This window comes from Chlamydotis macqueenii, chromosome 11 (genome assembly GCF_036417535.1).
Source record: "Chlamydotis macqueenii isolate bChlMac1 chromosome 11, bChlMac1.mat, whole genome shotgun sequence".
Classification (NCBI taxonomy): domain Eukaryota; kingdom Metazoa; phylum Chordata; class Aves; order Otidiformes; family Otididae; genus Chlamydotis; species Chlamydotis macqueenii.
Window position 1 is genome coordinate 11,716,713 of NC_141566.1, and position 71,252 is coordinate 11,787,964.

Here is a 71,252-nt window from a genome sequence, read left to right on the forward strand (position 1 = left end):
ATGTCCTCCCTGCGACTGCTCTTGCACCTTTCCCAACTTTGGCTTCATCTAGACCCCTGAAGAACTTCTGGGACAAGCCCTTTGAAGCTTAAAGGGCTCTTATCACCTTCACTGCTGCTTTGGTATTCACCATGTACTCTTTTGACATGTGCTTCCTGTAAACTCTGCCATCCTAGAGCTGGCTTCTTTGCATGCGGTAAAGGAAACAAAATCCGCAGCTGCTCCATCAGGGAGAAATGCCACCTTGGAGCTGTGATGCCTGCTGCTGCCTCCTTCGGCTTTGAGGCTGCTCAGATCTCATGCTTGAGGGCTTAAGGTGATCATTGCAAGAATCAGCAAGGGAGAGCCTGCGTGGGAAGAGCCTTGAAAAACCACCCAGGTGTGCTGCTGTTATTTACTGCTTATACTCCTGCAGCACTCCAAGTCCCCACCGAGACTGGTCCTGGCTACTAGGCACTGAATGTGCGTAGGGAACAGGAATCTCCCTATCCTGCCGAGTTGAGCAAATGAGATGGTGGTTACCAGCACGTTGCAGATGGAGAGCAGAGGGTGATTTGCCTATGCTCGTGATAGGAAGGCTGTGACAGGGCCCGGAGTGAGAGACTGTGACAGGGTCAGGAGTCAGTTGTCTGCCATCCTACTCCAGTACCAGGGATGGTCCCACTCCAGTCTGGAGCCGTGGCAGCAAGTCCCCATTTGTCATCCATGTTACCAGACCCTCTGGGAGATGCAGGACCAGGCCCCACTGGGGACAGGCTCCTAAAACCCACAGCTGTAAACAGATGATGATGGACAATTATCGGTACCCCATGTAGCTGTAACATTGTTGGTTCCGAGCAACTCTCACCCAAAACTTGCCGAGAAGGAATCCGTTATTCCTGTTCACTAGTCAGATGCCGGCAGTGAGAAGAAATGCCCGAGTGCAGCTTGGCAAACCGTGGGAGGAGAGTGGCTGGCTGACAACCCACAGCCCACCTGCGACCCCCGGCTGTCCCACAGCTCCCATCCACACACCCTCTCAGCTTTTTTTTTGCGGGACAGCAGCCCCAACAGGTGGGAAAGGACCCTCTCCTGGCTGCGTCTCCCTCGCAGCTCAGCCCAGGGGGGCTGACGCCTTGCATATTTTAACGATAATTTTCCACTTTTTTTTTTTTAAGGAAAAAAACTTAACTGTTGTGCATTAAAAAAAAAAAAAAAGCTACTATTAAGGGAAACCAAGCGCCTCGTCACGCAAAGGGGGAGCGAGAGATCCTTACACCAGCTGACGGTGCTCGCTCCTCGGCAGATGCGGGGGTTGGACTCTGCCGTAACCCCCCCCTAGCTGGCGCTCAGCCCTCGAGGGGTGCGGGGGGAGCCAGCCCCCGCGCGGGGAGGTAGGGCCCCGCGCCCAGCTCCTCCCCGCCGCCGAGCTGGAGAAGAGATGCCCAACTTTCCCCTTCCTCCCCGGCGGCGCGGAGCGGAGCGCGGAGCCGGGCGGGGGGCGGCGGGGCTGGAGCGCGGCGCAGCGGGGGGGGCCCGGCCGCCGCCCCCGCCCTGGCCCCGCGCTGAGCCCCGCCGGGGCGGGCGCACTGCCGCCGCTTCCCCCCCGGGGCCGGTCCTCAACTCGCCGAGATGCCCGGGACGGTGCTGCTGCTCTGCCTGGCCCTCGGGCCGGTCCTGCGCGCCAGGTGAGCCCCCCAACCCCTCCACCCCGCCAGACGCCCATTCCCCGCCTCAGTTTACCCGTCGGGGTAATGGGAGGGGCGAGAGGTGCTGGAGTGGCAGCATCTCTCGCCGTGCCCCCCCGCCCCGGCTTCAGAGGGGGTTTGGGCACCTCTGTGCACCCCCGTGCCCCCAGCAGTGCCTTCCCGCCGGCCCCGAAGCAGGATTTGTGCTGGTCGCGGCAGCCCCTAATGCCTGGGTGTCCTTTGCACCCCGCCCCCCCCCTCCCCCGCATGCCAGGAATCAAGGCGACATCCCGTTTTCTACCCTGATTCACCTCGCTGGCTGAATCCTGCCGGGGGCTGAGCCCCTCCTGGGGGTGCCCGGAGCAGGACCAGAGGGAGCTCGGCACGTGCTGGGGGCTCGATCCATCACCGGGGCATCGCCAAGCGGAGTCAGGCCGGGTAGGAAAGGAGCTTGCGTCCCCTTCCCTGCCCTCCATCCCCTGGCACCCCGAAAGCCCTTGCAGGGCTGGCAGCCGGGCAGGAGGAGGGCAGCGCTGGCCCCTGCCTTACTCGCCTTGCTCCACAGGTTGGCCCCAGCTCCCAGCTCTGGGACCCCCATGCCACCGGTGCCTTGGGCGAGGAGGCGAGCGGAAGCATGGGGCTGGCAGGTGACAGTTCTCTCCCAGGGACAGAGGTTCGTAGCGCTTTTCTGTAAACAGTGATGAAAGGCCCCACGCACAAGGGATTTTCAAGTTTCTTTTTCCTTTTTTTTTTTTTCCACAATTCCTAGCCCTGCTGATGAGTTTAATGGCTAGGACAGGGAAAAAACATGTTGTCAGCAGATTGTTGCCCCCAGGGCTTGGGGGAAGAGGGATTTTACTGGTTGAAGCTAATTGGCAGAATAAGCCGCCTTAAAGCTGATCAAATCCCATTACAAATGCAGTCAGGGACAGGGAGCATGAATCCTGCTACTAATGATCTGCTCTGCCAAGGCTTCCCGACCTCTGGTGTGGCCAGAAGGTCTGTCCCTGCCGTGGTCCTCCAGGACTTGGCCTTCCCAGAGCTGCTCCACAACTCATGCCCTGACACCCAGCCTGTTGCCAGTGTGCAGGTGCCAGGGGACATCGCAGGGCCAAGAGAGGGATCCGTGGTGGTCCTGGTTCCTGTGCCCTGCCGTCCCTCCAGCCAGGACCTCTGCATTTTGAGAGGGTGAGTCGGAAGCTGCAAGATCACATGGAGGAGCAGTTAAGGCATGTATTCACATGCCCTTGAGCGGAAAGATTTACCCCGTAACTGGCCTGGCTTCCTTTCTTCCCAGTCTTTCATGTCTACCTCTTCTCTGAGCCCCGCTTTGCCAGGAGCAGTGTCTGTGCATGTTGGGGGCTGATAGAGTGGGAGAAGAAGCCTGTGGGAGAAAAAGGAGAAAAGGAGCGTTACAGCAGGGTCTCAGTCTGCATTCACTGCATTTTTCCTGGCTGTAGCTTGTGGGGGTGAATCTTGCCTGCCCTGCGCTTGATGCTGGGTGCTGTGGTGAGGAACCCTGTTCAGGTGCCATGTGCACATGAGCTCTTCTCCCGGCACAAGCTGCAAGACCCCGTCCCCAGCGCTGGAGCGGGCTGGATGCTTTGTGCCGCGTGACTCAGCACTCCCCAGGCAGTCCCCCCTCCACCGCGGGGGAATGAGGATTCACTAGCGTTTCCCAGTGCACTGCCTTGGCTGGGACCAAAGCACCCAGCTCTGAGCCTTGAAGGCAGGATCCCTGCACAGCATCGCACCGCCGCAAGGCTGGGCTTGGCAGGTGGTTGGAACTGTGCTGACCATTGGGGTTTCATGGAGCGTGCTATGCAAGGAGAGATACAAAGACATGTGGGACAGGTAGGGTACAGTTTAGTGAGCCCCCTGTCCTTAAATCCTCTGCTTGCTTCTAATTTAGAGTAATTTCCCTGAACGCCCCTGTGCCTACAGCCCTTTGAGGCACTGGGATGGGTGGCTAGAAGGACACATTGGCATGTGGTAATTCGCATTGACCACAGTGCTTTTCAGCCAAGGGAAATGTTGGGTTTGTCTTTTGTTGCTATCTGTTCCTCGGGAGCAGGGGAGGCTTTGAGCTGCATTTACAGAGGGGCTGGGCAAAAGCAGCCCTGATATCTGCATCTGCTCCAGGACATTCTTGCCTTGGGCTAGGGATGAGAGGGTGTGTGTCACCTCCCCATGGGTGCTGGTCTCAGGACAAAATTTTACAGGTCTCAAGCCTGCCACCAGCTCTTCAAGTGGCTTTTACTTTGAACATCAGTGTGCTGGAAACCTCAGCAAAACAGGTGTCTGCTTGAGTAAAACAGAATTAGGGAGGCAAGGCTGTCCTGCTGTAATGCCAAGGGTTGCCCAAGGAGGGTTGTCCAGCCCCATCCATATATGTGAGCACATCCAAAAGGACACCTCCCTGCTGTGCAGGCCTCCTGCTCCGGGCACCAGCAGGAGCTGCCACAGGCCCAAGCACATCTGTGAGACCAGAGATTTCCTTGCAATGTCCCCAGCTCTGCCCCGCCACGATCCCCCCTGCCCATTCCCTGCCCATGCTCGCAGCTGCGCCTCAGCCCCATGGCCAAGAGCCGGCATGCTGTGAGGTGGATGTTTTGACATTTCAACAAGCAGAGGTGAGGAAACATGGCTCTGCCTTTCCTCCTGGCTGCACGGAGACATATGAGAACTGGCTGTCCCCTGTCACAGAGCCAGTCATTTTGCGTGAGGATGGAGCCACCGGGCTGGCAAGTGTTCACAGCGCATTGGGGGTTGCTGCAGGTCTGCAGTGTGACATTTCCTTTAGGAGCTGTGGGGGGACATGCACCTGTTGCCTTAATTCCTCTCCACTGCAATAGATCTTGGACTCTTCCCTTCTTGATTTGAAGTGGGGCCACTGGGAAGAGAGACTGGGGAGGAGGCAGTGGCTTGCACAGGGTGGTACAAGAGTCACACTCCTGATCAGCAAGAGCTGGTGTGGGTCTGTGTATGCAGACACCCAGCAAAAGCGTATTTTCTCCAGCAAAAGCTGGCTTGCTGGTTTAGCAGTCTAGGATTAGCTGCATTAGCAAGAAGCATATTTTTGGTAGTGTCACTGCATCTGTAATAGGGATGTGACTCCCTGGAAATGTTACCTCAAGCCTCAGGGTGTTAATCAGTGACACTGAACAGGGCAAAGCCAGAAAGCTGAGGTCAGAGTACCCATCCGGGTTTTGTTCAGCCCCAGAAGGATGCTTTGGACTTGGCTGTGGCCTTACAGCTTGCAGGAACTGGGTTTTGGCAGGGCAGTGGGACATGCAGGGTTCAGGTGACCTGTCCTGGGCTGACTTCAAGTAGGGTCAAGGGAACACTGAGAGAAGGTTTCGGTGTAGCTGTTCCCACTCTGCTAGAGGCAGCCTGCATCACCCAAAACGCCAGTGGGAAGGGAAAGCAGCCTGAGCCTGAGCTGGGCTGTGGGCAGAAACACGTGTCTCTCTTTGTGCCCTGCAGGAGCAGGGCCAGCCCCGGATTTCACCTCTGGCCAGGTTTTGGGTGGGTGCAGTGGTGGTCCCCTGTGCCTCCTGCAGCTTTTGGATGCCGGATGCCGCGGAGCTGCGTGTTCGGCTGCATTTCAAAGGCAGCCACAGCACGACAGCCAGGAGAGCCCGCGCTGCCGCTGCTCAGATAGGGAAGCACATCCTGACAGCGTTGCTTAAGACTCCTTAAGCATCATTAGAAAGTGCAGCGCAGTCAGACAGGAAACAACAAGCTGATGTACTGGCAGTACCTAACGCGTGGTGGCTGGCAGCCAGCTGCACGCAGCCCAGCCCTTTTAGGGGGACCCATCCCAGTGCCTGAAAGTGGGGAGATGCAAAGAGTTTTAAAGGGATTTTGAAAGCAGGTTTTATCTGGGGTTTTAAAAGAGAAGCATCTGATAAATTGACTGCAACATGTCAATTTAATGCTTTTTTCCCCCTTCAAGTACCTTTGCCAGGCTCTGCCTCCCCAGGCACCGAAGGGAGATGTGTGTCGGCAGTGCCTGATCACACCTCGGAGCTGCAAGGCTCCAGCTGGGAAGTGTCAACAGAGTGGCAACTCCAGCTGTGAGACCCTTTCTGGCGCTGGAGCAGGTGACACGCTGACATGACAGACATCAAGAGGAGTGTGCCGGGTGTGGGATTGCTCTCCCACATATGGCTGTGTCGTTCTAGGGACAATCTTGTGAGTGAGCTGCCCAGAGCAGTGGCAGGTGGTTAGAATTTGTGGATGTAATTTAATTAGAGGGTTTAGGAAAACTCCTTCAAGAAAAGGGAGGAGTGTGAAGGGTTTATAAAGGGTGGACTTGAAAGGTAGTGGGAGAAGCTGTTGCTTTGTGGATCATGTGCAAAGGAGGATGCAAGCTTTCCTTGCCTGCCTTAGAACTAGAAGATCAGGAAGATGGAGCGTTTTTAAATGGGAACTCTTGCCAAAGGCTGGAAAGGAAGGGTTGATGAGTACAGGGAATGGGTTCTGGCAGGCCTTGGCCTGAGGGCAGAGGAGTTTGCATAAGGCTTTAATTTTACAGGATCTGTGCAGGGCAGATGGCGGAGTTCCTAGCAAGCCATAAGTGCATGCTGCCTGCTTGGTAGTTTTAGGACCTCTTTTCTATGAAATGCTTTTATTGTCAATGCCTTGCTCCCCAAAAGTGCTGTTTGGTCACCATCTTCTTCCTCAGAGGAAGCCCACTTCAGGTGCAGGCAGCAGGCAGATATGCTGAGGTACTTGGGGTTAACAGGCAGAAGCAGGAGCTGCTGGCAGGCAAGGGAGGGTCACGAGTGGGGTGCACAGGAACATGGCAGGGGAGGGCAGGAGCTGGCCCCCATGCTTCAGGGGTGAGTGGTGTGTCTCCAAGGGGAGCTGGGGAGGATGTGGAGCACCCCATGTCTGCTAGTCCTGACCAGTGGTGGCAAGGCCCCTGCATGTCTGGGGACCCTGAAGTGAGCAAAGGTGCCAGGTGAGTTGTATCTTCTTAGCAGTGTGACTGAGAGAAGATCCCTGAGCTCCTTGTGTTCTGCCATTTAACAGCACTGCATCCTCCTCCTTTAGTATCTCTGAAACCCAGCTGTGCCCCTACTCCTGCAGAGTGCCAGAGAGATGCCACAGTAATGTGCTCCCTCTCCTTTTGTCTCTCTCCTCCAGGTGTGAGAGCACAGAGGAGTACGATTATGATTACCTCAGCATCAATAAAACCTGGGTCCTCACCCCCAAGGCACATGAGACCGATGCCACACAGATCCTCAACTCGCTGCTGAAGAACTACGACAACAAGCTGAGGCCTGACATTGGCAGTAAGTGTCCCTTGAAACTCCCCGTTGCCATGTGTGGTGACCTGGCCCAGCTATGTCTTGTGTTTTCCATGCTTTTGTGGCTGCTGTAGTTGGGATTCTTGGTGAGATGGAGCCGCTGATCCCAGAGGCTCCCCTGGTCCTTAGCCCTTCACAAATGATCCTAGCCCCAGCTCATCCATACCTATTTTATTTTCTTTACAGTCAAGCCCACATTTATTGATGTGGATATCTACGTGAACAGCATTGGACCAGTGTCTGTCATCCAGATGGTGAGTTGTGCCTTTGCTGCAGGGTTGCGATATCACTGCAACTGAGAGCATGGGCGGTGGCTGGCCCAGCGCTGCTGGCAGGTGGTGTCTTGCTGGTTAGATGTGGTATGAAGGCAATGTTGTCATGAGGTGGATTTGTTTCCCTTCCCTTGGGAAGAGGTGCTCTGACTTACTGATAGCTGGAGCTAGAAAGGTTTGACAGGCATCCCTGGTTAAGGAGCAAGGTCCTCAAGTGTCCTTGGTGAGCTCAGCAACTCTACCATGCTCACGACCTCAGGGAGAAGGATGATGATGATGCACTCTGGTCTCCACTGGCGATGTGTGGACAGACACCTCTGCCTGGTGGCTTTGACTTCTCCTGCCTGAGAAGTGTGCAGGCACCAGGATGCTCAGGGCAGATTACACCACGCTGGTTGAGCCAGTGCGGCGGTGGCTGGGAGGGGGAGCAACATGCTTCCCAGGAGGGCTGAAATAGGTACCTGGAGATGGTTTCCATGGCAATGGTCTGATAGTGTGAAACTTAAGTGCCCAGGCCTGGCCTGCAGTGCTGGGGAAAGGCAGATGGGGTGCCTTGGGTCTGACAGCTCTTTTTCAGTACATAGCACCTTAGATTGATGCCACCATGACTGCAATGGTTTCTGCTCATGGCTTAGGACCAGGAGCTGCAGAAACACTGAACAGAGATGCTCTTTCATCTGATGAACCTCCAGGCCATGGACTAGAGAGCAACTGTTGATTATTTATTTTTCACAGGAAACTTCCATTATTATTTTCCCTGTGAAGTCATTTTCATTTTTTCCTCTTTTCTAGCAAGAAACAAACCTGGCTGCTGTCAGGTTCAGGTTTTAAAAAAACTTCTTTGGTCCACTGGGCAGTGGGGTAGACAGTACAAAAGAGAGGTACAGCCAGGACAATTTGGCTTTTCTTGTTTCTGTCAATTCAAAACAGAGCAGAAACAAAACCAGCTCATTTAAACAAAAAAAAAAGTTCTCAGGATGGCCATGTTATTTTTAGTTTTTCAAGTAGAAAATTTCCACCAAACAAACCCCTCTGGAGATGGAGAAATGGCATTGTAGTTGTAGTACCACTTTCACTCCAAAAAGCATTTTGAAGCAGCCCTTCTGATGGGCCACCGCTGAGCGTGTGCCTCCGAGCAGTGCCTGCTCATGAGCCACCAGATGGGCGCCCGGTTGGGCGTTCACTTGCATGATGAGGGCACTGTCAGGAGGCCCAGCAGACAGCCTCAAGGCAAAAACTTTCTTTTATTGCTTCTGTGGGCCCCATTTCTGGGAGGAGAACCACAGCTCAAGGCATGTGGATGTCATCCCTGGCTGCAAGGCAAGCTCCTCCATCACATGTGGGTGTGCAGACATGAAACCACAGCCATATTAGAGCAGCAGTGCAGGGGGAAGGGTGCAGGGGCTAGGTGTGCTCACCTCCCCAGCCACTGCTGTGTCTGGAGGTAGAGCATAAGTCTCAAGTTATAGGTGGCTGTCCCATCTGCTCTGCACTGCCCAAGGATATGCCCAGAAAACCACGCAAAACCGCCATGCACATCCTCATTCCTTCTTTCTCTCTCATCCATTTACTTTACCCCTTTCTGCCCCTGTTGGAAGCTCTGCTCTCCTCCCTGTTGCAGAAGCACTGCATAGCCATGCAGGGGGTAGCAGTGGAGAGTGGCTTATAAAATTCAGTCTTGCATCCAGAGTTCATCTCTTCTCCTAAATGGAGATAATCAGGCACTGCTGCTGGTCTAGTTGCCTAAGAAACACAGGCTATGCCATGGTGATGGGTATGTGAGAATGTACGTACATCCATCCCAGTGTTTCAGTATTTTAGATCCACTGGGCTAATACCAGCCATGTATAGCTGCAGGTATAGGAGTTTCAAGCATATTCAGCATCTCCAGTATTTTTGTGAAAACAGGATGCAAGGCAGGGACAACAGCCACCCCCACTGAGGGGAAAAACTGCTGTGTGAACTGAACCCTTACTAGACACCAGAGAATCACATGGGAAAGTACTGCTGAAGACAGCCATGCCCTTTCCTAGAGCAGCTCAGCCCATGTGTTTAGCTCTTTCTAAGAGTTGGCAGAAGCTTTTATGCTTCATGAAGTGGGGCTCCATGACTGCACAGGATCCCAGGGGGTCCCAGCACACTTAATGCAAGCCAGGAGTGTGAGGGCAAGACTGGCACTTGGGATTACCTACATTGGCAGGGCTCTGCTGGAGAAGCTGCTGCCATGGGGCTAATCTACCCATCTGCAGCTTTCCCACCTGAGGAAGGTACTGCTGTTTGTGGGAATGGGATGGTGAGGAGCTGCTCAGGCAGGGGAGGAACCATCCAGCACAGAGACAGTTGAGGGATTCTGTGGTGCAGTCACAGCTGGCTGTGCTGTCTCTCTGAAGTGCCCAGATGCTACTAGTTCAGGGGTTCCTGCTGGATCCCAACAGTCACCAGTGATCTGAAGACACCTCCATATGACTCCCCAAGTGGACTCTCTATGGGCATGTCCCCTTCCCTATCCCCTTAGGTAACTCCCTAAGCTTGAATCAGTGATGCCCTTGAGCTTTAAAACCTTTTCTCCCTGAGATGCTGGGTTGATATTAAAGGTACTAAGGACAGCTAGACGTAGGTCTCATAGCCTTGGATCGTAGCTTTCTGCCATCTGTACTCTGAATACCTCCCCATGCTCATGAGAGAGGCTGCATCCTGCTATAGTGTCTCCTGAAGCAAGAGAAAAGGGCTGTGACAGTGCTGCCACAGTGTCACATCTGGACTTGGCTGCTTCACCCACTTGTTTTGTGTTTGTTTTTCCATGCTGATGCAATGAATTAAGTCATTCTGTGGGTTGTGCCAGCCGCTGGCAGGCTGACATCAAATGTATGATACAGATCATCTTTGCTGGGAACATGTCATTCCAACTTCGTCCGTTTTTGTATAGCTTCTCCCAGCCTGAGAAGCTCTACCTTCTCCCAGCTGTGAGGCCCATCCCATCCCTGATCTTTCCCTTTTCCTGTACAGAACCTGAGGAAATGCATGTTTCCAAGGGAAGGGAACCAGAATTTGACTCAGCGCTAGATCGCTTCTGAGCCCATGGTGAGATTTCTCTCTGCTGCAGCTCGTGTAGGCTGGAAGGCCCACTGCAGGGGAAGTGTCCCACTGATCTCTTTTAGGTGCATTGCAATGATAATGTCTTATGTAAATATTTCTTTTTCACATAGCTAGGCTATGTAGAAGATAAAATGTAGTTCTGCTTTTAAGAAACACAGCATCATGACTGCGGCTATTAGCTTAGACCAGCATGATCTGTGCCTCTGAAGCTGAAGGCCATAAGATGGCCTCACATGCTGGTGGAATAGAAGGCTCCAACTTAAGCAATGTAGTTTGAATACTGCTGTCTTTTGTCTGCTCACCCCTCAAAGGGTTAACTACTCACTGCTGCCTTCAGCCTGGTGATGCTCTGTCAGGGCTTGGAAGCTGGCCCTGCATAGCTGCTGCTCAACCTCCAAATGATAAATCATGTCAGGATACAAAACTGGTTCTGGTCCTTAAAAGTGAATAGGTGCTTTGAAAATGCCCTGTGCTGGGTGTGAATTCTGCATCCCCTCATCAATCACTTGTCATAAACAACATTAACATTCAGGAGTCTGCAGGTCGCAGGCAGGTTTGGAGGGAGAAGAAATGTGAAGTGATTTCCTGGTATTTTTTGTAGACAGAATGGCAGTCTTGTTTCCCATTTAGGTAGCTGAGCAAATTTTACATTCTTTCCTCCCGGGGGAAAGGACCCTTTATGCTCTGCCAGCAAAAATGTGGCAGTAACCAGAAATAAATCTAGGAGACAGTTAAATGATAGGGATGGGGCTTGGTTGAAAGAGGATGGGCTGAGAGAGAAAAGGGTGCAGAAAAGTGGATCCATCAGGTCCCACAGCTGTTTCCTGCAGTTGCTGCATGGACTGGGGTTTTCTCTCCATGATCCTGTTGTCATTGGGTGGGATTGGGGCACTTGGCTCTTCTCAAGGTGGTGGGAAGCTGTGTTTATACCATCAAGGAAAGGATGCTCTTGGCCGCAAGCCCTTCCAGAGCCACCTGCTGCTGCTGAACCAGCAGCACCTCAAGCCAAATGAGTGATCACCCACAGTGCTGCAGCTTTCCAAGCTGTGTCATGGCTCTGGATGCCCAATTAAATTCCCATTAACACAGACAGTGTTTAGGTGTCCTTGGCTTATAACTAAGCTGAACCTGGTGCAAAGACCTGCCTTGGTTCTCAGAGCATGTTTGCGGGAAGAGGTGCCAGGGAGGGCTGCGGCAGCACGGACCGATGGAGGAGACTTTGGGTTGAAATTTTTTGCTGACTGGTTGTTTGCTGGAGGGATTTGCTCCTGGTTTTTGTTTCATAATGGCTTTATTGCTACAGATTATAGCTTTAACTGGTGTCAAGGGTACCTAGAGTTCTGGATCACCTTCCTTTAGGGATGCTTAACTCTCAGGAAATTATGCTGTACAAGTAAAGCGGTTGCCAACTATGGGGGCTGAGTGTCTTTCAGTCCTGAGGATGTCTGCAAAGTGTCCATGAGAGCCAACATGGGTGGGAGTGGAAAAAGTGCTTCTGTTTCAAGCTTGGGGTGGAACAAGTCCTTCCCAGAGCTTCTCAGATTCCTCCCAGAGGTCAGAGCTGAATGTCCTTTTCTTCCTTCCAAGTGTGAGTTTCAAGGAGTTAAACACAGAGAACACAGCCCAAGCACTGTGGTAGCCTCCTGGCTGAAGTGAATGGAGATGTGCCACTCATCCAAGGACCTGTCTTGGTCACCTGCTTCAGGTGTCTGGGATCAGAGGCGATGCAGCCAGGGCTAGATCAGATGCTGGAGACTCCTCTCTTTGGTATGCTTGAGGAGATGCCCTTGTGTGCTAAATTCGGTGGCAAAACTTGATGACAGCTCTTTTACTGGGATTGTGCACCCCCTCAATCTCAATGATAAAGAGGATAGAAAGTGCAAAATTGACCCCTTTTGTTTACCAGGGGCCAAATTCTGCTGCCTCTGAAGTACCTGTGATTTCCAGGGGCTAGGGCTAAGCTCTTGCCTCCATTATTACAGCAAATTATTTTCTTAGCTCTTCCTCTCAGTGGGGGACTGGAACCCAAAGATATGTCCAAAATATACATTGAATATTCCCCCCTTCTCTCTTTAGGAACGAGTTGCTGCGCACTATTAAATTCATAGAGCTGTGCCTGGCTGCATTAGTTACCATGCAACACACTAACGAAATTGAGGATGAATAACATATTTCCCCACGTCTGGAGTACTGCAGAATAGATTTAATAGATTTGCATGTATGGTGCATTTGTGAAAACACTGTGAAAAAGGGAGAGGGACAGAAGGGGGAAATGTTTATTCGTTATCAGCTGATGAATTATTAATTTACAAATGTTGTCTTGTTAAATATAAATTAAATCCTCATTTGACACACTTTTTGGAAGTATAAGTCCAGCATGAATGAAGAGAACTCCCCACTGGCTGCTTTCATGTAGATCCCGAGGAGCCAGGGAAGGAGGTTTGGCCTTTGAAGTTAGAGCTGATGAGGAGTAGTAGTGAGGAAGGGGCTGCTGTGACAAAGCCAGGCTGGGGACCTGGGGCGCTTTGTCTTTGCTTGTGGATGCTTTCCATGCAGGGACGGCTTAGCGGGGCAGGGAGGCAGCGGCTGTCCACGCAACCCTCTTCCGCTCCCTTTCAGCTCAGAGCTGCGGGTGACTGAGCTGCTGAATCGTGGCTCTTTGAGTAAAATCCTCATCGATGCCACGTTATCAGAACGAGCAGCAAGCCGGCAGCTGCTTCTGAACAGCTGAGCTATCCCAGCAGCAGAGGCAAAGATCCCCAAGAGAGGAGCTAGGCTATACAAAAGCCGTATAAGACTAAGCCACCCTTGCAGAGAGCCCTTAGGCAGTTTGAGGCATCTCTGCACAGAAGCAGAGCTGCATCCTGAGGAACAGTGGCTGTGCTTGGTTGGAAGGCAGTCAGCGTGAGAGCTGCAGTGGGAAGCCTTGGGTTACACCCTTGGTGTCCCGCTGCGAGGCTTGGGTTAATGTCTTTGTTTCTTCTTAATAGATGGGGAAGCCATGACCGGTAATAATTATCTGGCTCTGAGGAACACTTAAGTCTTGATTATACTTAGCTTTGGCTGCTTTGGAATAAGAAGGAAGGAAATGAAATGAAAATGGGACACTTTTTAAGATGCTTGAATGTGTTACTCTGGAGCACAAGATACGCCCATAGGTAAAGGAAATTTGTTACCTCCCCCTCTTCTTCCCTGATAATAATAGACTCCAGCCGTTGCACAGCACTTCTCAACTGAAAAGACTTTAAAAAGCTTCACAAATCATCTGTCTAGGAGGCAATAGCCCAGATGCACCCACTTCTAGGGTGGATTGCAATGCCTGAAGCATGCTGCAATGCTCTGCCGAGGACTGCGCCTGCCTGGTGTGCAGCAAGAGTCAGGCATCAGCATAAATCTAATGAGATGCGCAGGACACGCATTCGTGTAATGAGCTAGGTCAGGTTTTGGTCCCTGATAAAGATGCGTATTGTATAAATTTAAAATGTAGGGAAATGGGTGTTCCTTACTAAGGGCCCCAGTGCTTTTTCTGGCTGTTAGTTTCCACGCCCGAGTGATGTCTCGGTGCCGCCGGAGCTGGTGGTGCGTTTATAACATCTTCACAAACACTCATTTGCTTGGAGAGTGCTTGTATCTCTTGATTCCTTGCTGTTCAGGAACAGTCACCCGAGCCCATCCCTGTGTGCCCAAGTCCTAGGAGTCCCTCATGTAGCTGCTCGTGTTCATGTGGCAGTGAGGTCAGGTACATGGAGAAGAGCAGTGGCTGTCCTGTAGTCATCGTTTGTCATTGCCTTAAGAAAAAAAAGTCACGAGGCCACTGAGGAGTAGCACCAATCACGTGTGACTTGCAGGACAAACCATGAACTACAACAGGAGGTCTAATGAAATAAGAGAGTTACTCCCATCCTGAATGTATCCCAAGAGCTTCTGCAAGTTTCAGGGTCTGCTCCCAAACCAGAAAAGGTTTCATATTCACTATGAATAATTAACCAGCTCCCTTTTATTATCCAGAACATACAGTAATCCCCTCTAGATATTTTTGTGTGACATCCATGTCAGTATTTTATTTATAGGCTATTTATTGTGCAGAAAACACAAGGAATCTGTTATCAGGGAAAATTAACAAAAAGCAGGGAGTTTGCCTCTAAAGTATGGAGCTAAATAAAATATAAAAATTTGGGCAGCAATCTCTTTCTTCAGAGGCATGTCTGGAGAGCAAAGCCCTAAAGTTAATTAACACCTGTGCTCCTCAGTCTGATGCTAAATGGGGAATGTGGCTGTACTCAGTCAGGTTTCTTAAACTGCAGCGTCAGTCCTTGCACACAGGTGCCTCTACACAGCCCGCAGCTCAGGTGACCTCTGGCCCTCAGGCAACATGGGATAAGTCAACATTAATAATTAAGTAAGCGGCTCTTGTAAATTCCTTCACAAATCCAATTTCCGTCCTTCTGCTGGCAGGAATGGTTCAATCCTGCATTCATCTTGTGCCAGCCTTTGGAGAAAACTCTCATTTCTTCAGCCAGGCTGAATGCAAAGGTTTTTTTTTTACCCTGAACCCTTGCAGGCAGCCCAGGAAGGATGCTTACTGTAGGTGCTTCCCAAGTAGCCAGTGTGCTTGCTGTGCCCAGCCTGAGAGCTGTAACTCGTAATTCCTCACTCGGCCTCACAGCAAACCTTTCTAACACAGCTCGTGACCACAGCAGCTGCTCCCGGTGTCCCTTTCCAAAGGTTTCTGCCAGCAACTTGGTTTCTGCTTGTTAAAAGACCATGATGACAGTTTTCCAGCTACCAGGAGACTCTCCTTCCTGGGCCCTGGACCAGGCTGGAGGGATGTCCCCTGCCCTGGCAACCCTGGCAGCTAGCAGCTCTCTCGTGGTTTGGTAGGAGCTTTGCCATGTGGCACGGCATTAAAAGAGGCTTTGCCATGAGGCACAGGCATGGACGTGGCTGCAGTCATGGTGTGGTGGGAATGCAGCCTTGCCCACTGCACACTGGTGGGGACAGCCCTGGGAGATGCGGGCTCAGGCTTAGCCCTGCCGTGTGCAGCTCCATCTTGTAAAGAAAGGCACAGATGCAGCCATCTCCATCACAAGCGCGTTAGCTAATGGAGTTGCTCTGCGGTTCCTCAATGGCCCCGCTTCTCCATATGGAGACGTGTGTGTGTGGACAGGCCAAGAAGCATGTGTTTGACTCGAGAACTGATCTGTGCTCTGAACCTCATTAAACTGATTCTTCCAAGTCAAAGGGAAAGCACTGTTGTGTCAAATTTGAAAGGTACAGGCTCTGAGCTGTATCAATAGTTGTCACTTGATGGGCTGAATTATTTTTGAGGCAGAGTTGATTTATCTGAACTGAAGGTTGTTGATATCTCCACAGGAGAGGTCTAGATATTTCAGGTCCATGAGAGGCAAGTCAAAGGGTCAGAGGCCAGGGTTTCTGGTCTAGACAAACAGCCAACAAACTGTTGGGACAAACAGCCAAAATTCTTAAGCATTTCTGAGGAAAAATGGGTTTAGGGACAACCAAAACATTTACATTTAGTATCATCAGATTGTTTTGATTTGCTTCTTATACGGTGATAAATTCTGCCCTATAAGTAAAGCATGAAAATGAGTATTTGAAAATAGAAGTCAAAATGAAGTGAATCAAGGGTAAAGCAAAGTATTTATTTAGCTTACTGAAGAAAAGAAGTTTCTGAATGAAATTACGAAGTTGAGGTAATTCATCTTCGAGTTTGACGATTTTAATTTATTTTCAACAAAACTTCATTTTTCTTTCAGTAGAAATTGGTTCTATTTATTTCCTGCATCCCCAGATGAAGCAGTCCTACCATCTCCCCTAAAAGGCTGATGTGAAATCTGCATGCTATAAATGCATATGAAATGGAGACCATTTCTCAGAATTCAATGGGTGACCAAAGGCAATATGCTTCAAGGACCTCTTCATGCCTCGATGTTAAAGGCTGAATATTCGGACTATTACCTCCCATCTCTGTGCACAGGAAGGGTTTAATTGCCCATGATACAAATTGCAAGCGAGCGGCAGTAGAGCGGTGATCCTGCCTGCCTGAGCCTCCCCATGGCACCACGGCTGGCCAGGCTGAGGCAGTGCTTTGCATCTCCTCCCTGCAACCCCTCACATCTCCTCCATCCCTCCAGGTACTTTCTTGGTGCCTCTGTGTCTCCAGCTTGATGGTTTTTGTGCTGGTAGGAGATACGTGTTAGCGTCAGCAAGTGGGTGGGCAGGCAGATCTTCACAGTCATCTGCCGCGATGCTGGTCAGCAGCAGCCCATCCTTCCCCGCTGCCGGTTTGCTGACGCTGCAGCTGTTTCACACCAGCTCTGCTGCCACTGGCCCCACTAATTCCCAATGCAAAATCTCCTCAGAGCCCCAGAGAAATCATGCTGGCTGCATGGGGCACTGTGGGTGGGGGAATTAGTTTGATCAGGGGTCTTGGGCTTGCTGTGTGCTGGGCTTGGAGTGTGCTGGTGGCAAAGAGCTGATGGTAGCTGAGGACGCTGGTATAAGCCTTGCTTGTCCATCTTCGTGTCCAGGGAGCTTTGCTGTGAGGATTTCTGTGGGTGTTGTCTGACCTGCAGTTAGCTGGGAATGGCTCTAACCATCTGATCAGCTTGCTCAACAGAACTGCAGGCAGTGATAATGGCTCACCCGCAGGCAGATGCACGTGGGATGTGTCAACCAAAACACTTGGGAGTGTGGGTGAGGGAACACCTTGTTTCTGCGTGGCTGGGGAACAGGCAAGGTCAGAGCAGGGACTTTGCAAATGTTGTAAGCCTTCTTTCTGACACTTCTCCCAAATCTGCTTCTCTTTTCCTCCAGCTTTGCCAGTGTACACAGGTACACTGCCTGCACACTGTTACACCGCCTGCACCAGCCCTGTGTCTGTCATTCTCCTCCAACAGACACCCAAAGCCACCTTAGTGGTGTAGTGAGGACAAGGAGGGGAAGCAGAGCAGTGGGGTAGAGAGGTGGGGAAAAAATTGTGGGAGTTAGGTTGGTTGTTCCTGCAGCCACAGGAAGGTAGGAGGGTGAAGTTAAGAGGCACCATGGGAAGAGAGCAACCCAGAGCAGCAGAACTCTGCAGGTCCTGCTTCCCTGGTGGCTGGTGTTTTGGCTTCCAAATGACCGCCACGCTCGGCCCAAAGTATGGATGTATGCCTGGAAAGGAGAATAAGCTGGCCTGGTGTCCCCTCTGTAACTGCAGGCCAGCTTGTTTTGCCCTTTGAATACCCAACAGGGGAGACAGAAAGAAATTGTTCTTCCTCCTTAGCCCGATTCATTTCTCCCAGCTGCTTTCCTCAGCCTGGTGCTCCCTTGAAATCTGATTAGGGCTGGGCTGTGATTTTTTGGTGGCTTGAAAAGAAAAACTGTGAAAGGAAAAACAAAATGAAGCAGGGAGAAGGAGCTAAATCAAGGAACTGACAGGGCAGGAAGAGAAAGCAAGGGGGCATGAGAGACAACATGAAACAGGTTTCTTTGAAAGAAGAGGACAGTACACTGTCCCCACCTCCTTCTTCATCTGGGGCCAGGAGAGAACAGTGACAGGAATGAGGATTTCTGCAGAGGGCACAAAACCCTTCGCTTTTGTGATCAGAACTTTATCAGGTTTTTTTTGAATGAGCTTTTTTTTTCTTTGAGGATGAGGATTAGAAAGGGATTTATACAGGCAAACAGTGGTTTTCCTCCTGGCCAGCAAAGACACTTCCGTACAATGGGTGGCATCCGAGGGACATGGGTGCACTGTGCTTTCTCTGACCCATTTTGGTGGGAGGAGGACAGCATAGCATCAGGGTTTGTGAGGTGGGCCTCTCTCTTAGGTGCTACCCTGGTTCACTCGTTCTCAGAGATCTGAACCATACTGCCCACCCAGGGCCAGGTTCCTCGTGATGCTTTGTGCTGTGTCATGACTCCTGGTGTGGGGCAGCCCGTTAGCCCACTGCAGCCTATGATTCATCTCCCAGATGCAAGGCAGCTCCCACAGCTGGTGGCGAGCATCGCTTCTTCAGCGCCAGCTCTGGGCTCTGCTGGCTTCTCCACCCTGTCAACGTACTGCCCGTGAAGGTGGTGTGACAGAGCTCAGTGCTTGTGAAGCAAGTGGTCCTCACAGAAGAGGGCATATTTAGGGGAAGGCTGTAGTGATTTTCCTGCTCCATATACTCCTGTGACTGACCACTGTAGGAGGCTGTTGGGACAGTGCGTGACATTTTTTGCCCATTCTTATCCCCTCTGGTTTTGCATGCTGCTGTGCCATGCCACACAATTCCTGCGCTGGAAGGATGCTTCTGGCTCTGATCCACACAGAAAGCAGAGCTCCTCTGGCTCCCTGTCTCTGCCACCTTTCCTTCCTGTCTTGACCTCAAAACACAGCTTCTGTAGCAATGTCTTCATCACTAAGACTACAGTGGGAGGGACTTTGTCTGTTCTTTTTCTGTGACAATCGGCATCCAGCTGAGATCACTAGACACCTTTCAGTCCATAGACAGAGGCAGTCCCTGCCCTGGAGAGCTTAGGCCTTACTAGACAAAGCAAAGCCCGGTGGGAAGGGGGTGGGAAATTATGTGATGCTTTGATAGGGCAGTTACAGTTGAAGCTGTTTCTGTTTGAGGAGGGGTATGGGCAGGGTGGTAATGCGTTTCTTGCTGAGGCAGAGAAATAGAGTGGAGAGCTATATATCGAAGAGAGTGTGGAGATGGGCACAGAGAGGAGGAAGGAAGACTAGAGCAGGGAGCGAAGGGAAGAGAGGGAAAACCCAGGAAAGTCTAGAAAGAGAAAAAAAAACAGAAAAGCAGATGTGGGCTGTTTAGTCCCTGAGAAGACAGAGAAAGATACTGAGAACTTTACAAAGGTCTACAGACTACTGTGGACTACTCTACCTCTCCCAAACCCTCAGTCCCCTCAGACAGGGACTGGATGTAAATGAGAATCAGACCCTATATCTCAGAAGCAGTGTTGATTTTGCCACCCCCTAGTCCCTCTGGTGAGTCAGCAGTGGCAGCAGGCTGTAGCAAAGCCAGTGGTGATGCCAGTGGTGGTCTCTTCTGTAGGAGGTACCAGACTGGCAGGAGGGAGACAGGCCCAGCTGGCGAGCCTCAAGCCTAGGAGGTTGCTTGCTCTAATACTTCCGAACTACACAGCCACATGCCTCTGACAGTTGAAGGCACTCATGACATTTAATGTCGGGAGGACTCTTCTGCCTTCCTTTGCTTCACCTGAGGGCTATTTCCCTACTGCTGCAACATGATACTGCTCTCATTCCTGCCTCTCCATCCTAGGGAGGAGGCAGTCCAGTTTCTGAACTGAGCAGGAGCCTGCAGGCAGCGTCATGGGAATCCAGCAGCCCAGGACAGTGAGTTTTGTAAGGATAGAGGGATGGGGCTAGGAGCGCATCAGAGCTGGAGGAACTGATCATGTTCCCAGGAAATCACAGACTGGCAAATGTCTCCATGAGGACAAGCTGCCCATTCCAGACATCCCTCCCCAGGAGTGTTCAGGACTGGACACCTTGAAGGATTCATGGGACCTCCTACCTTCCTTTGCCTGGTACAGGGGAGCCACAGCAGCTGCCCTCCCAGTTCTGGGCAGTATTAGACTGCCCATCCCAGTTTTTCATTTTGATCGCAGTGGGTAGCATGGGAATGGGAAGTGCAATTAAAGAAATTACAGCTTCTCATCTGAATCTTGCCAAGCTGTCCTGGAGGAGCAGTCTTGGGGAGTTACCCGTATGCAGTGAGAGGGTTTGTCTTCTAGCCCCTTCAAAGGAAATATTTTTTTGTCTTGTCAAACACCCCTTGAGCAAAGGACATCCCAAAGGACAAATAAATAAGAGCCCCTGCCTGAAGTGCTAAGTATTCTCTTTCAGTTATCCATCCTATGTGCTTCTGTCCTCACCACTTCTCTTCCCCCATCTGCTTTCTTCTTCCAGCACAAAGTTGCTTCAAGCCCAATATCGTGGGGAGCATTTAAGCATTTAGCAATAAAGTCTGGCATGCAAACAAGTCTTTGGACTAGTGTGGCTTTGCTCTGCAAGCAGCCCAGGCATTTTCTAGAGTTCATAGTAACTGGGCTGCATCGTTGTTTGCATCAAAAGGTGCTTACACATGACTTTCCATCCAGTCCCTGTCCTGTCCTGAGAGTGGTGAAAAACCAAACTAAAAGGAGGCGGCTCCTCCCTTGTGGTGCTCTGCATAATATTTCATTGAAGTGTTCAGTGTCTTCCCCTTTAATTAATTCTGCCCTATCTGCATATAGCATCCTGTGTCCGTGCTTCTGCCTTTTCAGTAATAACCTTGTCAGGGACAGCACAGACAGACTGTGCTTCTATAAACCAGAGTCTGGCTGATGTCATGTCTCGACTCAAGGACTTTCCTTGATCCTTTGGGTAATGACTGTTAATCAGATGCTAAAACACACATCTCTAGGTCACACACCCCTGGGACTCACAGTGAAAAGCTCCATGGGCCATGCTAAGTTTCCACGAAAAGAAGAAAGAGCACCATGGCAATCAGCAGCCACCTTGGAGTTGCACTTGAGGAGATAACATCACAGAAGGAACAGCTCAGAAGAAAGGGTTTAGGGGGAAAGAAACAGTCTGGTGTGGCTGGCTGTGCCCTGCTTGCACATGCATGGGAGCAGGCATGAGCAGAGGTGTGTGGGAATGGGCAGGTAGAGATGTCAGAAGCCAGCACTTCGTTTCAAAAGCCCTGTCCAGTTCCTGTCTGCAGGGACTCCAAAGGTGTGCAAGCCATGACTGGGGAGTTTGCAATCGACAGAGCAGCATGTACGGCATGTCTTGTTTGAAGGCTCCTGGCACCAGCACAGGACATGGTGATGGTTTTTAACAGCAAGTTTGTATTACAAAAATAACACTGTCTCAACTGAGATTCCCAGGGCAGAGGCAAAAGACATTCAGACAAGGACGGCACTGCTGGTGTTGCTGCAGAAGTGAAACAGATGGGAAGTTCAGTGTGTCACCTTGAAAACACAGATCATCAGAGCTCTGCTCCTTTTGTCCTTGCGAGCTCCACCAGTCACTCCAGCATTATGTCCAGAAAGCTCTCTGGGGTCTGATTTGGAGAGAGGGGGACCTTGGAAACATAATGAAACTTATATTCTCATTCTTTTGCTCTTTGTGTTGGGGAGATAAAACTCATCCAGAGCAGGGACATGGAGGCATCCACAAGCGTGGCATCTCACACTACTAATGGGAGAACTGACAGAAGCCTGGCACTGCCCAATCGCTGAAGTGGTCAGTGTCAGGCACTAGCATATTCTGTTAGTGTCCTCTCTGCTTGCTGCCTTTGGAGAGTGCCTGCACATGTCATGCTGGAAACACGTCCTTGCCCGCAAGCTGTGGGGACAAGAAGTTGTGCATCAGATTTGAAGGTTATTCTAAAATAAGGCTATTTTATTTAGTTACCCGAGTGTGGAGAGTGTCTCCAGACATTTTGCTATTATTCAGTGTGTTCCCTGGGACATGGAGCCGGCTGCTGGGAGCAGCCCAGGGTTTGTCAGAGATGTTTGCAGGCTGGGAGGGATGTGTGGGACATCATGGAGAGGAAAATGCTCACCTGTGCAGGGCTGTGGGGCTGTGGAGTTGCTGAACGCACTTCTGTCTGAAGGGGGAGATGCTTGGGCTGACCCTCGTTTTGCAGAAAGAGACTGGAGGAGAGGCTTCCTGGCTTGCCTCCAGCTGCACAGAGCGACCTACCAGCCCTTGAAAGAAATACATCCCATTCCTGGGTCTCCTCCAACAACTCCTGAGATTTTCCTGAATTGCAGCACCCCAAAGAGTTTGCCTGTAATACTTGCTTGGCTTAGCTCTATGATTGACAGCATGAACCCATCAGATTCAGACCAGCCCACCTGAAATGCTGGCCATGCTTCCCAGGAAAGCAACCCGCCTCATTTTACTGCAGCTTGCAGGTGCAGAGGGAAAGGGCCTCTATGAATAAAGACAGGTGTCAGAACAATAAAAGCTAGAATGAGATTGCCTAGGATATTGATCTCTCAGCCCCACTGTTATTTAGGATTTTTCCAATGAAGGAATCTGTTTCCAAGTCTCTGTCTCCTCTATTTGGAGATTTTCTTCTTGCTGTTGAAAACCAGTGCAGTTGTAATAAATACCTTTAAATCCTTAATTTTATCCTAATTTAGGAAGACATCTAAGACATCTTCATTTCATGGTTTTGCTTCTCTCTTTGGCATTTGTCAGAAAGCTGAGCTTTTAGAGAACACAGAGGAAGAAGCTTATAGATGGATACAGAGGAGCCATGGGGTACCCACTGCTCTGTATCTCAGTATAAATGCACCCTTGGGAAGGGTCAGCTGAACTGCACACACAAACTTGTTTTGAGCCATTTGAACCATTTGAACATTTCTGGCAAGTGTACAGCTGTGTTTATTTGCTGTACAAGGTAACCTGAAAATACAAATTGCTAATTTCAAGTTGTGTCATGCTAACCCTGTGAGGTTAAGCTATTAGTCTGAAATTGGGTGGCCCTAACTCCTATCTGCTCGGAACCCAGAGCGGAACTTAGTCTACAGTAGAGTTCCTGGGGCCAAATCCAACTGGAAATACAGGCTGATTCCCCATATGTGTGCACATACACACAGGTGAGAAAAGAGGCACAGAGAGGAGGTAACTGGGGCCAGGCTGGATGTCCTTGCTGTACTAAGAGATCAGGATGGGGAGCAGCGAGGTGCTCCAGGGTCGTGAAGGTCAGGGCAGAGTGGCTGGGGCTGTAAAGACCCAAGGAACAGGGCTTAGGGTAGCACAATAAGAACAGTGGCCAGGTCTCAACCCTCTTGTGCTGGGGACAGGCTGGTTTCTGAACCTGTTTATATTCCTTTGGATTGAAAAAATTGGGATTTTCTTTGATATGCCTTTTCACATGGAAATTCCATAGTTCTTCACTTAAACTATGTTTTTGAAAAATGAAAGGGTTTGAGAGCACAGTAAAATAATTTTATTGTTGTTTTATTTTTTTCTTCCAAGGTGAAATATTCTTGTCAACTCCACATCCCCTTATTTCCCACAAATGGTCTTTTACAGGGCAGGTTTTTTTCCATTAAATGGATTTTACCATTTTCTAGAATTGGATTTACACAAGCATTTGTGTTGCCCACATGAAGAAAACAAGGACTGATCAGTGATGTGCAGCAGTGCCAGGTGATGACAGTGACCAGGGCCAGTGGGGACATGCTGAAAGGCTGAGCTGGACACAAGCCCACACAACTAGCAGCAGTGATGCTGCAGGGCATTCCTTAGCATTGGATAAACTCACGTGATAGTATTTAGGGTAGGCAGTCTTCAGTTTGCCTTATGGGTAGTTTGATTTATTATTTTATGACTGAAGGTTGATGTAGTATTGCATTTATGCCAACATGTATGTGCTACCCGACGTGTGATTCAAATGGCATGACCTAACTCTTAGAGCAAGAGCTCTAATTTCCAATTTTCTAACTTCCTTTTATTTCACTAGCTCCTTCTGTTGAAAACACTAAAAAAGCCTGTGCTTTTACAGAGAAGTTAACAACCTCCATGTGCAGCATAGCAGATGGTACAGTAATGCTGGAGGCGTATTTTACAATAACTTTTTTCCACATGGGGAAACTGAGTATTGAGAAGTGTCTTTCTGATGCCTGAGAATGAATCGGGGACAGAGAGAAACTACAGGGGTGCAGGAGTTCAAGAAATAGCACTGCTGTAAGTTTTAGGGGCTGAGCTCATGCTGCCAAACTTCATCTATTCAGCCTTGATCAGCCTTGACTCTTCTAATGTCAGTAAGAGTGTGAGGCATTTCCAGAAGACAACTTGGACTGCTTCATATTGGGATCTCCCTCCACAAGTGCCTACCTCTCTCCAGTAACTGTAGGGAACCCATGGTCAAACACCTCCTATTTTAATCACCTTGGTCAGATGCCTACAGCTAACTGGGATCTAATTAATGCTCAGAGAAAGGTCTGAGCACTGTCTCACAGCTAATCAGTGTGGAGCCGCAGCTGTGCGAGGTTCCTCAGCATCAATGCAAATCAAACCTGCTGCTGAAGTCTTCAGGAACTGTTGTGGTTTAACCCCAGCCAGCAATAAGCACCACACAGCTGTTCACTCGCTCCCCTGTGGCAGGATGGGCTAAAGAATCAGAAGGGTAAAAGTGCTCCCAAAGGGCAAAGTATTTTTGTATAAATCTTGCCTCAGATAATTCTGAATGAAAAAGATTTGGAAATGCCAATGTTTCCCAATGGGTTCCTCACCTAGAGGCAAGGGAGCCAGCTCAGCTAGTAAGTTCTTCCTCGTGAATAGCTGTGCTTATAATAGCCACTGAAATTAGATCAAACCACAGGACAGTGACAAAAACAGCTCAGATTTTTCAGAAGAGCTGAAAGACTTGTGCACTACACCTTTTGCAAAGGCTGGCTAAGCACAAGAGGACATCTTTAATGCTCATGATCCCTTCTGAAAATCTGTGCTTGACAACAAATATTAAACCCCTAGGATAGCTGTCCCTCCACTCTCCCGAAACATTAGCACTGATTATCCCAGACCTGAATGTGGAACTTTACAGCAGGACATCTGACCTGAGCAGCCAACCCAGAAGCGACATCTCAAAAGTTACTCCAGTTGGGACTTAGAAACTGATAGTGGCATCTAATATGGATTTATCATTGCATTTTGGTTGCTTTCTCCTACACCAGAGGAGGAACAACATAAGCTCATACTGGCTCAACCAGGATTTACAGGGGTGGGGGAGAATATGTTAAATGTTGTGTTATTTTTGGCCCCAACAGCTGGCAAGGAAAATAAAATGGCCCCAAGCAGAATAAAGTCAGCCCTCTTGGGCTCCCATTACCCCATCTTGTCCCTGCTGTGTCAGTGCTGCTTTGCCTGCCTGTGGACTCTATTTCACTGTTTCATAACCTGATCCATGCCTTCATCACTACATACCCTATGTCCAAGCAGTACCCAGTGCAATCCAGAGCATTCAGATGCTAGAATGGTCTCTCTCCACGTCCTGGTTCTGGGCAGTGGCCATGCTTGTGCGCCTGTCTTTGAGGGCCACTGCCATCCTAGATCTATGTCTCTTCGTGTCTGTTTTGAATGAACACCATCACTTTGAACATGCTACATCTGTCCCCATTTAGAGATATGTTAGGACCTCACCCCAGTCACCTTTGCTCATCCCTGTCTAACCAGAGTGAAGGATCAGCCCAAAGAGTGACTCAACCACCTGATGGCAAATGCTCTTTTCTCATGATCTCATTCCTATGCAAGGGATGTTTTTGGTACCAATCACTCATCACCAGTTGGCTGACAGTGGAGTGAGGGGGAGGAAAATGAAGCAGGGAGTCATGCGCTGCCCTGCTCTGCCTCCCTGGGCAGGACATGCTGTCCAAGGGAGACCACTAAGAGCACCGCATGCATTTTAACGGCAGGGTTTGAGGAAGTCAGCTCTGAACCAGCAGTGAGGGCAGTGGAGCGAGGATGTGCTGCAGTCATAAAAATTCCACCAAGATAAATCAATAGAGGGAGGAGGAGAATGGGACGGAGAGACAGCAAAGTCAGACATTGTTCATCTCTGCCCACAGGAGAGAGTGAGATGATGCCTCCATGGTCATGCAGGTTTAACAGGAGTGAAAGGGAGCAAAGTCCAAGTCAGAGAGGAGCTGTCAGGTGCAAGTGACAGCCTTTAGTATGGGCTGGTGAAACTGGATTTGAGGGTCTGGTTCAGACCACTGGCCACTGAGTGCCAGACATGCTCCTGCATGGCACTAATTAGCATGTTCTCAGGCAGGCTGAAAAAGAGGGTAAGGAGCAAATTGGCTTACAGCAGCAAGCAGCAGAACGGTGGGCTAATGATGTGGATTACTGCCAGTCCAATCCAGACAGGTGCTGCCTCCCAGAAATGCTAGTAATGGGTGAGCTAGGACACCCTTTCTCTCACCAAAACCAAAGATACTCATTATTGTGGAAACTCTGTTTTCTATCTGCAAAAGACTCAAGATTTTGAACTGGCTGCACCAAGAACTGCCTAGTTTCCTTTTCTAATCTTCAGCAAGGGCTATCTGCCCAGGAACTCTAGTGTCCCAGTTTTTCATATAAACCATTTACAGTGTAAGTCCTGCAGGAAGGGATGGATTCTCACTAGGTTTATGCACAACACTGCTATTGCTATATGTACAAATTAGGTGTATGGAGCACTGCTGAGCTGTATCCTAATAAATTACAGAAAGAGCTGTCTGCTTGCCTTCTCTGGTAAGCTGGTGAGCAGCTTTCCTTGCTTGTATGTGAAAGGTGTTGCTGAACTTAGGACTGGATTCAGGCAACATCCACACTGTTCTTTCACGCCTGTGCTTAAAAGGATTGTTTGGCTTGAGTTGTCTGTCAAGAGGAAGCCCAAGCCCTTGTTCATATGGTCTTGCCTTTCAAGGCATAGGTCAGGCCAACATGCTATGGCTCAGCCTACCAGTCAACACACACTCTTTGGCTCTTCCTAAGTATGACGTGGATGTCCTGACCCTGAGCTAAAGATGAGCCTGAAAAGCTGTCAGTGGCCACCAACATCTGCTCACATACTTAAAAAGCAAATGTTCTGGCTGTGACTCCGAAACAGTGGCCTGCAGACCAGAGGACAGGGCTCTGCTTTGCCTGAATCCTTCTCAGAAAGACATGTTCTTCCTTCTCTTTCACAGGAATACACCATTGATATCTTCTTTGCTCAGACATGGTATGACCGGCGCCTTCGTTTCAACAGCACCTTGAAGGCCCTCACGCTGAACACTAACATGGTGAGCCGCATCTGGATCCCAGATACCTTTTTTAGGAACTCCAAGCGGGCTGATTCCCACTGGATAACCACTCCTAATCAGCTTCTCCGCATCTGGAATGATGGAAAAGTGCTCTACACACTCAGGTACATCCAGCAGACACTATAGCTGGCTGCTGAGGTGAGGGAACAACAAGCTGGTCAAAGTAGAGGAGGCTTCCAGGTGCCCTGAGACAGAGTAGTGGAGATGTCTCCCAGTGCTGATGAGAGTACACATGAGTACTGGTTGCAGAATGGGCTTCCTCTTCCCAGGATGAAGGCTTCCAAAAAATCAAACTGTTTTTCTGTATCATACCTAGAAAAAAGTCAAAACTACAAATGGTTTCCTAAACCAAAATCCTTTAAAAATTTATGTTGTTCAGTCCAGCTATTTCATTCTGATAATAAACATTTGGCTTTTGTTCCCATAAATTGTCACTCCCATAAATGAATCTGAAAAGCTCACTAAACAAAAAGGCTTTTTGAATGTGAAAATTAGATGTTTTCTCTCACTTTGAAAATATGCAAACATATGTTTTGTTTTGCTGCTGTTTTGAAATGTTCCTGCTAACAGACTGATCTTCAACAAATTAGTGTTTCTCTCTCAAGGAAGCGAGAATCCCTCTGTCACATTGTGATGCTGGAATCAAACCACCTTCACCAACACAAAATCTCAGTCTCCCTCTCTCTCACTTCCTCTCTCAGGCTGACAATTGAGGCTGAATGTCTGCTCCAGCTGCAGAATTTCCCAATGGACACTCACTCCTGCCCTTTGGTTTTTTCCAGTTGTGAGTATACATATTTTTAAAAGTTTTAGAGGGCAAGCAGAGAAACCTCAGTACACTAAAACTCTTTTGAGAAGACCATCCTCCCTTTTAGCTACATTTTTCACCTAATCTCTAAGACTCTTTTCCTGGGCCATTACCCATCACACCCTGAAGCATCCTCCCACTCCTGGGCTAGCAGAGGTCTTCAGGGACAGATTCACAGCATCTCTGTGTTTCTTCTTAATTTGAGTGGATGGTTGGAGGTGATTATTTCACAGACCTTCTGGTCACTCTGTATATATCCCTTCAGCTGGCAGACAAATTACACCGGTCCTGCCTTGCATCTTCCCCCTTCTCCTGAACACTGAGGGGACAGCTTGGCTTTCCAGACCTCAGCCCAGAGATAGACTCCCTTTCTGTACCCAAGGCCATAGCAAAGAAGGGGTACTCAGACCTCCCCTCTCAGTCCCCACTTGTCCATTCTCACCAACAGACAGTGCTGCTGATGTTGGCACATCTCCTCTGTAATTTTGCAGGGAGCCTTTCTGCACCAAGAGATTCCCATCCTCATGCATTGGTTGGAAATCCGATTTTGTCATCTTAGTTCGGGTTCACCTCTCCTGCTTCCTCTGCCACTGAGATGCAGCTCACATGGCTCTGAGGTGCCTCTGAGGGAGGCAGCATGCTGAGGAGACACAGTCCCTTCATCTCCCACCATCCCTCATTCTTTGCTAATTAACAGTACATGCCATATATGCTTGATAATTAGAAACACACTTTTAGTTAGCTGCCAAGCTCTTGCTCCTTCCCTCCTCTGAGGAACTCTCTCGTAGGTGTTGAGGTCCCTGCTTCACAGTAGGCTTATTTCTTTGTCAAGAAAGCCAGAGCCAGGAGAAGCCATGCTCCAGCCTGCAGAAGCCAGGTTTCCTTCTCCATGGAGAATACACCCCTTCTTTTCTGCCGGCTCTCTTGCCAGCTCACCTACCCCGCACGCACCGGAGCCCCGCCCCGGGGAAAGCAGGGCATCACACGGATACCGTCAAGCCAAACCTTCAATTTAATGCTGCGCAACACAGGGTTAAATACCCGTACACCCGCTACGCACGCGAACGCACCCGCTCCCTGCGCCCATGGATCTGTCCGTGCCCGGCACGCACCTGCCCCTGCGCCCATGGACTTATCCATGCCCACCACGTACGTGGGTGCACCTGCCCCCTGCGCCCATGGACTTATCCACGCCTAGCGCGCGAATCACCGCGGACTGCCCCTCCTGCATACATGCAGCCCTGCTAACATTACCACACATTTTCCATACATAGATCAGCTCCCAGGGTGAGAGGTACAACTGCCATTCTGCCTCCCATGTTGGCAGCTTTGTATTCCTGGGATACTCACACCTGGGAAAGGAAAGGTAGTCATGAGGAGTGGTGAAGGCCCCATGCTGCCCCAGGGAGGTAAAACCCTTGAAGATTTCAGGATTGAGGAGTCCTCTTACACCAACCCGAATCCCATTCCCACCAGTGCAGTCCTTAGAAAGGCTCTGTTTCTAACATTGCTTTTCCCATCCCTAGGATTTGAAGTGGCCGACAAGGGGAGATGCTGTCCCTACTCCCATTGCATGTGGGGATGCCTAAGGGAACCTAAACAAAAAGCATCAGAAATACCTGCCTGAAAGCCTGATGTTTCCAAAACAGCTAGAGTTAGATGCCAATGGTTTTGCAGTCAGGGTGGTGAATGAGGTGGAGGCACATGATATGCCATTGATATCCTTGCTCCTTTTTCCAGATGGCTACCCACGGGAGGAGATTGTCTATCGCTGGAGGCGCTACTCCATTGAGGTCTCTGACCAGCGCACCTGGAGGCTCTACCAATTTGACTTCACGGGGCTCAGGAACACCTCGGAAGTTCTCAGGACTGGGGCAGGTGAGGCAAAGGGATACAGTCCACAGAAACACCAGTGTGTTGGAGACCTTGTGGGAGGCAAAGGCAGCAATGGTGGAGAAGGAAGGTCACAACAGCACAGTTAGAGAAACATAAGAATGAAGGGATGGACCTTTGCTAGAGGGAGCAGAAGTGATGGAGATGAAGGGTGATGGGAAGATGAAGCAGGGGTAGGCCAGAACCACTGACATCTGTGAACTGTGAGGTGACAATGCTGATGTGAATGAAGCTATCCCTAATTGAAGGGTCTGGAGGGAGGATATGTGATCCCTGGGTGATGCTTATAATTGGAACAAGGGTGGGGAAATCAGAACTTGCAGGTCTCAATCTGTAAAGTTGTGTGGGGCTGATGAATACCTGAATTATGCTTTAAGAGACAGGAACAAGGCTGTGTGTGTGAAGAAACCAGGGACTAGAAGCCCTTCAGCTCCTCCTCCTCATGATAGCTCACATCCCCTTTCCTTCCCACAGACAATAGAGGAAAAGCCTCTGGGTTCCTGCAGGTGGGGTGAACTCATATTTTTAATCCCTCTGAAGTAGCAAGTTCAGGCAGTGCTTCTCCTACTCTGGAGGAAGCTGCTGTTGCCAACACTGGCAGACAGCCTCTAACCAGAGCAGAAAGGCAGCACAAAACAGGACAAGAAGTGGTGCAGTGAAAGTGTCCTGACTGCACCAGTGGCTGTCTGATGTTTGTAATTCTCTTTTTTGGTAATTACTTGCAAGCTCCATCTTAACCCTAGAGCTGTCAGGTGGCTTTCTTCCAGTACTCACTAGGAGCCTCTGAAAAAGAGGAAGAACCTCAGCTTTAAGTTGGCAAATAAGCAATGAGGATGTATAGCACCTTTTCCAGGGGCAGAACCAGAGTCTCGATGAAAGTGATTGAAGGACACCTCCTTTGTCACAGCTCAGGTAGTTAGCTGTCAAGCCAGGCCATGTTACAGCTGTTACAGCTAAATAGCTTCTATAGAAAAGAAACCCTTGCAGCAATCAGTTAAAGATGAATACTCTCTATAGTTTCTTCCCTGAAACTTTTCCAGTTGCTTTTCAGTCTGCTTGGACACAGAGCCAGGATAGTACAAATGCAGCGTGGTGGCCACATAGCCAGCCAGTTGGGCAACCACAAAGTCAACTCTTAAATTAGTCACAAATACATTAAGTCAGACAGCTACAGAGCCAACTAGGTAGCCACAGAGTCCACTAGCCAAAAAAAACCAGCAAGCCAGCCACAATGCCAGCAAGTCACCAGACCTACTCAGCCTGCCACAGAGCTGTCCATGAAGCTAACAGTCTGGGCAGCCACAAAGCCAGCCACAAAACTAGCCAGCCAGGCACTTAAGACAACAAGAAAACCTCATCAGAAACACTCCAAATTATGAAACTTTGCTGATTTTTGTGTGTTAGGAAGCCACATGTTACAATTCTAATATCTCTGTTGCTTTTTCCTAGGGGAGTACATGGTGATGACAGTTTCTTTTGACCTAAGTAGACGTATGGGTTATTTTGCCATTCAGACTTACATTCCTTGCATCCTGACTGTTGTTCTCTCCTGGGTTTCCTTCTGGATCAAGAGAGACTCTACACCAGCCAGAACATCTCTGGGTAAGAGACAGGTTGTTGCATGTCTGATGCTTGTCAAAATCTGCAAGGCTAGCAGACTGGCACTGTTGGAGTACAAAATCTCCTAAAGCACTTTGCCATTTTCTGGTATTATTCAGCTTACTGGAGGATATTCCACTCCTCCATCTTTCTGTTTGTAACACTGTCCTCAAGGTCAACCAAATCTCCAGCTGTGCTGGCTTAGACTACTGGATTATTTCAGGATAGCACAACAAACTCGTATCTTGATCTGAGACCTGAACACAATCTTTCCCAACTGGACAATGTGGTATTCTCATGCACCGAAAGGGAGAGGAAAGGGGTGAGCTGTCGCATTGCAATGCTGGCCAAAGGGCTGCTGTCACATGCATGTGTTCTCCATTTCTTCATGACTCCTCAAGGGCTCAGCGTAGTACCAGTGACAAGAAGGCTGTATCTATAGAGTCCCAAGCTCTGGCAGGATATGAGCCCTGTAGGTAAAGCCTTTCTCTGTCGTCAGACCACAGTGGAAGTTCAGGACATAGCAACAGCTCTGCCTGTTGTTTAGATTTCCTCAGCAACCTGCAGTGGCTCTTTGAGGCAGGAAAAAGCTTATGTTGATTGAAGCCTGCTCTGATAGACGCTAGAAAGGTCTTTACGAATCTTTAAAGCACTTTGGCTGTATCTGCATTTTCCAGCAAGCTCTGCTTCCCAGTGTTGTCATTCCCATCCGCCCTACTGACTTTCCCTTTAATTGGAGGTAGCATTCCCAGGCCTGCCTGCAGGTCTCTGCGGGGAGGGAGAGGCAAAGGGCCATCAGCATCAGGCAGGGCTATTCAGAGCCCGTCCATTCTGACCATCGCTCCCCACCTCCCTATCAAAATAAATTTCTTTGATGCCCATGGAGAGAGCAGGAGGAGGAGTGGGGTGTCATTTCCAATGGAGGCAAGGGTACGCCATAGTCCATGGCTGGAAAAGGAATGAACAGCAAGAGGCAAAATGTTCTGCACAGCTGACACCACTATGGTGGCTGTCTCAAAAAACAAGGCAAGTTTCCCCAGGAGGGGGGCCCTCTCTGTGGAAAGGGTCCTCAGCACATCAAGAGTAATGTATTCTCTGCACAGCCCCTGTTGTACTTAATACAAATGATCCCTAGTACATTTCAAGCCCGTCAGCCTACATTATGGAGATGTAAACTGGACCAGTTCCATTGGCATCTCAAATATATGGAAAGTCACATCACATCTGCTAATGCAAATACAGCAGGAAAATATGAAAATCTCTTGCCATGCTCCCACCCAGAGACACTGGGGTGACCCCAGGAAAGGGTGGGAGGTGGATTTAGATGAATGCTACAGAGGGAGGAACAGGTGGAATTCCTGCTTCTTCTCCACATCCTAAAAAGCAGTGGATGAGATCATACCAACTCTTGCAGCTGATCCTTTGTTGGCTCCTGATATTTTATCTCTGGAAACAGGTCTGTGAGCATTACTGCTGCTGCAAAAACAATTCTAAGTCAAAAGAGATTCCTTATCATCTCCTATCCTCTACATCCAGAAATTGATAGATTGTGAAGAGCTGTCTCTGAAGAATAGCCACGAGCAGGTTGAAGGCTTATGGGTAAGAATTACAAACCAAGGCAACAAAGGGAACCTTGTGGATGGTATTTACTACAGGCCACTCAATCAAGGGGAGCCTATTGTTGAAACCTTCTTACTCCAGCTACAGGAGCCATTGCGCTTGCAGGCTTTTGTCCTGCTGGGGGTCTTCAACCATCATCTGCTGGAAAAGTAGCACAGCAAGCTGTAGGCAGTCCAGGAGACTCCTGGAAGCATTGAGGATAACTTCTTAAGCCAGGTGATAGACAGCCCTAGGAGAGGGGATGTGATACTGAACTTGATGGTCACCAACGCAAGTGACCTAATCAGTGACGTCAAGACTGGAAGCAGTCTGGGCTGCAGTGATCATGCACTGGTGGAGTTTGCAGTCCTGAGAGATATGGGTAGAGGCGAAGAATAAAGTCAGGACCCTGAATTTTATGAAAGCAAACTTCCAGCTGTTCAAGGAGTTAGTCAATAGGAACCCCCCCCACCCGGGAAACTGCCCTCAGGGACAAGGGAGCAGAACAGAGCTGGCAGATCTTTAAGGATGCTTTCCATATACTGCAGGGGCTCTCTATTCCCAGATGTAAGAAATCAGTAAAGGAAGGCAAGAGACCAGCTTGTATGAGTCAAGACCTGCCAGTCAAACTAAAGGACAAGAAGTGGAAGCAGGGACACGTGTCCTGGGAGGAGTATAGGGATGCTCTTTGGTTGTGTAGGGATGGGGACAGGAAGGCCAAGGTGCGAACAGAGCTGAACTTGGCGAGGGACACAAAGAATATTAAGAAGGGATACTATAGGTATGTCAGCCAGAAAAGAAAGGTCGAAGTGTACCACCCTTCATGAACATGACTGGCAAACTGGTAACAATGGACACGGAGAAAGCTGAGGTACTCAACAACTTTTTTGCCTCAGTCTTCACTGGCAGCCCCTCTTCCCGCACCTCTCGAATGAATGGACTGCAAGACAGGGATTAGGGGAGCAAAGTCCCTCTCACTGTAAGAGAAGATCAGGTTCATGACCACCTGAGGAACCTGATCATACCTAAGTCTATGGGACCTGATGAGATGCATCCCAGAGTCCCGAGGGAACTGTCTGAGGTAATTGCCAAGCCAATCACTCTGCATGATATGTGAAAAGTCACGGCAGTCAGGTGAAGTCCCCGGTAACTGGAAAAAGGGAAACATTGCACTCATTTTTAAAAAGGGTAGAAAGGAGAACCCTGGGAACTACCGACCTGTCAACTTCACCTCTGTGCCTGGGAAGACATGGAACAGATCCTCCTAGAAGCTGTTAAGGCACATGGAGGCCAGGGGGATGATAACAAGACAGCCCGCATGGCTTCACCAAGGGCAAGTCTAGCCTGACCAACCTAGTGACTTTCTATAATGGAGTGACTACCTCAGTGCCTGACTACCTCAGGACAAGGAAAGAGGTACAGATGTCATCTACCTGGACTTCTGTAAGGCCTTTGACACAGTCCTCCACAACATCCTTCTCTCCAAATTGGAGAGATACGGATTTGATGGATGGACTGTTCAGTGGATAAGAAATTGGTTGGATGGTCACATCCAGAGAGTAGTGGTCAATAGCTCAATGTCCAGGTGGAGATCAGTGATGAGTGGTGTCCCTCAGGGGGTCCATACTGGGACTAATATTATTTAATATCTTCAACATATCAATATCAATGACATAGACAGTGGAATCAAGTGCCCCCTCAGCAAGTTTGCAGATGACACCAAGCTGCGTGGTGAAGCTGACACACCTGAGGGATGGTTGATGCTATCCAGAGGAACCTGGACAAACTTAGTGGATCCATGTGAACCTCATAAAGTTCAACAAGGCCAAGTGCAAGGTCTTGCACATGGGTCGGGGCAACCCCTGGTGTCAATACAGGCTAGGGAATGAAGGGATTGAGAGCAGCCCAGCAGAGGACTTTGGAGTACTGGTGGATGCAAAGCTGGAAATGTGCACTTGCAGTTGAGAAGTGTGGCCAGTCGGTCGAGGGAGGTGATTCTCCCCCTCTACTCTGCTCTGGTGAGACCTCATCTGGAGTACTGTGTCCAGCTCTGGAGTCCTCAGTACAGGAAAGAGATGGAACTGTTGGAGCAGGTCCAGAGGAGGGCCACAAAAATGATCTGAGGGCTGGAGCACCTCTCTTATAAAGACAGACTGAGAGAGTTGGGGTTGTTCAGCCTGGAGAAGAGAAGGCTCTGGGGAGACCTTATTATGGCCTTTCAATACTTAAAGGGGGCCTGTAAGAAAGATTGTGACAGACTTTTTAGTAGTCCCTGTAGTGACAGGACAAGGGGTAATGGTTTTAAACTAAAAGACAGTAGATTTAGACTAGAAATAAGGAAGAAATTTTTTACAATGAGGGTGGAAACATTGGAACAGGTTGCCCAGAGAGGTGGTAGATGCCCCACCCCTGGAAACATTCAAGACAAGGTTGGACAGGGCTCTGAGCAATCTGATCTAGTTGAAGATGTCCCTGCTCATTGCATGAGGGTTGCATTAGATGATGTTTGAAGGTCCCTTCCAACCCAAACTGTTCTGTGATTCTATGATGAGCTTTGCATTGGGCTGAATTCATCCTGGGAGCAAATGCTCGAAGACAAAGGGAGAACAAAACCAGAGGCCTTTGCATTCCAGCTCTGGTTCACATAGACAGAAATAGCAGTCCTGTGTCATCTGAGACATTGCCATGCTTATTGCTGACTCAGGCAGACAACACTGACTGACTACCAGCTCACCCATTGCCTGTCCAAAGCCATCCATCCAGTGTTATTGCCTCTTAGCATGACCTTCCTTTGGACTCTCCTCGCATCATCCAAGCAGTTGTTCCTGTGTACAGCCTAAAGCAGAGTCTGAGTTCCTCACTCCTTTACCAGTCCACATTGATGGCCTGTGTGACACCTTGGTTTGAACAGCTCTTTTTCCATACAGCATTGTCAGAAGGTACCTCAAGACCAGAGTCTCACTGAGCAAAGTAAAAATGGGACCAGACAACCAGAGGAATTTCTCTCCCACAGAAGAGCGGAAATGGGGATGTTTTGGGGGCTGGATGCATGTAGAAGACAGAAGTGCTTCTCTTCGTTACTTAAACCAGCTCTTTTCTCTCTTAGGTATCACGACTGTGCTAACAATGACCACCCTGAGTACCATCTCACGCAAGCACCTTCCCCGTGTTTCCTATATCACAGCCATGGACCTCTTTGTGTCTGTGTGTTTCATCTTCGTCTTTGCAGCTCTCATGGAGTATGCTACACTCAACTACCTGGTGGGAAACAAGAAACCACTTGAGCATAACAACAGGAAAGCCAGGCTGGTAGGTCAAAGGGGCCAGCAGAGGTGGATGCTGTTAGAACCCCAAGCTATTTAGAATCCTAAGCCTGCACTGGAAACTGCTGGCGTGGTTTAGTGCCTGACCCATACTGGGTCATACTGAGTACCCATAAGGTACTCAGACCACTCTATGTGCTGGGTCTGAGCAACAAAGAAACACAACCAGAAAAAGCAGCTGAGGCTCCCCTTAAACAAGGAGGTCCCTGTCAGAGCCAGGCACCCTGTGCTCTCTTCAAAATTGCTGGAGAGCTTACCAGTACAGTTTTAGATGACTCACATGACCAAATGTAAATGTCCGCTTTAAGACAGGGTGATCCACACCCAGGTTCTTTCACCTGTACTGGTTTGATCTCTGTGGATTACAGAGGTATCTTAGGTCACAGAGATGCAGAAACCTACTTTCATTTGTGGTCTGTCCATCAGAAGACCTCCTGTGTGTGGGGATAGTGAACCCAGAGTGGTCATCATCCTCTTGAGATCTGCCCAAGCTCATAGCAGGTACTTCTGACACATCAGCTGAAACAGGTCTGAATTGAGACAGACCTGAAACGAAAAAAGACAGATCTCTTCCATGCCAGCCTCATTTCCCAGCACGGGTGGAGAGAACTCTTCCATGAGGCTGATGATATGCCTCTTCTCTTGGGCCAAGAGGTTGTCAAGTCACACACAGCCTCTCCTCAGCTTTTCTCCAGCAACTGACAGCAACCAGAAGACATATCTGGACTGTGTGCTGTGTCTTCAGAGACAGCTGAGCTCAGTGGAATGAGGGAAGAGGCTAGCACAGCTGAAACCAAATAGGTCCTATTTCTGCACTGACTATTAGTGGCAGAGATGGAGGATCAGAGCAATTAGATCTTTGCTGACTATGGCTATGCCCTAGGGTGCCAGGGAGGAAATTCACCGTCATGCAGGGAGCTGCCAGTCCCCGCAGTATGCCAAGGTGGTGATTTACAACTAGATGCAGAGATGGGAGATGATCAGTCATCCCTCTCCACTGAACTGCACCTATGCTATGAACTGATCTATTGCCAATTGGATGAGTTTTGGTGTCTAGAACATGTTTTCTTGCCTTTTGCTTCCCTTTAATCGACCTATTCCTCCTCATTACAGCCACCTGCCGGTGCACAGATTATGCCATCCTTTACCACAATCAACATCAACAACATCATGCACTGGCCCCCAGAGATAGAGGAGGATGATGATGAACAGTCTGGCTCCCCATGCCTGGAAGGAAAGGAATGCGAGAGGTTCTTCTGCTGCATTGAGGACTGTCAGACAGGAATGTGGCGGGAGGGGAGGATCCGCATTCACATCTCTCGTCTGGACTCCTACTCTCGCGTCTTCTTCCCTACCGCCTTCCTGCTCTTCAACATTGTCTACTGGATTGCCTATCTCTATCTCTAGCCGTTCTTTGTCCTCAGCTGGAATGGACTGGAGACCAGCAAGATGGGCTTCTCAAGGAGCATAGAGAACAGCATCTCTTCTGTTGTAGTCAGTTATCAGTCTGAACAATCCAACCTGGTGATTCCCTCTTCCTGCTCTCTCATCTCTTCTGAGAAGAATCAGACAGGTTTTTTTTAGCCTTCTTACATATCTTTTTAGAGAATCTACCCTTTCCAAACAACCCCTTCCCCAGCACCACCAGCATTTTACTTCTTGTAAGATTGCCCAAAAATGTCATATTCCCATCTCAAACATTAGGGATTATGTCAAAACCAAAAAATCTTAATGCGTTTCATTTTTCCATCCAGTCGTACTCCAAAATTCCATGGGAAGTGATGGCAAATGGAGTTTTCTGCATAGTTATTCAGACTGCAAAGAAAATAAAGTAGATCTTACAACTTCTGCACAACTTCCACCAGAATAGACTTTGTGGAGTGCTAGAGGCTTGGAAAGATCAGAAGGAAAGAGGTGTGAAAGACGGCAGCAGTACAGCTTTCCCACTGTAGCTAGGCTTGGCTAAAATGTTTTGAACCTGTCCAGAAAGCTTACAGTGGCATGGACAAGGATGGGGTAGCTGCAAGCCTCCACCAGCTCCCTGTAGAATATTTGTGGAGCATTCCTCATGGATCACTCCACTTGTTGTACCAAGTGGCACCCAAGGCACTGACCCACTGAGGCATTTCTGATTCTCATCAGATGGTGGTAAAAAACAGATGGACCCATCTGCCTCACAGAAGCAGACTCTTCTGGGCCCACAGTGACATTCTGCTTTGTGATCAGGACTTTCAGCAGGTTATGTAGCTTACGTTTTGCATAGCCAGAAGAGGGAGAAAGTCCTTATGCTGCAAAGACCAGAAGCAGTCTCATGAGCCAGTTGTGAGGTAGCTTTCTTTGGCCTGTCTCATGTGAGCTGGGCCCTGTTGTACTGTGCATCATAGCAGGGCAGTGCTCTCCTTCACAGCGACACTTGTTGAAACCATCAGCTCTGTGCTCAGGTGCTAACCTGAGAAACGGGTACTAGAAAAGGGAACACGCAATGCTGCACCTAACGGGGGGGAGAGGGGAGGGGTGGGAAGCACTCCTGCAGCTCAAGTGTCTTTCCTTACTTCTTTTTTTAAATAAACACATAAAAAAAACCAGACTTCACTAAAGCTGCACGACCCCTCCCAGTTGCCACCAATACTTGACACTTTTTGTTCCCAAAGTCAGGAAATGGAGCAAGTCACCCTTGGTACATTTCAGGAAGGTCAGACATAGTGAGATGGCTCCTTATGGTTTGTCTTAAAGGGCTAGAGAAAAGCATAATACAGTCTCAACTGGGAAGAAACTGCATCATGTAGAAAAGGAAACTCAGGCCCAAGGCCCATAATGTGTAAATCAGCTGCCTCCCCATTTTTACCAACTGCTGATGTGGCCACAGCATGATTGTGAAAAGCAATGTACCATTAATAGTTACTTACTGTGTAAATTACAAACAAACAAAAAAATCTTTTTAAAACCAGCATGTTTTAGAAGCAATTCGTACTTAAAAGGCTTGTCACGAGAAGAAAGCTGGCATGGCTACAGAGAAAAAGTTAGGAGCAGCTGGCTCACTGGACAGCTAACAGGGGCAGGAGGTTTTACCTATTCTTGGAGAGCAGTTTGGTCTGGTTTAAAGATGGATTTTGGCAGTTAAATCTGATCTGAATAATGAAGTGTCATCTTTAATTCATTCATAAATACAGCCTTACCTTGGTTCCAGAGGAACAGCTAGAGCGCCTAATTAAGTATACAATAGTACAACACTCAGCTAAGTCTAACCTAATGGAGTCAGACCAGCATAGCTCTGGAAAGGGAAATTGTGCCTGTTTAACCTGTTACTGTTCTTCTTTTAAAATGCCAAGTAAGAGATAAAGGTTACCCAGAAGCATAATTTGGTTAGCTACTCTGACAGCTTTTGCAAGGATGGAAAGAAATTATGGCGGGTGGTTCTAACTGAGGAAATTGATTTAGCAAAAGAATTATTAAGGAGGTTCTAATTAGAGGAAATTAACTGAGGAGAGGGGAAAAAAGAATTGTTAAGGAGGCTCTAATTAGAGGAAATTAATGTTTTAGAGAGAAAGACACAGAGGGGGAGAAGTCTAAGAAAAGAATCAAAACAACTTCCAGACAAGGAGAGCTGCTGGGTGACAGTGCCGACTCCCAGCCAAGTGGGCTGATGTTCTGCTCCTGATAGCGAAGCGCTATTAGATGTAGCAACAGAAAAACCTCCTATGACTCAATGGTACACCGACAGGGAGCTGGATTAAACAGGGTCCTGTGATCTCTGTGAGGCGCCAAAAGGAAAGAGCATCCTGTATTAAAACTAGCTCATGCAACTGAGTGAAGCATGTCTTCACGTATCAGGAGGCAGCTGTCAGCATGCGCGTGGGAGGGGGCACTCTGGTGGCAAACCAGGGCCCGTGCCAAATACGCTCATTAACAGTACAGTGGCATAAAAGGTGTGCAGGCAATGTAGGCTGCAGCGAACACAGGCAGCAAAACGTGAAAGGGGAGCATCTGAGAAAGGGATGGTGGAAGGGAAAATTTAACATCCGTGTGCAATGGAGTCCAAACACCTGCAATTCACTCTAGCTTCAAAGCGCTCAGGAGCCTTGATGGACACAGAAGATCGTCATGGGCTCCGGAGTACAGACTTCTGCCCTGAGAGCAACAGCTTGCTGAAATTAGACCTTTTACAGAATCAGCCAGGAGAGAAGCAGGGTGTACAAGAGACCTAAGAAGATGACAGGGACTTCAACAAAGTAGACTTGAAAGACTGTAAGATTTCACCAAAAAAAAACATAAAGCCAACACACACCTAGGTAATTTAACCAATGGTAGAGGATTTGAAAGAGGAAAATAGCCTAGCATGGGCTGGAGCACAAGGAAGTTGATCACTAAGGCGAGGAAGGAGGAGGGAGGGGGCTTTTTGGCTTAAGGAAATCTGTGCCCATCATAAATAGCTCAATAAATAAAGGCATGCACAAATTCAATCATGTTTTTAGGTTTGTACAGTATCTCAAAAAAGGAAAGCTAAGAAAAGACAAAGAAAAATTCGCCATTTTTTGGAATTACTTTGCAAAGCTCCATTTTCTTGGAGCTTTGTAAAGTAATTCCATGTTTCCCTGCTACCAGCAGGGAATCCAGGGCACAGAGACATCCAGTAGCCATGTGTGGCCCTGCTCAGCAAAGCAGTGGGAGCTGAGCCTCACTGGTGCCCTCGTAGACCTGCATAAACTACCTGTCCTTCCCTGCATGCTGTACTTTCTGCCATCATGCTGGAGCAGGTTATGGTACTACAGCATCTTTCAGCCCAGGTGGCCAAGAAGGCCAACAGCATCCTGGCTTGCATCAGGATCAGTGTGGCCAGCAGGAGTAGGGAAGTGATCATGCCCCTGTACTTGGCACTGGTGTGGCTGCACCTCGAACACTCTGTTCAGTTTTGGGCCCCTCACTACAAGAAAGACATTGAGCAGAGGAACAAAGCTGGTGAGGAGTCTGGAGCACAGGTCTTACCAAGAGCGCCTGAGGGAACTGGGGTTGTTTAGTCTGGAGAAAAGGAGGCTCAGGGAAGACCTTACTGCTCTCTACAATGACCTGAAAGGAGGTTGTAGTGAGGCAGGTGTTGGTCTCTTTTCCCAAGTAAGAAGCGATAGGATGAGAGGAAACAGCCTCAAGTTGCACCAGAGGAGGTTTGCACTGGGATTAGGAAAAAATTTCTTCACTGAAAGGGTTGTCAAGCACTGGAACAGACTGCTCAGGGAAGTGGTTGAGTCACCATGAGGTGTTTAAAAGATGTGTGGATGTGGCACTTAGGGACATGGTTTAGTGGTGGACTTGGCAGTGTTAGGTTTATGGTTGGACCTGATGATCTTAAAGGTCTTTTTCAACCTAAATGATTCTATCATTCTAACATCTGGCTAATGATGGGGATTGGAAATTATTATCTCAGCATTTTTGTTTGGAAGATGAAAGGAAGTCAGAAAAAAGGTTGATTTCTCATTTTTCTGTCTCCAATTCCTATCCTTCTCCTCCAACTTATGCAGTGTAACGGCCCATTTTTAGACTGTACGCTCTTCAGGGCAGGGACTCTCTAATGATGTGTTTGTACAGGGACTAGCACAGTAGGGCTTGATCCTTAACTGAGATTTCTGGATGCTACTTATTATAGATAATAAACAACACTATGGACTATCAGTCTTCAACACCACTGTCTATTCACACCTTGTAAGATGGCTAAAAATTATCCCCCTTGCCCCTCTTGATGGGGGTAACTGGAGCTGGTTAATATTTCTATTTCCCCAGAGGAAAATATAGTGTTGAAAAGTGGGGAAAAATGTGGGTGTGCTGTTTTGTGGGTGGGTGGGGGATTGTTCTGATTTTTTTTTTTTAAGAAAGAAGTTGCTTCAAATCAACACTGCTCAGAAGCAGTTGCCATAATTTAAAATCACTGTTTCTAATGCAAGAGAAACCCTTGCTTGGTTCTCTCAGTCTGTTGCCATTGTAAAGAAAATACTGATGTTTCTCCAAGGGTTTTGGGAGGGGTTTGGCATTAATATTTGGTGCACTTTATTTTGGCCTTTCTGCTTCCCAGCAAAATGCTGGTGACTTTTGGGGTGATCATAAACAACAGGACAACCCCAGCTCTGAAGAAGGCCTCTGCCAAAAGCCACCCAGCCTCCTGTCCCCGAACCGCAGGGAGGAGCAAAGGACAGCAGTGCCACATCCACCCCTAGGCTCGCACAGCCACATATGTGAAACCTTACCCATTGCTCCTTTGGAGAAGCATTTATTAGTCGTGCTTCATGTGCTGGAAAAATTAACTGGCCTCTTGCTATTCCTCCCCCAAAACGCTGTCTCTCTCCTTCAGCCTTCTCCCTCCCTGCATCCAGCATGGCCCTGCCACGCTGCCACCACTCCCTCGGCCCTGAAGCTCCCCAAAAATCCTCCCTAAACATCCACTTTACCAAGGGAAGATGGAAAGAGAGCACCGATGCTAATGAAAAAGCCCTCCCCTCCGCCTTACAAACATCCCAAGGCCATTCCAACACACAAAGGAGGGCCTGCTGCCCCGAAGGACCCCTCCACCGCTCCTCTACACCCACGTATGCTTCACCAACTTGTAGTGGGACCACGCGCCCCCATTCCTCTCCTTAATCTCTCTTTCTCTGGGGGTTTGTTTTTGGGGCTCCGTCCTGCCCCTCACCCCGCCTCGGGTTACTCCCGCCCACCGTACTCCCGCGCACGCGCGCAGCGGGGCCACGACAACCGCCCCCCCCCCCCACTCCGCCCCCGTCACTATGGAAACCGGTAGGCCGCGGCGCTGCCGGTGCTTGAACCGTAAAATCGTGGTATTTCTGACGCGATTCCCCCCGCTTTCTTTCCCCGCTTTTGTGTGTCGACGGGAGGCGCCGTTATTTCCATGTGAGGCGCAGGGAGGGAGGGCTCTGGCTTCGGAGAACGGCCGGGCTGGCCGTGTGCCCTGGGGCAGGGGGCCTGGCAGGAGCTGCCTGCGGGCACGGTCTGCACCGGCCCGGAAAGGGAAAACCTCCCTCCTATCCCCGCACACATTATATCCCTTCAAGCTTTGACAGTTCCCAAAATGTTAAAAACATAAGATGGTGAAGGGGGGGGGGGGGGGGGAGAAGATAAAGTTATATTAAGTCATTACTTTTTATATTCCTAAAATACATTCATTATAATTTGTCTTCTTTTTAATGCCTCAGATTTATAGGCTTTGTGAAAATTGAATTTAAGGAGAAGGAGCATGGCCAAAAATGTTTCAAGCTGTGCGCCACAGGACAAGAGGGGAGACACAATCCCTGCGCAGCCCCAGCGTGGCTGGGATGGGAGCTGCCAGCCCAGGCCTGTGCCCAGGTGACTGCCGCTCCACATCTGCTTGTTACCTTCGTCTCGTCTTGGAGCTATGGCACCAACCAACAGCACAGCACAACTTCTGCTTCTGGAAGCCCCCGTTAGGGGCAGGAGGTACCTACTGTGAAGTTGGGGTATAACACGGCTCAGCTCCCAGTGTTCCCATCAGACTGGGTGAGGAAACCCAAATACCCAGGGGAAATGCCCTACTGCCTGCAGGCCTCCAATAAAGAAGTATGTCTGGGAAAAGAATGGGGTTTGTTTTGTTTTGGTTTTTTTTAAGGATTATGCAAGAGAAAATTGACTCAGTTTTCTGTTAGAGGGATCTCAAGTCTTTTAGGTTGGCTTTTTTTCTTGTTGCTGTTGCTGATTCTTTATATTGCTGCCTGACATGATTTCACCCCTCTCTTCTTGTTTTTTCTCCTTCTCCCCTCATCTTCCAAAAAAAAAGTAAATAATAGACTCCAGGCCTCATCTGTCCCAGTCACACTTCTTGCACCATCTGAGCCCATATGACAATACAACACCACAGGATGGAAAAGAGCAACTGAAGCCTTAATAGTTGCTGTAAGCAGGTCGGCATAGCAACATCTCCAGAGAGAGCTCTCCACGAGGTCATTTCCATTCACTTTAAAGCCCACTTGGGCTGCTAGAGTGGTATAAAATGGACTCTCAAAAGCTGTTAATTAGGATTAGCAGCTTCAGGAACATCAAGCTACAGTGCTCCAAGCTGAGCCATTTATCTGAAAGAACTCAGGCCTCTTGACTGCCTCCTGAACCAAGGCACAGGACACCACATATCAAGGCAGACAGCTTTGAAATCAGATGGCAGAGCCAGCCAGTCATCTCTGTTCCTGCCTTGGCTGCTGAATGACACTGCAGCACCTCTCCTGCAATCAGGTTGCCCTTTGCTGGACTTGAATGGTTGGCAGGTCCAGGATGCACCAGCCAGCTGTACAGGAGAAGGGGAGAAGGCAAGGACCCATCTTATGAATACAAGTTGCACGTGGTGTGAAATCCACAGGGCACATGGTGGCTGCCCCTGGGTGAGGTTTCTAGATAATGCATATGTCATAACAGACATATGGGCTCCAAGAGAGAGCAGCCACTGTGGAGAAGAAATGGCACCCATGAGTGGCAGCATGCTCTTTCAAGGCCAGTCACAGACTCCATGTTAAAACAAGGTACTGACTTGTGTTTCACAGCTGCTGGGATATGACTTTTATTCTATTGCCATAAGCTTCCTGCCCTTCATCAGTTTGCAGAATGAAAGGCCCAAGGAAGGTGATAAGTCCCTCGTGTAGTGGTAACACAGAAAGCCAGTTTTGCAATAGCTTCACACATGAGCAAACCAGGCTGTTGGGAAAGGCTGAGCCATTGCCAGGCTGCTATTGGGCTGATTTGCATTTCTCGTATGTTACTGACCCTGACAAACCTCCTAAGGCAATCTTTTCTGACACCTCCCCTTTCCAAACGCAAGGTGAAGCACAGATGTCTCCCTCACATTATTCTGCTTCTCTTGGTGTTTTCATCTCCTCAGGGTAAAACACTACCTGAATCAGAGCCGAGCTGAAGACAAAACTTCCCATCTGGGAGTGGAGTACTAGATTCCTTGCATACGTCCCCCTTCCTGGAGAAACACATTAGGTCTGGTCAAAGAACTACCTGTGTCAGCAATTCAGACATTCACACTACAATCTGTTTTTCAAGATCATGCACTTCATGGCTGCTGGCAGCCAGGCTTTCAGCTGTGTCCATCATAAAGAGAAAACTCTTTTACCGGAGTGACAGCTCAGTTCAGGCTGAGCTAAAATCAATTTTAAGGCAGAATTGGGCCTACAGTCTTCTCCACTTTTAGCCACAGAAACTCACAGTAATCTGAAAGAATATATATAGCAGCAGAGACTTGACAGGCCAGAAAAACAGAAACTCCTACCCAAGAGTTTACAGTCAGCATCTTGAAAATTGTAGGTACCTGCTGTGGTCCTTGCCATAATGGAGACCTTCTGTTGCGGCTCTCCAGGAAATGTCCTTCACCAACTAACTCTTCTATCACAGAGCTTCAGCCAGCCACTAGCAGTGTCCAAGAGAGATCAACAGCTCAGGAAAAAAGTCAACACAATATGTGAGAACAAAAAAGCTGTAGGGTGAATTTAACAAGCTAGAACTATCACATTTCAAAAGAATATGTACAATGGTAAGTGACTAAATTTGTGAGTAAGACCATATGTTGTTGCTTTGGCCAAGCAGGTAGAATCATAGACTCATAGAATAGTTTGGGTTGGAAGAGACCTTTAAAGGCCATCTAGTCCAAATCCTCTGCAAGGAGCAGGGACATCTTCAAGCAGATCAGGTTTCTCAGAGCCCCGTCTGACGTGGCCTTGAATGTTTCCAGGGATGGGGCATCCACCACCTCTCTGGGCAACCTGTTCCAATGTTTCACCACCCTCATTATAAACAATTTCTTCCTTATCTCTAGCCCGAATCTACTCTCTTTTAATTTAAAACCATTACCCCTTGTCCTATTTTGGTACTAAACCAGAAAGCAAAAGGAACCACACAACTCTTGTGGAACCATCTCAAAGTCCCTGCATGCCCCCTCTGCCCAACACTACTGGGAAATGAAAGCCTAACAGCTGAGGGGAGAAACATGCCACATTCATTCAGGGCTTTCTCATTTGTTTCCTGAGATTTCTTAGTATTCTGCTTCTTGATATATTCTTCTGGCAGCAAATCATAGATGAGGGAAAAGCATCTCTCCCTAAGCCATCCAGAGAACACGAAGCAACAAAGCAAAATCATAGCAAACAGGCAAACTTCTTGTGAATCATCATCTTCCCTCCTTTCCCTCTCCATTTCCAACAACGCTGATAGCCCCAGGATTGTTCCATGGAGCTTGGAACCAGAAGGTACCTATTCCTGCTGCAGGCATAAACCACTTCACTCCAGAGGAGAAAAGTGGATTTTTAAACACAGCAAGACTTTTATTTTACATAAGGAAAGGAAAAAAACAGCAATTGCATTTTTGTATCTCTCTATTTAGGCACCTTGTACATACTCTTCTGAGACTGATGGCCCAGTTATACGAAATGCATGAAATAAAATAACTATCCCTTTCCCAAAACACTCACCATCATGCCCAGTATGACCCCACCCCCAAAAAACCCAACTCAAACCAAACCAACAACGAAAAATGCCACCAAAATCAAACCAACCAACCAAAATAAACCAAACAAGTTCATCAAAGAGAACAGAAGAGCAGTTGTGATCAGTACAAAACAACACAGGATGGCTACACATATATGAAGTAAAATTAAAGTCAAATATTCTCTGTCTGTAGAACAGAGAAGTTTTTGTCAAATCTGGAGATCCATATGTCCAAACTGCAAGGCATTTTCAATGGCATTGATTTTGCTGTATTCTACCACATATTTCAAATTAAGGCTTGATCCCCAATTTTCACTGCTCAGAAAGGAAGACAAAACTTGCTCTAGACTGGTACATTTTAAAGAACCATTTCTGATTTTTTTGTCCAAATTTTCAGAACAAATACATTTGTCCTTGAGATAAGTTTTATTTGATCTGCATTGATATTTGCAAAGTAACTGACTTCTCCCTGTCTGAAAAGACTGAAATGTTTGCTACAGAGACTTCAGATAAGCCATTAATACATGCTGCTGCATTTAGGGGTTATAGGGTCACCATTCCATGTGGACTATAGGTAGCCAACATTGTACAGCATTTAGGACCTGAATTTAAATTTAGCACTAGTACATATGTTTATATTAGGGGAAAACTTGGCAGGTTGAAACATAGTTCAGCATATTTCTAACATGGTTTCCTCAATGTGTTCTTCATTTCCCAGGGAACCTCAGAATTTGGTCTAAGGGGAGGTCCAAGCAGGGCCAATGTACCTCATCTGAGGAAGCTCTACTCTTCCACTTCAATTTGGTGCGCAGAGACTTCAGGCTCATATAAAGTTACTTGTTGGCTCCTACAGCTCCCCTAGTTATTACATTCCTCTGTCTTCAAGAATCAGAACTCAGCAGATTTTATATTGGATTAATTTCAGTGATAAGTCCATGTGTTGGCTTGCCAATGTAATTATCAGACTCAACAGCACGAGTCTCTATAGCCATAAAAAGCAAGACCACCAAGAACCATCTAGCATAGACTACTAGCTAGAACTACTAGCATAAAGTTCTGCCACATGCTACAAAGATTCATAAACAAGTTTTGATTTATCTTATAGAATCACAGCTCACAGCATGCTACACATTGATCCCTACCCTTCATTAGCTAAAGCAATAGAAACATCTAGTTTGGAAGTCTAGAGATCCAAAGGTACAGAAAACTACAGGTCCATATACACTGTCCCACTGGTGAAAAGATGAATAAAAAGCAGTGAGGCCCAGGCACAGCATGCCAGAAAGGGAATTCCATTAATTCAGCTTGTCCTTGGTGCCTGCAGCCTTTCTGGTTGCTGATTCATTAAATTTAGGCTACTGCCCTTGCAAACTGGAAATCTTTATTAAGTAATGTGCAGAAACATCCAAAGATACATAAGGTTGCTCACCCTGTTTATTCCATAAGCCACAATCACAGAAAAGACCACACTTTTTTTTCCCATGAACTATCTCTTGCTGAAACAGCTTTCACCTGCTGATTGTCCAGGCTCCTCTCCAGGGAAGAGTTTGTCTTGGTGACTCTTAAAAATACTGAGTTAGGAGAGACATATAGTGTTGTACATGATGTTTGTTCAGGCTGGAGCCCTCATGTGTATGGAGCATGCTGGTTTTCACCATCTGAGGGCAGCCAGAGTTCCAAGCTCTCCAGGAGCGCTACAGAGGGAAGCAAGAGTGAATCAGCAAGGGTCTCAAGGGAGCAGAAATGCATATGGCTGATACATGCAATTACAGGAAGAAAGAGGAAGAGCAGAATATTAATTTAGAAGAAGTTTTACCCGAAAAGGCAGCTCATGAATGCATGTAAGGGATCTGCTCTCGCATGTAGTTCATGACTTCAGATGGCGCAAGGACAGGAAAAAGAAAATAAAAAAATAATGTAAAATTTTGGACACCTAAAGATGTGTCAGAACAGAAACAATTTCTCACTGTGCTCAGATTCTAGAACAAAGCCAGAGCTCTCTTCAGAAGATCAGACTCTTTGTAAGCTGCTAAAAACAGACTCTATGAAGATGAAGAACAGGACTTCACTTTCAAGTAAGTGAAGAGCCTACTGACCCCAAGTCACCCATACCAGCTTGCTGTAATATTTCCCAGACCCCAGCCTGGCCAGAATAAGTCAGTGGCTCCTACCCAGTCCTGCTGCATGGAGGCAACTGAAAATTGCTCCAGAGCCTGGGAGCTGGTCTCCTTCCCCAGTGATCCTACTGCTTGCCCACACTGTACCCCAGGAGAAATTACTTTATCCTTATGCTATATTCAGACATCCTGCTATAGATTACTCCCAAAGAGTCTAAACTGAAGAGCAAATAATTAGATTCAGGCATTGAGACCCCACATTAGGTAGTCCAGGAATAACACTAGCCCATACATATGGCATTTAACTTCTCTGGGGCAGCCAGGACACAGCCAAGCATTCCCTGAGCCCCAAGATGGGACAGGGTCCATAGCAGGGCCTGCTCAGTGCCTCCTTTCCTCATCTCAGGAACTGCTGCATTGGAAAGGCAGATTATTATACTGCAAAATTTATTTTAGCTATAACTGGAAAAAGTAATCAAAGCAAATGCAACAGCTCCAGAGGATTCAAAGTAGGATTAGACATTTATATGAATAAGAATAGCTTCTGTGCTTCGACTTACTGTGATAAAAATAATAAGAACCTTGGTTTTTACACTCCAGGGCAGAAACTTGATCTCTGAACAAGATGTTAGAAGGAAATTTCCTCTCCCAATAGTAGTCCCCAACTCTCCAGGCAACAACATAGGGTTTAGTGGTGTCTAGTGGCCAGAGATTAGAGAAAAAGCTGGCTGGAAGCCCATGGGCTTGTTCAGGAGCAGCAGAGGGAGTGAGGTGGGTTGCAGTGTATCAGACATAAACTAAGCCAGCCTATCACTCCCTTTTCTCTTTGCATTTCCATGCTAAATCTTGGTCCTGGACAATCAGTGAGTTTCTGTGCTGGATCCCAGGGATCTCCTTGCTTTGTTTGATTTGTTTCTGTGCAGAGATTATCACTGCTACCCCTTGCTGCTTCTGCACCCATACAAGCTGAGCTGTTAAGCTATAATGGCCTTAGCCCCGGCTGATTAATAAACTGGCTTGAGACTGCTGATCTCTTTGGACCATTAAACCTTTCCCCAGCTACTAGTAATTAATCCCCCAAAGAGTCATCCTAGATGAGGTTGTTGTTAGCCCCATCAATCCTTTTTAAGGCCTCAATTTGCACTGGAAAGGAGAAGGGAAAGGGGGACAATCTGCATTAGTCAGGCAGTGCCATCTGTTCCCCCGGGTTACAGACAGCTACGCCAGCCCCTGCATGCCAGAGCTTAGCATTTCCACCCAGGTGACTGTCACTGTGCTGTCACTGTGCAGCACAGACCATCCACTAAAGAGCAAGATAGTACCACACCAGACATCTGGGGTATTAAACAAGACTGGGAGAAAAAGCCGACATTTGTTTCCTTAATTGCAATGCCTTTGGCTGGAGCCAGAAGGCATCATAACATACGGTTACTGTAAGGAATACCTGCCATATCAATTTCAGCAGAGATGCTTTCAAACGAACAGATTTAGGACATGAATTACCCAGAGCATTAGTACCTATAGACCTGAGCAACTCCCCTTGTTTTCTCAGCTTCTAATTCCAGTGTCTTTGTTATTAAAACAGTCCACATCTTCAGACAGAAGACTGGATTTGCCTTAATGATGACTCTGCAAAGTGGCATTTTGGCCACCCTGGCTGTAGCCCTCCGCACTCTTCAGCCTCTTCTCCCATTGTCAGCACACTAACCCTGATTATCTTTCCTTAGCTCTGCTAGGACTTTTTTATACCCTTACATCTCATTACTGTGAGCCATGCTTAGGGGCTTGGAAGGAGGATGGTGGCAGCAGAGGTGTTGAACCTCACACTACACCCTCCAAAGTTCATCCTGGATGCACCATAGAAATTGCATCTGCAAAACCACAATCAAATGTTTCTGGATTTTCACGTAAAAACTCACAGTTATTTTTTTCGTCCCTTGTCTCTGGAAAGTTACAGCTTTTGAACTCTGGGTTTTATGTCTGTGTGAGGTTTTGAATGAATGAGTGGTGCATGTTTAAGGTCAGGTTTTATAGAGATGAGGTCACAATAGCCTGTCAGCTGGAACCAAGCTACATTTGTAGCTCCACACAAAGCAAACTGTGTCCCAATCTGGTCTGCGCTGCTGTATCAATATGCAGTAGCTGCTGTTACCGGTCTGCTAGAGCAATCATAGAAGGGAAGGGAGGGCTGGTGCTGGTACACAACTTATGTTATGGACAACAGTTATCCTCTGCAGCTAGTTGTGTCAAGGATGGCTGCTGTTGAAGCCCAGTGTTTAGGGAATATCAGAGAAAATAGCTTCAAAATTTAAATTGGTAGCTTGACTTAACCATGATGCTACTGCTCCCATAGCATGTCCAAAAGGGGCAATGAGAGGGCAAACCTCTGGCACTAGCACAGCTTGGAAGAGGACATCTCCATCCGCAGCCAAAGAGCTGGTCAGTGCTCTGTTCTTCATTAGACTTCCCATGTGTCTGTGTCAGTGTTGCTTCATGTCTCTGTGCCTCATCTGCCAGCTATAATTGGGAAATGACCACGCCAGTTCTATCCCTTCAGTGTGAGACTTCTTATACTGTGAAATATGTCTTACCATTAACAAGCAAAACTTTTACACGTTCTCATCAGAGGCCCTGGTATGCTTCTTTTCTATCAGCACAGTGCATGACTTGCATGAGTGCATCACCAGATTAATGTGAACACGAGTCTTCAGAAATCATTTTGGCTCTAGCAATGATTTGGCTGGTGCTGAGCACACCAAGTATAGCCAACAACAGCTGGACTCCATGGGGAGTGGGGAAAAAAAGAAAACAACCACACACACATGCAAAAACCATCAGTCAGGCACCTTTTAAATGATTAATGCAGTGCACAATGAAAGGCTTTTCAGCTCTCAAATCTTCATATGATTATATAAACCTTTGCTCATCCAGCTACCGAGGACCTGTGTTTGTGGGCATTAATAGCTGCTGCAGTGTTATAATTAGAGCAGAGAATGAGGAATCCCATGGGGAAATGGAGGAAACCCCACATTGCTCAAGTCATTTGAACATTCAGGGAGATAAAACACTCCAGAGAAGTTCTGGAGGGACCAGTGCTTGGGGTAGGGAGGAGCCACCGCAGAAGTTGTTTCTGCCTTTCTTGCGTCCATACAATTAATTATGGTTATTAATTATTTAGGATGCTACAGTAGTAATTAGTGCAATAATCATCTCAGCCACTGATATAGCCCCTTTCAGCCCCTGAAGGTCTTGTAGGACCTCACAGATTCCCATACAGTCTTTTGCATCACTGCCTGTGGTCTTAGACTCCCTACTGCACCCTTGGGAAAATGAAGACTGGTGGCCCCAGCAAGGAGAAAGGACCACCACAGCCAGGGCCCCACCACCCTCCGGTTACATGAACAGGGGCCTGGGGTGGAGGGCGATGGAAGATGCTCCCACATGGGAGGGTGGCAGGGAGCACATGGTGTGGATGCTTCAGCTTTCCTAGGAAGACTCACTGGATGCCAGCATGGAGGACTCTGAAGGCCTCCTAAACCAAAGCCTGTCTGGCGGCAATGGGGAGCTATGTCACAGTCCTGCTGGCCCTGTTCTCCAGCCCTCTTTTCGGCACTTGTCCAATAAGAACTTGCATGTGACCCTAGATTCATCCCCAGAGAACGGGGAAAGTCCCCAAATCCATCGCCGATTTTTGTGCTGGTGACTCCCGTGGCCTGTCACAGGAGTGCTCACATTTGCAGCATGCTGCTGCAATTTCTCACTGTTCTCCCTGGTTGTGGGCGTCGTAGGCCAAAAGATACTTGAAGACTGAGGACAATGTACTGATGCCAGAGGTTTTGCTTCATTTCAGAGCCTTGTAAGCAACTATGTTCCTCAGTGAGCAGCGAACATCCAGAGGTCACTTCCCACCCACAGCCTCCTGTCTTCATCCACTCACCAGGTGAGCCCAGAGGACAGGAATGCCCCAACTCCCCTCCAGCCTCTCTCCTTCCCATCACATCAAGTGGTACCTCATGCATAAGGATTTAACTCCAACAAAAATTAACATATTTTACAATGCTCACACCCTGAAGAAACACAGGCAGACCCACATCATCAAAGAAATAACTCTGAAAACCAAGAATCAGCTCTCCTTCCCCACATCTAGCCTCTCCTTCCTCTCCCAAGCAAGTCTCAACTGCTGCTTATAGCATCCGCGGTCCTCGGTGTGACCCAAAAGGCCACATCACCCAGCCTCCCAGGGGCTTGCATAACGGGGAAGTGTCAGAGATTAGAGACAAGAGAGCAATGACTGCAATATAAAAGCAAACTGAATAATTAAAGAGAGGAGCTGTTCCTTGCAGAGAACAAAATGAAAGAGTTGTGTGATTTGAGCAGAAGTGACCTTTACACTTCATTACAAGGAGGTGGCGTCCTTATAGGGTTATTTATATTTCCAGCTGAATTAGCTTGGGTTAAAAATGGCTCAAAGGAATGAAGAGGGAGAGGGAAAGTGTGCACAAAAATACATCATTCTGTCTTTTTCTCCTCCTCTTTGCTTTTTGCCTTTTTTTTTGTAATTTGTTGACTTGAAAGCAGAAGGGCTGAGTGGCCACTAGGAACAAAGCTTCATTAGAAAGGTGAGAGCCACGGGATGACCTGGCTAAGAAATCTTCCCTCCCCACTGGCTGTGCTTCAGCAAGAAGCCTGTGTGATGTCTCTGCAGCTGTTTCCCCATGTTCTCATCTAGGGCACAGAACACGTCTTCGTTCACCAAGCTGCAAACACGTCATGGGACTGACGTCCAGGTGGTTTTGAGCCAGCAGCGGAGGTCAGTGCTGCTGCTGTTGGGTCCACACAGAGTCACTAGGACCTCCTAGGGCATCACAAGTCTCACATGTGCTCTCATGGTTACTGTTCACCTACCTCTGAGCCAACTGATTCCCCTTGCCGCTGCTCACAAAGCACCTCGCTTTCATCAGTGAAAGCAAGCTTTACCCCATCAAGCTGTGGGCACATTTACACTCTGACACAAGGGACAGACATACATCCTTCCTCCCAAATCGAGACAAGCCAAGGCCTTCACTAAGATTATTTTAGCAGAGGACCATAAAAATGCAGAGCACAGCTGCTTTGTTGCTGTAGCTGACAGAAGTTCATACATACACACTTTTTTACCCCAATGTGCACACAGAAAAGGACCTTTACTTCAGCATGTCCCAGCAGATGCAGGCCCACAAAGCCTTACAAAAGCACGACTGTCAATAATGTCCAAAAGCACTGCATGAATTAAATGAGCAAAGTTGAACTCGGTGATCTGAACCTAAATCCAAGCTGCAGTTTTGCTGCTCAGAGCCTCGAGGTGTACACAGTTGTGCTTTTTGCTCGGATCATTCAGTCTCCTATTAGTCCCATCACTGACTTTGCAGATGCAAAAGCACTGCTACCTTGATAACTCATCCAGATACCTGGTTCCTGCTCCACAAGCCTGACCTAAACAATTTATTTTAATGTCTCTCTCTGCCCAGTGATAACAGACATCAGCAAAACCCACCCGAACAAACAGAAAAAGAAAAAAACATGAAAGCAGGTGCACATTAATAAAGAATGAAGGTGCTGTGGTGGAGCCTGCAATCAGTCTCATGTTGTTACCACGGTGGTTACTTCCACACCATCTTCCCCAGAGGCACAGCAGATCGCCTTCCCCTGCTCCACTTGTGGAGGGGACTCTTGCAAATTTAATGCAAAAACCCAAATCAAAAAGAGAGTTTAGGCTTTTGAAGCAATCATGGCAGCTGCTGCTCCTCCAGTAGCTGCTGAATCACAGCCCCTCACTTATTTATAGGCCTCCCCAGGGTGCTTACAGCCAAGTCAATGACAAATGCCAATGAACATCTACTCTCACCCCCACAAGGTGTTGTTATCCTGGCTGTAAGGGAGATGCAGAGTGACTAAATAACACACCGTCAGCTGTGCCAGACGGATGTAGCAGAGGCAGGCAGAATACCCAAGACACTTCACCAACCAACCAGTGCCTCTAGCATTATCTGAGTATTTTTCTCAGCAAATGCACAGGTTGCAGTCTCTCACCCTGCAAGATTTAGCTGGTGTCCATTACTAAGCCTCACACTTTTTGATGCTATCTTCACTCTGACAAAAGGCAATGCTCTTATGATCACAGAAAAGAGGACATTGATGCCCAGAGTGAGCAGAGGACTTACTTGAGTTCTGAACCGAGCAGGGAGACATCCCAGGGATGGAGGTTGAGATGCTGATGTTCCAGAGGGAGGCGCAGGAGGAGGTATTGAGACTCCAAGAACAGCCAAAGTTTGCCCCTTTTTGCTGGAGACTATTGCACATGGGCCAGGCAGTGAAGAGTTCTGAGGGAAAGAGAGGAGAAAATTCGGACTTAATCTGGAGATTAAGGAGATTAAGGAGAAGGCATGAAGGTGAAGGGAAGGGAGAGGATGAATTTTCCCTAGGCTGGGTCAGGGAGGTCCACTTCCAGGGACAGTGAAGGTGAGATGTACCACCCTCTGTCCATAAAAGCGTCCCTCCCAGGTGACCTCTGTCTGGGCTGTGCTCTAGAAAGAAGAGGCCATTTCCCTCACCATAGTGCCAGGAAGCTCTCTCTGGGTGCATCCACAAACTCTGGTGCTGCACAGCTGGCAAAAGTAGGAGTCAGCTGGCAGAAATGCCATTATCAGTGATGATTCACAGGCCACAGAGATCACAGCTTGCCTTGTAGATGTCACTGGGACATGGCAGTCAAGGGAAAACATCTTACAAACTGGGATGAATTACAGTTGCTGAGATGTAGCCCACACGGGAGCTGCTGCCTGCTTTGTGGCGCAGAATGACACTTCAAAGGATACATGAGGCTGCAGGACCCCTCCACAAGGCTCACCAATTGCAAAAGGGCCACCTGCAGGGTGTGCAGAGCCCCGTCTCTCACTCCCAGCCAGACCAGGGCTGGACCTCTCAGTAACAGGCGTCCTGGTGTTGGCTGACACTGTGCTGCTGTAGTTTTTTATTCATCACTCATATATTAAATCTGAAGTGGCTGTTTGGACTAGACATGTTTTCTATGAAAACTTTCACAGGGCCTGAAAAAGCAACGGGTTTTACAGAGAACACCCATGCACTTGTTCCAGTGCAATTCCAGATGGACCCAGGAAGCCAGAGAGCTCCTCTGTAAGGGAAGCTTGGATCCTTGTGGAGTTGTCTCTGGGAAGAAAATCTTTGAGGTCTCATTTAGTGTTGGTCTCACAGTAAGGCCAAAAAGACTACTGATAAAGTCCCCTGACTTTTCAGTTTCATCACGTTTATAAGCGTACAGTTTCAGATTTTGATAGAATTAGCTGATGGCATAAAACGTTATTGAAGGAGGAGCTGGAGTCAGGCAGAAAGGTCATCTACATTTTGTTTGCTTTGTTTCAACTTTCTTTAGCCAAACCCGTGGCTTATCTGAAAGGACTAAAAGCAGCAGCAGTCCCACACATTTGGCTGAGACCCACTGGGAAATGCAACTGTGGAGCAGTGGAGAGGAAAAAAAGAGGAAAGGGTTAGGAAGAGGAGACATGAGGGGCAGAACACCCCTTGCTCATCTCAACAAACAAGTCTCCGCTAACACAGAAAACACTAAGAGCAGTAGCTCATCATCTGAAGACTGTGACATTAAATTTATCTTTTTTTCCTTGCTTTCACAGCAATTTTGCACTAAGTTTGATAGCTGATGTGCATATCCAAATTCATGCAGCCCTACCATCCCTCTCTGCCTACTCGCACTCACCCACGCTCTTTCCGCATGTGACTCAGGATGAAAAGGAATTTAGAAAGATGCAGGGAACGTTTACAAGCCAACCATCATTTCACTCTCAGCTTGGATGGCCACATTAGCACCTCCAGTCTGGATTTAGAGACTAGACTGGCCAGCATTTGGGATGAACTCTGGGACAGGCATTTCTTCTGTCCCCAGCACAGAGCAAAGCCGTACAAGGCCTGCCTCAGTGATTACTGTTGGCTGAATGTTGCAAGGCTGGATTTGCTTTAAGACAAGGCAAGTTTCTCGACTTCTTGCTCAATGCCTTGTCCACAGGCTGCATTGCAATATCCTTCCCAGAGTGATCACTGCAGCAGACCCAGGAGATCTCCTGAATATGGTGTAAAAGAGATGCCTCGGTCACACTGGGCAATGTGGGAGGGTGGGAGTCATACAGCTCTGCCACATTTGCAAGAGAGCCATAGCCTGGCCCATTCAGGAGCACCAGTAAAATTGTGATTGTGTGAACCTCTGTTGCTTTTTCTGGGCTGGCTGAGTGAGGTGTGAAGACTTGAGTCTGTGAACTCTCCAGCAAAATCTCTGCAGCATGGGGGCACTGATGCAGGTTCCACCTGCAGCAAAAATTCCCCTAGCAGTAGCTGCCAGGGACTGACAGGGAACAAGCTAACCAGATTTGGGAGACTGAAAACTAAACTAAAGCCAGACTACTCCTCTAAGGCAGCTGCTGAGCATCCATTTAGGGGAGAATGTCACCACTAACATCATCCTGTTTCCATGGAAACCAGATTAACAGAGTGGCCGAGAAGCTGCAGTCCCAATCTCTCCCAGAGAAAAGAGCTTGCTGATACAAGAGACTTTTAAACATCTTTAATCCAAACTCAGGGTTCTCCTTTCCATGTTCTCTCTAATCCTGCTAGAGGTTACTAGCCCTTTTTAACCCCAAGCCCAGCACAATAGCACCAAGCAGTGCAGTTACGCACAGCCTCAGCAGGCAGTCCCTTGCTAAAATAAAATCTGCCCTCTCTCTCTGCAAAAGTTTGGCTGTCTTAAAAATAAAGCTCAAAACCCCAGCCCATCATGTGCAAGTGGCCTGCAAAATGATGTCTGCATTGGCACACTCAGCCTACTTTTTGGTGACAGAACTAGGCACTGAGGACAGAGATGGAGGTGCCACCCTCATAAATGAAAAGATCCAGCTCCTTCCTTCTGTATTGCATGAGGCACTTTGTATTGACTTTCTTTCCCTGAGCTTTTGCCTTTCCTGTGTAGTATACCAGGTAAGAGCAAATCCCACAAGAGCACCAGATAGCTTGCCCAGTGGAACTGTACACTGCAGTTGCACAGTTTTACCTAAGGACTTGCTAATAATGACTTACAGAAAACTACATTTGACCACTATCCTTGCAGAGAACTTCCCTGCTATACTTATAGTCTCACCTGCACTTTGGATGTGTTGGTTTTCTGTCTGTTCCATGAAGAAGGTGAAGAGAGTAGTGCAGTGTTGGAATAGCAAGGGCTCCTGGATTTAGGGTGTGGATCTCACCATGCATGGGCCAGGAAATCCTCTTTTTCAAGTCCTAACCTTCCTCAAAGGAACCTCCAGATCCCTAATTTAATTCTAGCTTGTGAGGTAGGAAGACAGTTACCATGTTCTCTACTTCTAGCAGCCCTGCAAATTTAAGTACAGCAGAATAAGGTCTGCTTCCCCTCCAGATCTTTTTGGCCTGGTCTGTTCTTTTCCTGATGGGCAATTCCTATCTCCAAACACTTCAAGATTTCTTCTCACCCTCCCTGCCCATCCAAGACAGACACTCACATTTTCAAATCATCAGGCAGGGTCTTTGCCACACAGCTTTTGTTGGGGGTTTTTTTTTTGGTTTTTTTTTTTTTTTTCCAATGGGATTAGTGCTGATTAAGGCTCATCTACTTCTCTAAACCTCCAGGCAGGTGCACACAGCCCTTTGTGCTTTCCATGGAGAGGGACACTGAGCACCGCAGATGTGGCTCATACACTGCTCCAGCTGTGCTGTGTCAGAGCCATGTGGAATAGCTCTGGCTGGTGAGCTGAACAAGACATCGAAAGTGCTGCTGCCTTCCTATTGCTTCCAGAAGTTAAAAGGAATTTCTTGCCTTTACCCCAAAACTTTGTCAGGACATTCCTGACAAAGTTTGACAGTGCCTGAAAGATGAAGGAGGAGGGAGTGTGACTGGGAAAGTTCAGTTCAATTTCAATTTTATTTCTGCTCCCCTTTACAGAAGGGTTGATGGTTTTCTGCCCATCTGGATGCATAGATATGGGTTTGCACAGCCTTGTCCCAGAGGGCTGTAGGTTGTAAGTCAGCTGTACTACAAGGTCTCACCTCAGTCAGCCCTCTGGCCCTCCCCTGGGATCCTGCAGGTGCTGAGGTTTCTCTTGGCAGTCAATACCTGTGCCAGCCTGAAGCTTCCCAAAAGCACAGCTCTAACACAGGCACAACATGTCTCTGGAAAGGGTCAGGCCTCAGCACATCTGTGTCCTACAGCTGTGAGCAATTAAGGGTTGGTTTCCTCTCCAGGCTCTGAAAGCACAGCTCTGAAGCACCAAGCTACTTCTGATCAGCATCTCAGTTTTCAGATGAGAGCTCTGCTGTGGGATAGAACTGGCAGGTTGGATTAAACACAGGATATTTTGGGGCAGGGTTTACTACATCTGCTTCCACGGTCCTCCTTTGACTGAAGGGTCCCTGCAGTTTAGTTCATGGCTGTGCATGGTGGCTGGAGTTCAGCTGAAGTAGAAGCAAGAAGTTAATACAGAGTGCTGCAACAGCTGCGTTTATAGCACCTAAACCTACAGGTGATTTTTTTTTTTTTTTTTTTTGCTGGCCAGGTGATGGGCCCCTGGGGCCTGCCTCCTGTCCACAGCCACTCTGGGTCAGACAACCAAGATTATTTCATCTGAACATGGCCCCAAACTCCTCCATCTCACCCCTCCAGCTGGTCTCTCTGAAAACACGATGCCCAGAACAGAAGATAAAACTGCAGAATATTATTATTGTTTGTGTGCAAACAGATTGTACTAGCACCACCAAGGCCATGTCTAGAGGCACGGAGACCATAATCACAGACTTCCAGGAAGGATGATCTGCAACTTAATAGTGTCTGCTGGGGCCAGCACTGCTTGGATCTGCCCCTCAACCTACCAGCCTGGGGACTTTTAGGGGAGCATGGGTGAGAGGAGGGGGTAGGGAAGGAGCTGACCTGAGCACGCCACATAGGTGGAGGAGATGGCAACCACCTTCCTACCTGCAGCTTTCAGGCACCTCGGTTGTCCTCGCAGAGCGAAACAGCACAGGCAGGACAGCAGATGCATTCTAGATGCTCGCGGTGGTGGGGCACCTCAGGAGTTTCCTGCCACGCGGGCTGGATGCCGGGGGACAGCAAGCAGGGACCGGCTTTGCTGACTTGGCCTCAGCTGTCAGGCCCGATGTATCTTCAGCAGGGTCTGCCATGCTCTGCCGCTGTGGCTTGTTTTTGCTGGCAGGCAAGAGCTCAGCAACGGACAGGCAACCAGAGGGAGGAAAGCGGGAAGACGAGGGGGCAGATGAGATAAATAGGTAGTGTGAAGATAATAAAGGAAGACAGTTGGCCTAGAAAACTCAAAAGATAAATTGACAAGAAAAAAACTGAAGCTAATTCCAATGTGCAAGGTTCCTGCTGAGCCCACAGGAGAGAAGCACCACGTAGCACTGGGTCCTGCTGCAACTCCTTGCTGCTGAGCGTACCAGTGGCCAGGACCTAGCCGCAGTTGGCAGCTGCCAGAGCCCTTCATGTCAGCATTATTTATAGCCAAGGAAAAGCAGGTGGCTGCATGGCTTTCCCCAGGAGTAGGGGACTGCTCTGAAGGATGGGGGTGGCTGTTCAGTCTGCAATGCAGTGTGCTTTGAGTGCAGACTCACCAACCCGGGCCATACCAAGCCTCTGCATGCCTGCAGGATGCAAACAGGCCTGAAGACAATCAGCAACAACTTGGCTTGGCCTCCATACTGCAGTCCTTTCCTTACATTGTCATTATCTGAGACCCTCAACCTCACCAAAGGAGCCAGGCAAGAGTCCTAGTGCTGCCTTAGTGCAGTACTAAACCATACAGAGCTCTGGGAAGGCCAAAGATGAGGGCTTGCCACCCTCTCGGCTGGGCCAGACGGTCTGCATGAAGCACTGAAGCAATATACTAGTGGTCACTGAAGCAACTGAGGCTAAAGGATTTTATCATCATTCAAGTCCTCTGATGCACCACAGCGCAAGAGGCAGGAACGTCATAAGCCTCTTTGTTAGCAAAGAAACCATGAAATGCACCCTACTGACTTGAGCAGGATCTGGCAGGAGGTCAGTGGCCTAGGCAGAGAGATGAACCCATGCCTCTCAGCTCAGCATTTTTCCTGGGCAAATGAGGCCGGCACATAAACACACAGCACTGGTGTTTTCACAGATGGCATCAGCAAGCTAAGTCGTTTTCCAAGGTTGCTAACAAAGATGGAGGGAAAGTTAGAGGAGGAGGAAACATGGGGCAAGGGAGCAGCCTGTGCTTTCGAGGTTGACAGAAAAAGCAGGGAGGGAACTAACAAAGAAAACAGAGCATAGCTTTAATTCCCTTCCAGCCACCCTGCCCACAAGCCTCTCTCCCAGCATAGGAAAGGCAACTCACACTTAATCCTCCCCACAGACATTCACACCTCTCCCTTCAGTGCCTGGAGCTTGACTTGGAGAAGTGAAAACAGCCGCTACAAAGTCAAAGCTAAGTGGCAGCTTCCCATTTAACCAGCTCTAATTGCCAGCTGAGCAGACGGTTAATCTCAGGGAACGTGCTGTGATATGGGTGTTGCTGAGTCCCCGTAATTACTTAAGAGCAGCCATCGAGGATGCCGGGAACTGGCCAATTATTCTCCCTAGTTTCTTTTTCCTCCCCGCCACCCCCGCCTCAGTTTTGTGAATTAGCAAAAAGCTTTTCTTGCCCAAAAGCAGCCAGTGCAGGATCTCTCAGCGGTTCAGTAGGGATGAAGAGATTATATCTGGGCTGGCTATGGCTAATCCTGTGTGGGCAGGGAGAAGAAAATGGGGGGGCAGCAGTGGAGATCTCACTGTCAGCTAGGCCTGCCGTGGGGAGGGGGAGGTCACTGTAAAACCCTTCGCTATTATTGCTCTGGAAGTGAAGGGGAGGGAAGGCTGCAGTCGCAGGTGACACCTTGAACAGAATTCATGCCAGCAAACCAGCGCTGGCCCCGAGTACAGATCACATCCAATTTTCAGCTCCTCAATGGCTCTATTGAGTAATAAATCAGCTCTACGTCCAAGCTGGCTGAAACACTCACGCTTGCACAGTTATCTTATTCAGTGCCGAGAAGCTAACACCTTCTTGCCAAGGCCAGCAGGCTGGCGGGAGTCAACTATCCAAATCCCTTCAGAGCTCAGCAGTAAAAAATAAAACAAAAAAAACAGCCCCAAACCACAAGACAGAAAGCAAGTTCCTGAACTGCAGATCACCTGCACATCTCCATTTGTTCAGCTATTTTTCTCCATTCTGGAAGAGATGATGCAGTGGGCCAAGTATTCAGCTGGTATGATCAGCTCTGCCAACGGCCAGGCCTCTGCCTAAGGCAGTGCTGATCTACACATACAGGCAACACAGCTCAGCTCCCAGGCCTTGATTATCATTGCAGCTATTTAAAGTCTGGTTTCCTCCTAGATATTTTATGACCATTCCTTAGATGCCACTTTTAAGTCCCAGCATAGTATCATTTCTTTGAATTGACCATAGAGGCAGAAGTCTACAAAGCCACCAAAAGGACTGAGGGACTCAAAGTCTACTTATTTTAATGGGATCAGGTTTGTTTTTCTGTAATAAGTTCCTCCAACTCACAGCCCATCCCTTCTATTATTATTCCAGCCCTTGAAGACACCAGGTAGACTCAGTGTTATGTCAGCTCCTGCATATGTCAGCTCCTGTATGGGCTTAATGTTGGAAATCTCTTAGTGTTCCCTCTCAGCTGGGATGGGACTGGGGAGGTAACACTGACCCCAGAACACAAATCCACTCCATCTCACACATGGCAAGCTGGAAAGCTCCCTGTGAACTGAACTAACAGAGGATTCAGGACCTCAACAAGGGAAAAACAGAGCAGAACAGGAGAAAAGATGACTTAAAATCCCACAGTGCACCTTCAACTCAATGAATGCCAACCACAGTGTCACAGGAGAAGAGTCAGAGATCACTCAGACAGATGTGAGCTAGCAGTCAGTTTACTGAGTTCTAATCAGTAAACTTAGGTATATAAAACATTTGGTAAGTAATTGATTGGCCATCAATTACTGTTTCCTACACTTAAAGTTAGTATGGGATACTAAGATTATCACTTAAGCTTACTATATGTATCTTAAATGTTACTTGCATGCAAATATGTCACTTACCAACTCATCAATGTCTAGTATCAGGTAAGGGATCTCTCAACCTTGAGGAGTAACCTTGAGAGGAGTCCCTACTCAAGGGGAGATCACTGCCACACAGCTAGCTGCTATGCAGAGAGAGCTCAACGGACCCTGATGGCTGCAGATACTTATAGCATAAAGTGGTTGGTTTGTAGTCAGATGTTCTGCTATATTAGTGCCATTTCAGCTGCTAACCAGCCCAGTCTACAGCCAAACCATTTTTTGGAGGGGTTAGTGCTGAGTTCTCACTGGTAGCCTCACACAATAGGATTAACTTTGGTTAGGCCTGCTTATTGAGCATCTGCCTGGACCAAAGTTCAGTTAGTTCAAACAGGAGTGCATCTGTTACACCTCAGTCCTAAAACCATTATCACAGCAAATCAAGGGACACTCATTCAATAGCATGCCTGATCTCTAGCAGCTTCACAATGTGCCCTATGGACACTGCCAGACCTTCTCGGCAGTGATCGGGGAGGTCCACTCTGCCAGGTCTGAGCTGTGCACTTACCCATCAGCCTCCCCCCACGGCAGGGGCACTGGGGAGCGCGGTTGCCCTGGGGATGGATCTATGGGTGACTGGGCTCATGGGCAGCCACAAGCACATCTCCATCCTCCTTTCATCTGTATGCAGCGGAGACAGCATCAAATGATGGATCATGAACACATCAAGTGACAGCCTTCCTACAGGAGGATTTTGTGCTTATCCAGCAAGGTGCACTGGGAAAGTAATAGTCCCAGGTCTCCCCAGAAGCCCTCTGAGGACAGGACAGAAGCCAGGGGAACAGGAAAGAAAAGGTGTGGAGGGCTCCCACCCCAAGTAAAGGGCTGTCCTTACCCACAGCACACCCTTCATCTCTAATCTCTGCCCCCTACTCCCTGGCAGCCCTTTCCTCCCTCTGGGTGCCCCTTGCACCCCCAGCACTCCGGGGCTGCTCACTTCCACACCACAGACATGCTGATGCAAGAGCTACAATCAGTCCTGACCCAGCAACTTCACCACCTAAAAAGCCCCAGGAACAACTTCCTTGCTACAGCGAGCCAAAATTTACTTGAAGGGGGAGAGGGGAGAACAAGAAAGTGATGGCAGCCTGTCCTATGCAACCCATTTGCCCAAAAGCTGGATTGTTTGTTCCTGATGAGCTCTGCCTTGACATAAAGATTACTCACCCAGTTTTCCTGCTTCCTCCCCAGGGAGGTGGCAGGATGAGGCTCAGAGAGACCAGGGAAGCCTCAGAGTTGTGCGACCCTCTTGCAGCACCAGTGAGTCGAGGGGACCCCAGCAGCATGCCAAGAGGGTGCCCAGGAAGACATCAGTGTGCACACTGCTCTGGCAGCCTGCTCCCCAGCTGGGAAAGACTTGGGACAAACCAGCTGGGAGCATGCGCTTGTCCTTCCTCCCCTCCAAAGTCACACACCCTGGGGAACAGGGTCTGCTCCTTTCTCCATCCACAGCACTCATTTACAGTTATTCTCATGCTGATACAGGGGCTAAGCACCCTTACAGGTGAGGGTCCCAGCCCTGCGGGTTACCCTCTGTTCTATGCCTCAACAAATCTTCCACCTCAGCTCCCTTCAGCTCCAGAGGAATCAAGTCCTATACCGAGGGGTTGCTCAGGTTGATGCGGGAGCAGAATGTTCTGCCTAGGATGAAATTATCACAGCATTTTCATTCTGTCCAGACACGAAGCTGAGCCCAGCAGTAGTGGCCCAGACCTCCTCCTCCTTGCCCTGCCTCCCTCAGCTCTGTTCTCATGCTGTCATGCTGCTACCCTCCACCACAGAGACTGCTGAATTTCAGCACCGTTGCTCCTGGGCAAGGAGGAGAGCTGTGCCGGAGCCACAGCAATGCTCCCAAGAGCCATCCGTACTCTCCCGCTGCCTCATCTTGCCACACAGTTGCCTAGCGCTCTTCCTTATGCATATTACACTTGGCTGACCCTGAGGAGATCCACTGAGCATTTTCACAGCTGCTCCTCATGCAGAAAGCTTTGCGTGGGGCAGCTAAGGCAGGAGACCATATGGTCCAGCACCAGGGACTGTGATTAGCATCGCTGTGATGAACCATTGTCATGATTGATGGCATGAGCACTCTGGGGGCATTGGGGGTGGAGGGAGGCAGCAAATTTTCACAGCAGACAAGCCCTAATGAACAGAGAAATAACTTTCCGTGATGCAGGAGATTTACGGAGTTACAACAGACATGTCTGGCCTTGCAAGGAATGAAACACTTAATTGCAAGCAAAGCTACAGAGCAATACCTGGGGCAGAACAGGCAGGGATGCTGAGAAAGTGCATCTTCCTGCTGGGCTTGGGAGTGGGGGAATAAGCAAACACTTGCATGGAGGAGGAGGAATAAAAGTGCAGGCGGAAGCCATGGAGCAGAACGGGCTCACTGGGGAGTGGGCTGGGGTCTGTAGGTCTGCCCAGGCACTGCAGAGAGAGTAAGAAAACAGCGTGGCTAAAATACATGCACTGCAGCACCTAGACCCCCTTGCAGAGGGGATACTGAGCCATGGAGAAAGATAAAGCCAAGCAGTTATTTCTCCAGGGCTGGGCACACCCATACTAGGGAGAAGGAAACTTCAAAACTCAGTTTTGGCCTTTGTGCCTCATGAGTCTGTTCCCACAAGGAATCTCTGTTATCTAATTATTGTCTAATTATTGGCTTGAGCACACGCCTTCCCCACCATGTTGGAGGAAGCTTCGCCATGGGAACCGCTGCCGAGCCACCTTATATTAGAAGTTACTACAGCTCTGCCAGGAAGCCTGCCCCGTGCTTTCTATTTTTAGCTGCAGGCAGACCTATTCATATCAGTCACTGCTGAAATTCAGATCCTTACGCACAGATTTGGTGCAGTAATTCAGGGGCATGAAGTCAGGATCTTGGGTTTGAGCACAGCTCACCAAGACAAATAATAAACCTATGAACCAAGTGCTCATAAGCCTGAGGGTGATGCATTGAGCTGGGGGCCAGGGGCAGCAGGAGTGTGCTTGGCTAAAGGCGCTCTCATTGCACATATTTATTCCAGGATATTATACAGGATCACACCACTACTTATGTGTGGAGCAAGGCACAGGCCTGAATGTGATTTATCAGCTCAGGGCCATAAACTGCAAGGGAAGCAGGAGAAACAGGATGAGAGAGAGGAAGAGTCCTAGGGGAATTGTAAACAGCTTTGCAAGGCTCCAAACTGGTGGTTGTTTCACCACTTGTTAATTATTTCATCTTGAAATGCTTTTAAAAAGGAAGCACTTCATTTGTGCTTAACAGAGGACAAGTAAAAAAGATGTCTCCTTTTATAGCTGGTCACTGTAGACATAAGGAGAGTAAATCTCAGAGGTCTGCAATAACTCAGAATTATTTAAGTAAACCAATACAGGGAGAAGGTACATACGTTTGGTGGTGGAGTTCCCAATCAGCCAGACCTTGTTCTAATGATGCTTTATCATGCTTCCTCTTTTCACATGTGTGATAGCACTTGCCAAATCTACCCAGATAACTGATGGTTTGAAAAATAAAAAAAACCCTTAGCTGTAAGACCACATGCCTTCTTCCCTGGAGCACTGACATTGCCCACCATCAACCTACCCCTGCCAGCCGAGGGCAGCAGAGCCCCCACCCAAGGAAAATTGTGGCATCCACATTCCCCCAGGGAGAAGCAAAGCACTCCATGCAAACTGTTCCTCTTCCTCCACCCATAACCTGCCTGTTCTGCATCTCCTCCCCGACCTGCATGGGAGAGATTTTGCCCTCTGAGCCCACAGGTACTTCACCACGGAGAGGGAGTAAATCACTGTGAGCTCCCAGGGGCTTCCCTCTGTGCCTTGGTGGGAGCACTCCCGTAAACACCACGGGACCCTAGACCTTCCAGTGCAGACATCTTGAATCAATAAGCCCTCAGGTGTGCAGCTACATCCTTAATTCACAGTTAACCTCCTGGACAGGTCCAAAACAACATGTCCAAAAAGCCTCTGGAGAGCCAAGAGCCCCTATCTTGGATGTGGAGCTGGGCTCCTGCTTTGGAGGAAAGGAGAGAAAACCCACGAAGGTGAAGGGGGCAACACCAACACTGAACATTGATATTCACAGTGATGATTTCTCTATAGATGCTTTGCAGCTGGTTACAAAATGTTGGTTACCAGTGTTTCTGTTTCTCTTCCCCAACATCTTTCCAAGTGACAGACCAGAACATGCAAGTACTCCCATGAGCTCCTAACTATAACTCTGTACTTCCAGGAATTTAACTGAGAAATCTTTTGACTAATTTGACTCAGATTTTGTAGAAAATACTATCTGGAGCTCTGCTAGCTATTCTGAAGCTGGTACAGGCTGTCTTTACTGCTACACTTCACAGCAGCTAAACTCAACCTTGACAAAGGAAACCTGACCACATACTCACCCCAGAGAGAGCTCTTCCTCCTACAGTGGGCTGGGAGGGGAAGAGCCACAACCAAAACCAGTTAGTCCAGCTGACAGGCATTTGTATGGTCAACATCTGTGGATTTAATCCCACCAGTCTCCACATGAAGGAAACACCACTGTTGTAGTTCAGCCCCAACTGGGACCAGACTACCCAGTCTCTCTCTCACTCCCCCCACCCTCTGAGAGAATAAGGAGAGGTAATATAAGAAAAAAAAGCTCGAGGTTTGAGTTAAGGACAGGTAGAGATCCTTAAAGTTAGCGTTATGGGCAAAACAGACTCGACTTGGGGAAAACTATTCATTTATTATTAAAACCAAAACAGGATAATGAGACAGAGAACAAGAAAACCTCCCCCCACCCCTCCCTCTTTCCAGGCTTAACATCTCTACCTTCGTGTCGCCCCCCCGAGCGGCACATGGGGGAAGAGGGAATGGGGGTTAGGGTCAGTTCATCACATGTTGTTTTATGCCACTGCTTCCTCCTCGAGGGAAGAATTCATCACATTCCTCCCCTGCTCCTTTGTGGGGTCCCTCCCACGGGCCACAGTCCTTCGTGAAACTGCTCCAATGTGGGTCATTTCTTCCACGGGGTGCAGTCCCTCCAGAACTGCTGCCCCAGTGCTGGCTCTCCACAGGCCCCAACCTCCTTCAGGCATCCACCTGCCCCAGCATGGGGTCCTCCACAGGCTGCAGGTGGATCTCTGCTCCTGCGTGGGCCTCCATGGGCTGCAGGGGGACAACCCGCTCCACCATGGGCTGCACCACAGGCTGCAGGGGAGTCTCTGCCAGGAACAGCATTACTCCTCTCCCTCAACAGGAGAGGGACAAAAAGTTTGAAGAAGAAGAAGTTCTTCACAATCAGGCTCAGGGAGACGCCTCTCAGGTTCTCTTCACATCTCATCTCCTCTCCACTTCTTGCAGCCAGGCTGGGCCAAGTTGGGCCCAGTCCGCCACCCCAGCAGGAGGCCAGAGGGTGAAGGCCACAAGGCCCACAGGGCTCGCGCCTCCCCCTCTCTGCCCGTGCTCAGTGTCTTCACATCCTCTCTTTTTTCTTCTTTGCCCCTTCTTAAATACATTATCGCAGAGGCGTTATCAGGGAACATTCTGCTACCAATTGACTCAGCCTTGGCCAGCAGCAGGTCCGCCCTAGGCCCGGCCGAGTCCACCACACAAAGGGGAAACTTGTAGCAGCTTCTTACAGAAGCTGTCACCATAGTCCCCCCTCACTAAATAAAACCAGAATAACCGCAAAGAACAGCTAACTGGGATTCAGCCTTCCCAGCTGCAATGCCGAATCCTTCCTATCCGTAACGAGTAAGAAGCCTGAGGCTCTTCTGCTACAGGGTGCTGCAGCCAGAGAGGTGGCAGGAGGGTCCACAGCTGACCCGGTCCCCAGCCACTGCCCTTGGTTGCTCAGCATGGGACTTGCTGACGGTAGCCCAGCCCTCCTGACCCAGATGGAACAAACAGAGAAACAAAGCAGAGCAGATGGAACAAACAGAGAAATCCTGCTTCCCCCATCCACACTTTTTCCAGGAGACGCAGTGACAAATTAATGGACAAAAAGAGCCCAAACCAAAACAACAAAGTGCGTGAGCATATTAAGTCCTTTTCCATCCCCAGTTTATGCTTCAGCTGCTACCTTGAGACTGGCATAGAAACCAACGTGCCATTTGCTTCATGCAGCTCCTGAGACCTCTGTGGCACAGTTTCTGTTTGGGTAGCTTAACTTCTGGAGGCCATTAGGCAGGGTAATTTCACCAGTTCCTAAGCAAATGCCTACAGGGGTCTTTGCAAAGCCAGTTCAGCACAGCTAAAATATGGAGGAAATGTTCATTTGAATCCTAAAGAGAAATGTAATGGCTGCTTTCTAGTAAAGCACATTCAAATCAGCCCTATTTTGGCCCATTTATCAGCACTCTCTAGAAGAAATACTTATGATCCAGCAAGTAAGCTTAACACCTTTGCAGAAGAGTTTTCATCAACTGACAACATCCAGTTTGGGAAAAATTAGCTCATAGCATCATTCAGGTGCAGACTTTAAAAACAGGTGCATTTTTTCTATTTTTTTTCCATTTTTTTTCCCTTTTAAAAATTTTTCTAGAAAGGTACTGGCAGTTTGATGGGCCCAGCTCCACTGAGATGCCATCTGGCTGAACACAACAGCAAAGGTTTGCTCTGCAAATTGCTGTGACCCGTTTATTCATTGATGTGTTGATGAAAACGGTGCTCTGCAGAAGTGCTCTTGTGAGCAGTATCCACGCCTGTGTATGGGTACTGTGCCCCAACCAGGGTAGCTGGGAGTCAAATTAAAATGGGGAGGAAGAGACCTTGGTCACAATGGTCAGGAAGCTGGAACAAGCCCCTGAAAAGGCAATAAGTAGCGGGGCCCTGCTAACCCTAGCAATATAGCACAGAGGGCAAAACCACAGAGTAACCATTTTGGGACCAAGCATCCAGGGTCACCATCACTGGTGGCACCAGTTCAGTAGCACCACAAGAAGGAACTGAGTGAGAAATCCAAAGGAATCTCTGTGGGTTCACTGGCAACTTGCACGGCGTAGAGGAGAAATAGTCCCTGGCGGGGTATCTGTACTGATGTCCCTAGAAGGCTGGAGGGGCTCCCCACAGACAGAGGCAGGAGGAAGGAGGAGGGATGCTCTCCAGCCCATGCTGGGTGGCAAAGGCTGCTTTCCTCTTGCCTCATCTCTCATTTCAAACCCTGGCTTTGCCACCTGTACCAAACAAGACAGCGTGGGGAGGGGAGGAATAGCAGGCAGGCGGCTTGTTAGAAACTGTTCCTGCAACACCCAAACTTGTGAATATGTAACACGCATTGCATTTTGATAGATGTCCAGGGAGTTGACAGAATTAATTAAAAGAGAGGGAGATAGGACAAGTATGTGTAAGGTGCTTGTGAAGAGGAGTGGGTCAGTGTTAGTGCAGTATGTATCTGCAAAGGCTAGTGAGAGCTGTGGGAAGGAAGCTGGGGGCTGTCACTCCTCCCATTGCTGTCTCATCTGAGCACAGACTGGTACTCGGCCTTGGCAGCTGTAAGCACTTGCCTGTGCTCATCTGTGCATGTGTTCCTCTGTGCAATGGCATATAGATGTTTGGTTGTCAAGGGACTATATATTAGCAAGCTTGTGCCCGGAAACATGTTCATGCTCGTGCTGAAGCATATGCCAGTAGAGAGCAGGAAACACCCAAGAAATCCATTTTCCTCTGGCTGCGTGACAAAGCACGGGGCTGGCTCCTGCAGGGCTCACAGTAGGTAAGGATGCTCCCGGGGTGGAGCGGGTCTGTGCTGTGCAGTTGCCCAGCGCCCTTGGCACGGCAAGGTGGAGGGTGACCAAGTGTCCTCACAAAGGAACCTGTTCAGATGAAAGTGTAAGGCCAAGCATCTTGCCAGCTGATGCCTTTGAACAAAGGGCTCCGCAAACCTAGTATGCAAGTTTGGGTGAAACTCAAAAAGCCAAAAACTCAAAAACTCAGGTCCCCTCCAGAAAGGAGATTCTTTTGCTGTCTGCCCCAGGGAGATACCAAGCAAGCTCAAACATCTGCCACCAAGCAGTAAGTGACGAAGGAGGACTTGGCTCCTAGCT

General features: G+C 48.6%; 1 protein-coding gene across 1 annotated transcript; it reads left to right on the forward strand.

The window, feature by feature from the left end:
* The first annotated feature begins 1,518 nt into the window (after nt 1–1,518).
* Nucleotides 1,519–42,063, forward strand: LOC104475234 (gamma-aminobutyric acid receptor subunit gamma-4). The gene is made up of 9 exons (XM_086756311.1): nt 1,519–1,667; nt 6,822–6,970; nt 7,172–7,239; nt 27,061–27,281; nt 27,879–27,961; nt 29,726–29,863; nt 31,328–31,480; nt 36,183–36,385; nt 37,513–42,063. Exons 1-9 carry the CDS (start codon nt 1,612–1,614, stop codon nt 37,804–37,806), a joined length of 1,365 nt encoding a protein of 454 aa, XP_086612437.1. The 5' UTR covers nt 1,519–1,611; the 3' UTR covers nt 37,807–42,063.
* The last annotated feature ends 29,189 nt before the right edge of the window (nt 42,064–71,252 follow it).

Bases quoted from the DNA above. Each gene is read 5' to 3' on its own strand.
- LOC104475234 (XM_086756311.1), top strand. From the start codon at position 1,612: ATGCCCGGGACGGTGCTGCTGCTCTGCCTGGCCCTCGGGCCGGTCCTG. The intron at 7,240-27,060 runs GTGAGTTGTGCC...TCTCTTTCACAG, and splicing joins CAGTGTCTGTCATCCAGATG to GAATACACCATTGATATCTT. The intron at 27,962-29,725 runs GTGAGTATACAT...TCCTTTTTCCAG, and splicing joins CCCTTTGGTTTTTTCCAGTT to ATGGCTACCCACGGGAGGAG.